Genomic DNA, 62364 nt, shown 5'->3' with positions numbered 1-62364 from the left:
GTTTTATGGAAAGCGCTTTGTGCACCTTTCTGGTTGTTGTAAAGGCGCTATATAAATAAAAATTGATTGATTGATTACTGAAACCGGAAAACCGGCCACAGATCCTGGTTCAGCAAGCACTTCAATCAAATCCTCCGTATCACCGGAAAAATCTCCAGAACACAACTCAATACATATTACAATCCACCCGCATTGGAGCAGTGACCTCAGCGGCCAGACGAGGTATCTCAGATGAGACGATCTGAATCTTCACGAGCATATCGCTCTTACATCTTTAACAATCTCATTGACCTCTGTCAAGCCAAGCCTACCTCAGCTCTTCCCAGTCTTTGGAGGTCCTAATCACTTGGCCTACATTTAACTGAGATGATATCCCCACTCTGAGTCTCCTGGCCACCAACACCAGAAGCCTAGATCAACCTGACTACTTTCCTTTCCTCCTTCCTCCTTCCTCCTTCCTCTTCATCCTCTCCCTATACATCCTTTTTTTTTTTCAATAAATAATTCTCCAACATTCATGGTTGTGGCGTGGTCCTTGCTCATGAACTTGTTTATAATACTAGATTATAATTGTTTGGATGCACCTGGCTATCCCATGATGTCATGTGTACTTCCAGAGAGTCATTTAGTGTACTGTCAATGGTGTTTCAGCCTTTTTCTGTAATCTCACATGAATTTATCTGTTATACAGCCACTGAAGCTTCAAGATGATGGAAGACAAAAAGAGCAAAGTTGTCCCAGTCATGTGAACAACTACTCCCACAGGAGACCTAGTTTTCTCAGGAAGTGACTAGACTTGGCAGACCAACGTTCCATGACCACCCTGTTTGCCTGACACTTCCACAACATACCTGCATGTCACCACACACCAGCAAGCACCTGAGACACTTAGGCCTTTGGGATTAACCAAGTCCACAACAGTACCTTTATACCTTCATCATATTTTTTTTTCCAGAATTGTGCACTATAAACATTCCTTGGGGGGAAATCTGGATCTTTCGTTTGTGCATCATTCATCTGTCAGAATGCATGTAAAGATGTTGTTTGGCGGCTTCAGTTTGTATAATATAATTCCAGTCTGTCTGTCACACTCTAGAGCAATTACTTGAACAGCAAATGACAGGGCTATAAATCACCCTCAAGCCAAAGTTCAGGCACTAACAGAGAACAAGTACAGTGTTGTGTGTGTAAAGGCAATAATGACATGACAGACTGGGGGCCTGAGAGAAAATGTTCAGTACACACAATATACAGTACACACATAGCATAGGTTTAAAATGCTCATAAACATCTTTATTACTGAATACAAACAGCCTTACCAGTACTTTATCACCAATATCATTTTGAAAAGAAAATACAGTCTTATTCAAGGAGACTTTGTTTTTTTTATTGAATCTAATGTATTTATTTATTTATTTTCTCAACAACATTTGAAAAAAAAAGAGCAAAAGTAAATCATTGTATAAGGGCCGGTTCTCAGAGAGCGCTTTTAATTAGTGGAACAAAATTCCATGCCTGATGAAAAATCTAGAAATTGTAGAAAGTAATTAAAAAGTTAGACTGTGAGGATATTCAAAACCAGAATATATGTATATATATATATATATATATATATATATATATATATATATATATATATATATATATATATATATATTAATTATATATATATATATATATATATATATATATTTATATATATATATATATATATATATATATATATATATATATATATATATATATATATATTATATATATATATATATATATATATATACAGTATATATGTCACATTCACGGTCTGTCATCGTCCTGTCTGCACTACAGTTCCCAGAATCCTCCTTGTTTCCACACCTGAACTCACTCCCTTCATTACCCACCTGTTCGTTATCTTCATCATCTGCATCACCTGTCTTGTGTTCATCTGTCTGTGTATTTAAGTTCCTTCTGTTCACTCCTCACTTGTCGGTCAATGTTTGTTTAATGTTAGGTTATCCTTGTTCTGAGCGCTTGCTCCCTGTTCCTTGTATTTGTAATAATTGAGAATTAACTTTTGTTTCTTCATCCTCGAGTTCGCCTCCTACTTCATCCACCCAGAAGCCTGACTATATATATATATATATATATATATATATATATATATATATATATATATATATATAATCAAAAACATAGTAAGTTCTCACTTGTAGTTGATGATGTGTCATTTGTTCATGAGTTTCATTCCTCCATGCATTGCTTTGTTCTCTGCTGGCTGTAGGAAATGGATTTTACTCCTAAACAATTAGTCATGTCATTTTCCCATTTATACGATCTGTAGAGAGCCGCAAGCTTGAATATTTCTCTGCGTTATTGATCTGAAAACATTATGAGTTCCATTTCATATCACATGTCTCTAATAACCATGCAAATGATGGAAAACAATGGTGACTACAGTGAAACTTCACGTAAGCAGAAAGTAAGTGATGCTGCAGCATTATTCAACAGGCTTGCATTTTGCTTCCACACTGACAGACTTCTTTTTTTTTTTTTTTTTGCTGCGTAAAGACAGTCGTACTCCAGTATGAGTATAAATAACTGTTGACAATATGTACAGGGAGAGAAAAACTGTCTAAATGTCAATTACAGACAAAATATCGCTTTTCAGTGGTTTTGTAGAGCACCTATTGGCCCAACGTTGGAATCCAACGGCGTGTGTGAAGGCTTAATGCCTGTAGGTCATTTATGTGCACTTCTTTAAAGTTCACTTCATTTATTAGAATTCAGTTCCAATTTGATTCTCTGTGCTTAATCTGACTCCAATTTCAAATGATTATTAAATTTAGACTGTGTTTCTAATTAACAGCTGATCATAAGATTAGTTATGGTTTAATTTAGATATTTGATTATTCTGGGTATCACATACTTTCGATTATTAGTTTATTAGGGATCCGATGTCGCATAGATTCTCACGCCAGCCGGGTACGTGGATCTCATGGTCACAAACTCACCAGTCTGATCTTAGGTGCAGGGTTAACTATTACCTTCAAGTCGGCCGCCTACTGCTGGCTCGTGCAAAAAGTGTAGTTTGTTTAGTCACTTCCATACAAGTTGCTAAGTCATTGATAGACAAAAATAGAAAGGTTTCAGATGACGTGCATTCTGCTTCGTGAGCCTTCCATTTGACATATTTGCAGAAACAGCAGACTCTACTGAGGATATGTTTACACGACAACGATATACTTAAAACTGAGAAGTTTTTCCTTCGAATTTTCTGTGTACAGACGACACCATTTTCGAAACGATCCCCATTCACACGTATTTGCGGAAAAGACTAAAAACCCTGTGTTCTGCTGCCAGGCCATTAGATGGCGATGAAACACTACGTAATGTGCATGTGCATGACTTCATCATCTTCAGAGATTCGCGTTTTTGTTGTTTACACGAAGACCGTTTTCAAAAGCTTGCACTTTGAAACCCGTTTCCAAACTTTTGCGTTTCGAGGCCACCAAAACGCCGTTGTCGTGTAAACAAACCGTCAAAACGCATACAAAGTTTTACTTTTTTAGTTGAAAACAGTGTCATGTAAACGGCCCCTTAATCTACTGGTCATAATGATTTCAGTAGAATACAATAATCAAATGTAACATTTTATTCGTCGGGTAAAAATGTATCATGTCTACTAAACAATTAAACAATTAGAAGCCAATTCAGAAACGATAAATACATAACATCAATTGCTCAAAGATGAATCTAAGAGTTAGAGATGCATACCTGACAGCAGAGAGTAAAAGCAGTTGTGTGAGTGTTCTGGGAGCAGGACTCAAGACACTGACAAAGCACTGCGTGGGGTTTTCTGGTTACAGAATCCCCCTGACTCTTTTGCCAGTGACTCTTTTGAGGGAGAGGAGCAATGATTATCAGATATCTTGAAGGGACACCACCTACAACAGAAGAACAGAATTCTCAAGAACAGAATTATCTTCTAAGTTTTCAATCTTTCTTATAATATAAGTGACTGCAGTGAAATTGAGACCATTTTACCAATCACACATGAGATATTTAAAATGATACCAATCAGGAAAGAATTTAAATAATGTAATTTAAACATGTAATAAATGCAGGATATAAGAATAGCAACATGAGTGTCTGGCATCAGAGTCTTTTTTCAGTGGTCAAATGCCCCATGATGGAAAGGGGGGCTTGGGGATGTAGGCATTTGAGCAAATGGCTTTCTTTGATTTCTTCTCTCCAGATGGTTGTATTGTTTTATTGTATTATTATACTGATTGTTTGATCTAGATCTTAATTTAGATCTCCATAATTTATTTATTTATTTTTTGCTTTATAGTATGACGATGAATCTAGTGTTTGAGAATGGCAAAATTTGTAAACACTACACATAAAATGCATACATTGACATTAGAGCATATTCATCTACTTTTGCATTTACAATATATATTTTGGTGTTATGAAACTGACCTTCACGTCACTTAATTTTCACGGAAAAGGTTGTCAAAAGCAGGGAAAGAGTAAAGTACATTTAAAGTAAATTCCTCTGTGCTTTACCAGTGGACTAGCCTGCACAAAAATTCAAATACTCAGAATTAGGAATGTATCTGTTTTCTTTATAAATCAATAATTTCAAACAATTAAGTTTACAAATTTAAGTTTATAAGACAGAATGTAAAACTATGTCAATTTTTATTTAATAGGCTATTAAATCAAAAGAGTAAACAACTACAAGCCAAGTATGCTTAGAATATTTAATTATACTTTTAAGTATATCTCGATCAAAAGATAAAGTACAAGACATAGGCCAAATATACTTTGACTTTTCTGTTAGTATAACTCAAGTACACTTAGGCTAAGTGTAATTTTAAGTATTTTTCAGAGACGTACTTGGAGTATATTTAAGAGAAGGACATACAAAGTACACTGAATATTTACTTTCTTGTTTTTAGTTTAAAAGAAGTATAGTAACAGCACACTTGAATAAACTTCTTTTTCATAATGCTCTTACCCTAATTCATTGGTGAGGCAAATCCACTAGAAAGATAAAAACTTTGTTCTCGTTTCATTGCTGCTAGGGGTGTACAAGTGTCTGCTTTTGTATGTTAGGTTTGTAATGTACAGAGTCATTGTGTTTGTCCTCCAGAGTTTTTTCAGATATTTCAAGGCTGATGTTCCTTATTTTCCATTGTTATTGCTGGCCTTATTTTTTTTTATTTTTTTTTAACAAAGACCCTATCCAGGAAGCCAAAGGATTTTAGAGATGTGTTCTGTGAAGGTTTGTTTTTCTGCTTTGATCTTTACCCAGGTGCCACCCACATACTTGAAAGTGGGTTCTTGCAGGAGGGTTATGATGTGTGAGCTAGTGAAACTGTAAGGCTGGTTTTGCTTCAATTCACACTTGCACATTTGATTGTGATTCACAGCATCATGTAGGATACCTGCCTCAGTGATCATAATTAACATGTTCATCGAGGTGATTCCCACAGCAGTTTGCAGAATACATGATGCTTCAGTTAAGTGGTCAAATGATCCTACATTTGAGGATTAATAATACATTTTTATCTGACATTCAAAACTTGCATTAAATACTTTATAGTGGTTAATATCCAAAAACATTGTCTTACATTTGTATTCCAAACATGATCATGTGATTTGACAAGGCAGAGTATTGGGAAACAAATGTTTAAAGTTTTTTTTTTTTTTTTTAAATTAACAACATTTTAAAGGGGTCATATAATGGTACATGCACTTTTACAAGTTAATTGTACTGAAATGTGTGTTGGCAGTGCCTGTACACAACCATCATAAAAATCCATCCAGTGTTTTTTTGTTTTTTTATCTTATTATATGTTTTCCCCTCTCTCAAATTGAGCTGTTCGATTTTGTGACGTCACAATATCGACGCCCCTCCCACGATCTTTGATTGACAGCCGCAGTTCAAACACAGACTCCGCCCTCGCTCGTGAGCGAGCTGTCAATCATAGTCCGCGCGTCTCGCTGGAGCACTGTCTCTGACTGTCTGTGAGCAGAATGGCGTCTAAGCCAGTGGTTCTCAAACTTTTTACACCAAGTACCACCTCAGAAAATATCTGGCTCTCTAAGTACCACCGTGACCATAATGACCAATATGAAAATACAGTAGCGTAGTAGACCTAACTATTCAGCTACAGTTATGCACAGCTCAAAAATGAGGCAGCTTAATTTCTAATAAGAATATTTATTATTGTCAGCCACTTTAAACATTGTAAAAACACAGTTTGAACATTAACACTGCACTGTGCTGCTTACATACAGGTAAATAAAAAACTTAAATAATGATTCAATTCAAATGTATTGCACCTAAAAGTGAAATAAAAACTGTAGCCTACTGTACTTAAAATTTTAATAAAAAATAAAAAAACACAGGCTGTGTATTCATATTTAACCCTTTTAAACGTACATTTAAAATATTCTGGCTAACCCCTGTGACGGTCACCAGCTGGGGTGCCCTTGAGAGCCACCAGAGGGCACTCCAAATCAGACTATTGTCATTCCCTCACAAACTACATTTCCCATAACTCACTGCTCAGACTCTTCATCCATTATCACATTCACCTGTGTCTCATTTTCTTGTTTAGCTCACCCCATACAAGCCTGGTTTTCTCATTTATTATCTGTAAAGTCTTGTTGATGTCTCACTGCATTTCTGACTGTGTTTGTATTCTTTCACGTCTCTTGGTTTTTGGATTTATTGCCTGTTTCGTGGATTACTCTTTTGCCCCGTGTTCCTGCCTTGTGTTTGTTTGTATGGACTGCCTGCCTGCCTGTGTTTGACCTTGCCTGTACTTTGGATTACCCTGTTCAATAAATACTGCATTTGGATCCTCAACCTTTGTGTCTCAGAGCAGTTCGTGACACAATTCTTGTTCCAAAATGCATTTGTCTTACCCTGATTCACTTTATGGTAAGCCTATTGTAATTAATTTTTTTTTTTTTTTTTTTTTTTTTTTTTTTTTGAAATTGCATATACAGTACAGCAGGGGTCGGCAAGTAACTTTGGCCGCGGGCCAATATTTTTTTTAGCCAGTAGATGGTGGGCCAGCTACACAGTAGGCCTATGGATACAAATTAAATACTTTTATATAGGCCTATAATCGCGGAATATGATCCGTCACCGTCCGTGGATCATTCGTTCAATCGTTTTTTCAAATTAAAACCAAAAATAAAAAGATGAAAAACGACTTGTTTTTCCATTATTTATTTCCTGAACTAAAATGAAAAAACGAATAACAATGGGTTTTCTGATTTTCTGATTGTGCTCAGATCAAAAATAGAAAAAAATTATTACTGGATTAGACATTTTAATTTTGATTTTTAATTTAACACCTTAGGCATATATCAAGGAAATCATTTTAAACAAATCAAGTAGCCTACTATTGTGGTAACAGATTACAGCCATTTTAATAAAGGTGTGAATAGCAATCATACTCATTCGCTTACAGTCCGACTTTTGAACTTTATTCCTTTTTTTTTTGTATTATTATTTATTCGGGACACACACATACACTAAGGAGTTTAAGGAGTTCTGCGCGGGACTGTTTTTTTTCTGTCCCGCTCCCACAAGGTTCTATTCAGCAACCGCTTAAAATAGGCTACACTTTATTTCCCGACCTGACGGTTCCGCAAAATTTAGATCTCGTTTCCATAATCTCACATTCAAATGTCTCTAACGGCAAGAATGAGATTAAGTAGCCTATAATAAATGCTATACAAAAATTGTGTTCGTGTCAATATAAATATTAGGCTATTTTAACATTGTACTGTCAGCAGAGAAAAAAAAACACAGAAAAATATTATGAAATATAAATAGCCTAACATAAATTAAATAGGACAAAGCCTATCACTCAAATTTCTAAGCAACATAAACGAAAATCATATTGCCCTACTGACAAATGAAGTAGGCTATTTTCTGCCGAACTATTTCAAACATCCTTGCAAAAAAAGGAATGTTGTTGACTGACAATGGTTTCAGTACCAAACAGCTCCTCAGATAGGTGTACGGGCGGTCAGAATTAAGTGCGGATACGCTGTCAAAAGATGTCGGGAGTGCGAGTGGGCTATTGTCAGTCAGACCGGCCGCTCCATCCAAAGTACCCTACACCAGAGTTCTGACCACTACCGTCTTTTGACGCGCGAATGGACAAAGTGGTCAAGCGTATAACTAGACGCGGCAGGCGCGAATTTGACGCGCTATTCGCGTCCGGTGTGAACGTACAGTTATACTTTAAAATGTAAACCCCGCGCCGCATGATTCCCTATGGGTGTTTCACACAGTATGCGGCGGTGAAATCGCCGCGCGACTACGGCTTTTCTCAAGTAGTGGAAGAGTTTTGTGCAGCATTTAGGACTTCCAAAATAATCCGGCGGGCCAGAAAATATTGCTGGCGGGCCAGTTTTGGCCCGCGGGCCGCCAGTTGTCGTTCCCTGCAGTACAGTATATGTCACTCGCCCATCCGTGCCTCAGCATATCTGTAAATGGAGAAAAGTTGCTCCGGCTACTTTGGCACATGTATGGTGGGCAGGGCCGGCTTTGCCGACAGGCGACACAGGCGGGCGCCATCTGCTGGACGGGGCGCAAAATTGCAAAAAAAATAAAAATAAAATAAATTAAATGTATGTATCATATTATGAAAGCTGCGCACACGCTGTACACTTTTACTGTGCACTGTCCACACTGCTTGTATTTGTCCATTTCTTTTACTAGATTATATTACAATCCTAAAAAACGACTGAGTCACTCTGACAGGCAGCTGTCAAACTCACGCGCGTTGCTCAGCAACCGGGAGTGGCGCGAAAACATCTGACAGCTGGTTTTAGCGCTTTAAATTAGGGGTGTGCGATATGACGATTTTTGATCGTGGACGATTAAAATGTCTCCACGATCTGCTTTTGAAGAAATATCTAGAATCGTGCATTATATCTGTTCTGGCGCCTCTGTCCCAACATACTGAACAACGCGACGTACATAAAATGTTAATGCAGCGGAACGGGACTGCAGTTCACAAAAGTTCATATTTGCATGTGCTTTAATGCCTTGTCGGTTAAACATTTAATTCGCGTGCTGATGCGCTGTTCTAACGTGTGCGTTTCTCAGCGCGTAGGCCTACACGTGAAGCTCACATGCACTAAAAGCCTGTCTACCAGTGCCTTGATACTGGACTAAGTTATCTTTCGAGTCTTATTGTGCTGTTAAATACACACAAGGTTTACATAAACAAAGTCGGTTATGTCTAAAGTGAAAGCAAACTTGAGAAAATTGAGAGAAAATCTGCTTGTCAAATGCGTGTATATTAGACGCGTCGCGCGCAGCTCTTAAAGAGACAGTAGCAATAGTAAACACGCTGCCGCTTGTCCTTAAAGGGATAGTTCACCCAAAAATAAAAATTATCTCATCATTTACGCACTCTAATGTTGTTCCAAACCTGTTTTAATTTCCTTCTAATAGTTTCTAATATTTTTCTAATATTAATATTTTGAAGAATGTGGCTATCAAAACAGTATAGCTGGTCCCAGCACCTGCCCTTTTGCCCCTTGGTGCCCAAAGTGCCCTTTTGTCAAGGCAAAATTTCCTCTCCTTTTTTTTTTAATTAAAGGCCCTTTTGTGGATGCCTGCCCAATCTAACTATTAGTAAAATTAATGAATAATAATTTAGCCGTAAATAAAATGACCCACATGATGACATTTCACCTTACAAACTCATCCGGGACGATTCCTCACGCTGCACGCGCATTTTTTAAATTTGCGCGGCTACGCGCACTACCAGAGGATATCTTCAACTCTGCGGCTGCTGGTAAGTGGTGTTTCATTCTCAGCGAAGTGCTTTTGATGTTTGTTTACTTATTATTATTATTATTATTTTACAAGAACGACGTGAAGAGAGCATGCAGACAGAGATGTTGTTTATATTGCTGTGTGTAGGCTGTAGAAGTAACGTTAGCTTGCTGTTTGAGAGAGACAAGTTTCAGAGGGTCTGGTCTTTTTATGTTATTTGACTAAAAACTATTATTTATACTTTAAACTATTGTTATTATTTCTACAGTACTAATAAAATAAAAAAACGTAGAGTGCCTTAAAAATTATTATCACAACACTGGTAAGGCTTACCAGTATCTTATGTTTTGTGTGCAGCAGCCTCTGTGAACATCTCCCCTAGCAGCCTGGGCAGAGTCTGCAGCTTTACAGCAGGTCCGTGAGCTAGTGAGCCAGTTCCAAACACTGTCAGCAATCTTTACATCTTGTCATGGTCACATAAAAATTGTTTAATCAGCTAATATATCTCCTATATGTTTGTTTTAATGTCTACAGTCTCAGATCAACTCCAGCAGTATCATCATCAGCAGCAGCAGTAACAACAACAACAGCAAAGGCAGCAAACTCACTTAAGGACTTTAGTAAGAATTTACCAGAACAGGTACCACATTAATGTTAAAAATCTTGTAAAGTATTAATTGCTGTATTTTTTCTGTTTGCTTTGTTTTTATTTTCATTGTATAAATGTAACACTTGTATTTTTGTAAATCAGTTTATGCCATGAAAGTAGCCACAGATGCTGACATGGCATTAAATAAAACTGTACTGTACTGAACGAAACATGGGCCACGTTGATTTTGTCCTACACAGTTTACTATTACAGCTGTTCTTTATTATTCTGTTTAACAGAGAAGAAAAAATCCATCAGGTTGGGACAACTTAAGATACTTCAGTTTCTAATCCCAGAGTTATTAATAGGTGCACATACATATATTTTTTTTTTACTCTTAAACTTAAAACTAGTCTTTTCTGTTCTGTTTCTTTTTCAAAACTGCATCAATGCATTTGCTGCCGTATCGATACAGAATCCTCCATATTGATATATTGCTGTATTGATATTTTGAGCACAGCCCTATTTAAAGCCTTGTTCCATGTGCCCCCTTTTATACTTTGAGCACCTGCCCCTCCAGAGGTATCTGCACGGCCCTGTGGGGGAGTGGCATAGGTTAGTTGTCACAACGAGCGAGAAAGGTCGACTTGCAGCACACTAAATCTTGAACCTCTGGGAATCACCCGCTGAATAGAGTCATAGCTCATATATAAATTGAGAATCAACAGTGGCTTGTCTTTTCAGAGATGGTGAGAACTGAGGGATTTGAAATGTTGTAAAAGCGATGTACAGAGATGGCATTTTTATTACTCAACAGGTTAGTAAGGTATTGTATTGAGCAAATAACTTAGCTCTCTAACAGAGTTCATTGGAAAGCAGTATCTGTTGTAAAGGGTCATTTCATTATGGTTGTTGTAGTGCTGTGCTGGGATTTATTTTCAAGGATGTAACATATATTAATGGGTATAGCAGTAACGTCCTTAGCTAGTCAGCTTGAGATCCTCTCTATCTAAACTGGTGATATGACTAGTAGTGAATGTTTTATGAGCAGTAGGATAACCATATTCATTCGCAGAGCCAAAGCACAACCAAAACATTTTTTTTTTTCGCAAAATGCATGGGTGCCATTTTTATCACAATAATTATAAACCCTTATGTTCAGGAGAAAAACAGTTTTATTATAAAACGTATTATTTGATTTGATTCATTTAGAATAAAAAGTATTCAAAAAGATATGAATCACTGTTTTAAATAGCTTCCCCAACACTGGAGGCATATATTCAAATGCTGCTGGAGATAAATATATTTTAAACTTCTTTTTAAACAGGATTTGACTTGAAGGTGAGTAATGATGATTGTATTTAATTCTTAGTAAAATTATCATTTTAACTTAAAATCATAATACAATTGTATTGTTTTCTGTAATTTTATCAGCATGTGGATCTTAATTAAATGGTCAAAATTGAATAACGGTGAAGTCTGCAGCCACCAACGATTTAAAATGATTCACAAGGCCGTGACACCTATTTAACTAATTATTTGTCCAATTGACTCCCACAAGTAAGTGCTGTGTGCAGAGTTAAAGGCCCTAATTAAAATCTGGAGTTGATAATGAAGTTATTTAAGGGATGCAGATGAAGTGAATCACTTGAGAATGAGGTTGGTATTTAAAGTTTCATCCCCGTTGACTTAAAAACAAAAACAAAAGCATTCATTTCAGGTTAAGTATACAACAATATTGGGTGTACATTGACTGAATCTTTCACACACACACAAAAAAAAAAAAAAAAAAAAAAAACATGCCTTCTGTGTAAATCATTTGTAAAGCCATTTTAGGTAAATTGGTGCAATTCATTCAATGCCATAATTTGCGTAATGGATTTATAAACAATTTAGGCACATATTCAATCTAGTTGTTTCATTAGCTTGTGCAACAACTTAGTTTTCCATTAGACAAAAGATCAGATGAGTGGAAGTATTGCAGATTCTTTTTGGGTTCTTCAACTTCAAGTTATGCTATATTTATTCGACAAATACAGATGATGATGATAACATATGTATGCATATACATATTTTACTGGTAATATTACAATACATGATATGAAAAACAATTATATGAAAAAAGTTAGAATAAACGATTCACCTGCATCTTGATTTGGCGACTATTCTAACTGCCTCAAAAATCAAATATTGATATGCAATAAATCTTGATTGATTTGAATAATTAATCAGCATATCATGTAATTCATTGAATTAAACATTTAAATCGACTGAAAGTTCTAATTCTGCACATTCTATGCATGACTTTTGTTCAAACTGAATGAAATACCAAAACTTTAAACTGGAATGCAATCTTGCCTTATACTGTAGGTGAGTCACAGTCAGTTGCTAGTCATGAAAATCACAATGTTTGGCCTCGTACTGGACAGCTTTTTTGCAGATTAGTTTAATTAAATGGTATTTTCAACTGGGGAAGAATTTAAAGTCTGCATGAAATGGAAGTTACAATATCTTCCCCTTGTTATGACGTATATAAGAGTTAAAACAGCTTTTCAAACAAGAAAAAATTGTAGGGCGGGACTTGAGGGAATTGATTGGATTGTTTGGTTTGCTATTGTCATTAGGCTTGTTCGACATCATGCAGCTCTGCGCAGACCGATCGGCGGCTGACGTGAAGCAGTGCATGTCGGTTCGAAATTTTGTCCGACTTGATACAGCGCCAACGCCAACGCCACGTGACTGTGACGTATTCCATCAAAGTACCGCGAGAGCGATTCGAGAGTAGCTGGAGAACTCAGCCAGCGCAGCTTCTCAAGAGCGGCTGCACGAGCTCTGATGACGACACAGCTGTTCCACGATTGCCCGGATTCACCGCATGACAACGATCACGTGTGTTTTGTGTTTATTCGAACACCTTTAGTTCCTCTAAAGCTCACAAATCAGTTTTTTATAACAGTAAACACTCTTTTCATGTAGTTGCGATGTTATATTATGTCATGTTTATCAAATTAAAACTGGTTAAAATACGTAGACTCCACTTCATTGATAGTAGCTTATGTTGAACTTTATTCTTGTTCAAACAGACGCTGTATGAAGCAGTACATAAAGTATTGAATGAAAATGTCTCTGAAACATCTGTATTATTTGGCAAATATTGCATTTATTTCACTTAAGCTGTGGTAAAGTATGCAAACACCACGTGAGCGGTCACTACGGGAACCAGAAAGTGTCCGACTTCACGTCTCCGTTTGCAGCTCCTCCCTGCCTGCACGCGGCTACTCTCGCCGATCGGTTACATCCAGCCGCAGCCGATGTCGAACACACCTATTGTCTCCTGTGAGTGACTGGTTGTCCCACCTTCACACTAGTAAACATGTAATTAGAGAAGAGAAGAGATGTTGCTGCTAGAGGGAGAGGAAGTTACTTTGGTCAAATATTACGAGGGCCCATGAAAAAATATATAATAATGATGCTCACAGGTAAATCATTAATAATAAATACTGCAATATTCCATAAAAAAATAATAGTATGATAGTATGTTTTCAAATTACAATTAACACTTATTTTAAAGAATCAAGGCCTTCCTCACGAAGATCAATGATATAGGACTACATGGAAATATAAATGACTTAGTATTAAAGCAATAAAACTGAAATTAATTTTAAATGTAAATAATAAATCAAATAAAATGGGTCAGGGCTAATGTAAGGCCAGCATCCCGACAGCACTGGCCGGCACACTGCCAGCTAAAATCCCTTAAGGCCCAGCGATGGAGTGGAGCCCTGCATCAGATGTTGAGGAAAAAGATAATTACAACCTCTCAAAATAGAAAACCCTTCATTTTCATTTTTGACTTGGGGAAACCACACACCGATGGAGAGCGAAAAGGAGGAGACAGAAGAAAAAAAAATGTTTCAGACAGCACATGTCCTCACAGGGCAATTTTCTTGTCAGGAGCAAACATTTCAGAGAAACATTTAGATGACATCCTGGCTGTATCATGTCATTCATTATGCAGTTGGTGTTTAAATTCAAATTTCTTTTTAAAGTAAAAGAAAACAACTACAAATTGAAGCACATACTGCTTTCCTGGTATAAATCATGGTTACTTTTTGAACATAGTATTTAAGCTTCTCCTTTATTTGCCTGTTTTTATGATCTTGACCTGTTTTTAAAAGAGACGATTAACTTTACATAATCATACTTATAGATGAAGTATGTAATTTTTGGGATGTTAAACTGCTTTCTCCAGTCCTAGTTTAGTGTGCATAGACAACTATAACTAAACCATTTGTAGCAGAACAAACAAAACATGGCTCTGTTAGTTTGATCATCCGTTTCTCTGACCAATGAAAGCCTGGAAATAATACGGTGAAACCTGCAATTACATTTGATGATGCACATTTCACCTTTTCACCCGTTTTCTGTAATTAAAGCATGTTACTTTAATACCCATAATTTATCTTCACAATAAATAGTAACATAGAAAGATCAAAATATGAATATCATTGTAATGCAAGTATGTTTCAACATGTAATTCCTTATACTTCCTGTCCTTTGGTGTGTGTACCAAAATAAAATGTCTAAGTTACTAATGTAATAGTCCAGCCCGATCTCATGAAAGTGCGTATCTATGGGCCAGTTGCATAAACATAGCCATTATGTTAAGACTGTGTCTTAAGAACTAGTATGATCAACTAGAAGTTAGTTAGGGGTAATCAGTCTTACTGTTCGGTGTCAAATTAGACCAATCTACGTTTTTATGTTACTGACTTTAAAAAGTTATTAACAGTTTTAAAGAATAAAATTGGATGACTAACTTGTAAGACTAGTCTTAACAGTTTATGCAACTGGCCATATAGCACGAATTATATTTCTCGTATCATTTATACGGCAAAACGATTTTTTTGCGTACATATGATACGCAGTTTTCGGCGTACATATGATACGCACTTTATGGCGTGTAATACGCACGCACTCCACACCCCTAATCCTACCCAAGGGGTTTACAGTGCGTATCATTTGCACGCAAAAACTATTTTTGCCATATAAATGGCACGAGAAATAAAATTTGTGCTATAGATATGCACTTTCATGAGATTGTGTTGAATAGTCTTACTTAGCCAGACTCTACCGCAGCTTTCATTGGTCAAGGACCACCCAACAGGACATTTGACTGACATGTAACCAATCACAGTTCGTTTTAGGGTAGTCCTACACTGTAAAAAAAAATTACTTCCCCAAGTCAAAAATTTCAAGTGACCGATAACATCTACATTTTTCAATTAGTCTGATGTATTATTTCTCATTGAGCCAATGTTAACAGACTATTGCAACAAGAATTTCACTTGGGCCAATTGAAAAATGTAGATGTTATCGGTAACTTGAAATTTTTGACTTGGGGAAGTAATTTTTTTTTTACAGTGTATTCTCTACCCTAACAATTCTCAACAGCATTGCTGAAGAGTCTGGCCTGGGAGATGGGGGAGTCGAGAAAGCGAATCTTGTCGACTTCCTTCATCTCAACCGGGTTCAGCCAGATATGGCATTCCTGGACCACTAGCATTGACATCATCTGCCCAAGGGACAGCACAATGACTGTCGCATGACGCATTTCCTGCATTAACCCCGGGTCAGAACTACCCTCTTGCAGCTCTTTGAGTGCCTTGGCCTGGTATACTTGTAGGAGGTACATGGCATGCAGGGCAGAGGCGGCCTGTTTAGCGGTGCTGTAAGAACTTAAAGGCCTTGGATGGGAGACGCGGATGACACCGCCAGGTGGCTCCACCTGTGGGATCTCCACTTACTCTTTGACCGCCCCACCATCGAGGTCAGTGAAGAGCAGAGGAGGCAGCGGAGCTGTTTCTGGCAGAAAAAGGTGCGTTCCACGACTTTGTGACCTCCTGTGCACTTCCGGGAAGAAAGGCACTGGAGCAGGATGCTGCTGTTCAGCATGCCCTGCCCCAAGAAACCAAACTTACAGCCACAATCTTTTGGGACACGGTGGAGGGTTCCACTTGAGCCCAATTCTCGCGGCGGCCCAGGAAAGCATCGCAGTCAGCTCTGGGTCGGACTCAAACAGCGCTACTCTCCTCGAAGGGGGCAACGCAGCTGAATCTTCATCCCTCATCTAGCCTGCCCTCCGATGCAGCAATCGACAGAAAAATCCTCCGCGGGAGCCCCGAATGAGATGGTGGGACCACCATGAGAAGGCCCAGCAACCACAGCAAGAAGATGGAAGAGAGGAGTGAAGTGGGCGGGAGGGGGGACTCACCCGCCCAAATAACCCTTTCTGTAATCCTCAGATCACCCTGTGTATTAACCCAAGTGGCCCTGTGCGCATCAAAGGCCAGACTGGGGAATACCAGAGGGGACTCAACTTTTTCAAGGTAATTTAGTCTTCATCTCAACATCGCGATGGTCATCTTTCCGCAGTGGGTACATGACTTATCAACGAATGCCACCTCAGCATGCTTACAGCCCAGACACGTGAGGCAGAGATCATGGCTGTCAGACGGGACCAGGAAATGACCGCATCCAGAAAACCAGGTCTGATTAAGCGAAAGCTTAATGTGAGTTTGCCCAGACACGTGAGCCCAGACACGTGAGGCAGAGATCATGGCTGTCAGACGGGACCAGGAAATGACCGCATCCAGAAAACCAGGTCTGATTAAGCGAAAGCTTAATGTGAGTTTGAAAAATGCTTTACATACCTGGAAATCTCACTCGCCAATGTGCATTTGCTTGTTCTGTTACCACTTCTGACTGATAGGGAACTATTTTTACCCTCATTCATTTGAATACATTTTATTACGTGAAGACAGAAGACAGAAAAGCTAGACATTTCTCTAGCTGGGGATGGGAGATGTCTTCATATTATTAGTGTATGAAACTATGAATATGAAAGCACTCTGTGTGTAATCATTATTTCTCAGACTTTTCTTCAAGACCTCTGGCCATCTCATCTTGATGTGTCACCATCTATGAGACTAATCTTTTCTAATAGAATAGCTAAACCCAGCCCTGTCATCCCGCTACTTCAATCTGTATCAGTGGACATGAGAAACTCTTTTCTAACCATTCAGAGTGCTAATGTGGCTATTAGAATGTCATAATCCTAAAATATGCCTCTGCACCAAACACATAAACACACATAGACTGAAAGGAATACTTCTGTTAATCATTGCCTAAAGAAACACATTATGTGCTGTTTAGATTCTTATTGAGAAGGGGAGGGGAAGGGGGTTCTGATCTTGTTGATAACAGTATTTTGTCTTCTTTGAATTTTGTGGCAGTTATAATAGCTGGCATCAGCATGTAATTGTCAAGTGACTGCTCTCTATAGTGAGATCTAATAATAACTATACATAAGTCCTAATTCATTACTTCTGCTTAATTAGTGAATGCTTTGGAGAATTTAACATATTTGTAGTTCTCATTAATGTTTTTTCTATTATAAAAAAATAAAAATAAAACAAACTCCTGAAAAGTCAGCTGCAAAGTCAAAAGTTCTTTAACAAGTATAACTATAGAAACCAAGCAACACTGTTTGAGGTTAATTGCTGACATTCATTTCCATAGACAATTCTCTTAAGAGGCATAGACAAGCAATCATGCCTTCATTGTTTAATTTTTTTATTCTTTTAAGCACACTGAAATACAATTATGATTTGTGCGTCTCTAGGTCTTTAGTTTGTAGTAATTTTGACTAATTATGCATATTTATTCCCTGGTCTGAAGAATAAATGTTTTCTCATTTTAATTCAGTCTAAAACAGTTAATACAAACACAGACCTTAATTTAACCATACTGCATGTGTACTGAATGTCCACTATATTGTTTTCAGGTAACATTACACAAAGAAATATTGACATAACCATTTGAATCAATTTAATAAATTGAACCATACAAGTATGAAAATGATAATGTTCAGTTTGGGGGGATTTTTCTGTGGTTCTTTTCGCAGCTTGCATCATTAGGGGACGGCATGTGCTTGTCTTTATGAGTGATTCATTGAAACGCTCATTCAGTCTATTAAATAGGAATTGATCAAGTCTCTGGCTGGGATCAAAATCACATACCCTCTTGAGGTATTTATTTTGAATAAGTAACAACCGCTAAAAAGGTATGTTCTATGTAGTATTAATATGAATGTAATCTGGACATACTACATTCGCCATGTTGTCATTATCATGTGACCTATCAGCATCAGTTGTGTCGCTTCACTGCCATTCATAAATCCTCTCCCGTGGCCTCATGGGATAGTAAAGTGTCCATCGTATGCACACTTCAGAATCTTCTTCTCCTCTACTTCAGAAGTAGGTCATCCAGGTACTTTTCGTACTGTGAATTCGGACATACTTCGTTTGTCACATACTGTTTTTCGCCTATATATAATAGGGAAGTATGCAATTTTTGGATGCAGCCTCTTTCTTTATCAGTGAGACATTGAATCTTTCACTCAAATGATTAATGATCAAAAGCACTGATTCATTCAGGAACAAAACACCACTACTACTACTACTATGTGTTGCTCAAAGATGCGCAATGGCTTTGGCTTTGTAAAAAAAACAAAAAAACATGTAAATAACACTCTCAAATCTACAGCAATAAATCAACTTTTTGAAATTTCAATTCTTTACAAATTTATTTTCCCCCTCTTATGTGATATTTAGAGACATGTTCAACAAACCTATGTAAACCCCATTTGGGAATTGAAGACTATGTTTTGGAAATACATCTTTATCATTTTCAGGTACAAGCAATATCCATTCATCCACTTTATGCACATTCCCCTTAATGGTAGGATGACCTTTAAACAACTGTTCAATGGTGGTATAATATGCAAGAAATGTCATGCTTTTCTTATGAAAACCTTTGACACCAAAATGTGCTCTTGATGGACCAAAGTCAATGCTGCACATTCAAAACTAATCTACCCTTCATTCACAGTGTGAGCTGCAAATATAGAGGACTCTTGCTTGACCTATTTCACATGTCAATAAATAATAGCTACTTGTAACACATCCACACGTGTGATGCGTGTAATGTCAAGCAAATGAAGGTATGTTGTGTAAAGAATCTATTTATGGGATTTATATCACACACACTCACACACAAGCTACTCAATTTACAGCCGAATCTCATTTCTGCTATTTTCTGCCCCTGAACCGTAGCAGGAAAGTTAAACAGCCACTGGCCATTTGTGCTTCAGGGACACAGAGAGACAACCTCCAACCCAAAGTGGTGAGGTAGCAGGGCCTCGAGAGACTGGACTGCTTGTCTTTCCCAGGCACATCCGCCCTCCTGTGCTTCCAAGAATCACTGTGGAGAATCAACAGACCAGCTTCCGGCAGAAATTCCTGACAGAAATGCTGGGAGACAGAGAATTTGCAAGAGAGTGAATTTGTTTAAAACATTCGATTTCTTTAAATGGGTTTTCAACCTGGATTTCTTGCTCTTCTTCAGTTCAGCATCTAAAAACCTAATAGGAACCCTTTGCTCTAGATCAATATAATAGAAAAATCTGATTATGCATGAAAATGTGGCAACATGACGCTAAAGATTTCTTTTGACATCTCAACTTTGAACTTGAACTTTTTGATTTTTCCCTGAACTTTTGAAGTTCCTTCAACAAATAAGATTTTAGGCTTTGCCCTAAGATGGAAAAACATGTGAACATCATGCACAAAGTTTTTTGAATGCTCTCAACAAGTGTAGTTGTCCTCAGTAATTGTTCTCAATTGGGTTTGTTTGTACAGTGAATGTCTGCTTTCATCCGACAAACTCTTGCCATGATATGAAGAGTTCTTGTTCAGCAAAGCTTCAATAAGCATCAAAGGAAACTTTGATTTGTTTATTCTTTGTAGAGTTTTTATTAACTCTTTCCCCGCCAGAATTATTATTATTTTTTCTAATTTGTCAGGAAGCACCAGCATTTTTTATCATTTTCACCACAATTTCATGGCCCCCAGAATATTTTGTTGCATGGATATCTGAACAGAGTCTCTGCTTTAAAGCGACACTATGTAACTTTTCAACCTTCATAATATATTTCCAAGATCCTTGTGATGGTACATCGACTTACAATAGGTTGAATGACACGTCTGCCATAGCCTGACAGGGTCTGTATCGCTTTTACTGGCACTATGTAACTTCGGTGTTCGGGTAGTAACAAGAGCACAAAAAGAACTACAAAATTCGACTGCTTTACGGCATACGTCACTTCCCCCACCATTTCGTCAAATTTGGACGTGAGAGGCCAACCAGCTTTTGTTTTCGGCTTTCGTGCGTATGTTTTTGTCATGGGGGTTGTTTACACCTGGCCACTTTATGCGTTTTCTCAGATCGGATAGCTATCCGATCGTGAAAAGTCCAGGTTCAAATGCCCTCCGAAACGCATTTGAGACGGATTTGAATCCGATCCCTCAAACCACTTCAGGAGGAGATCTGAGACGCATTCCAGACGAAACTGGACAAGTGTAAATGCATATGGTTTTTGAAACCACATATGTAAATTGTACTCCTCCCAAAAATGCAAAAAAAAAAAAAAAAAAAAACGTGTGTGAGCGTTGTATAGGCTATTATGTTATATCCAGATATGACGACGCGCTGGAACACGCATCACCGCAGATGAGCAACTGCATCAAGCCAACGTGCAAACTATCGCAAATCAAAGTGAAAGTAAGTCGCAGACGCTTAACACACAATCTTCATCATTAAAAGTAAAGAAACGAAATGATCTTACCAGGGCTGTTACTGCTCTCTCTTATTGCGGTCTTTGATTTAGAAATTTTAGCTGATGATCTATAAAATGCAGCTCATATCAGTTGCTTTCGTGACGACGTTGTTGACGTTGATTCCTGCGATTATCATGAGAACAGCTTTCAATATCTCACATAATTATCATAAATAAGCCTAACGTAGAGGTTGTAAATAGTGTAAACGAGCACAATTTGCAAACTATTATGATAAATTGCAATAATCATGTCTAATGACATCATCACGGCCAATGTTATGAAATAATGCGACGTACATTTAACTTAATTGATGTTATCTGGCATTTTGTAATGTTTACATTCCAATAAAAACAACACAAATTAAATTATACAGTAGGCCTAGACTATAGACTATTTACTTGTGATTTAGCTGCAATCATGTAAAAATTTTATAATATAATTTACGACAGTGCAAGTATTCCACAGCGACTCTAGGGGTCGCTGTTTGACAAAAACACAATTTCTACATAGTGTGGCTTTAAAAAACAAAATCTAGTTTTATGCATTCTTTTTTAATCAAAATTTGAATGTGGTTAAGTTTTATAAAAAAAAAATTTAAAAGAAAATTGCATTTTTGTCAAAGACTATGTCCGGATTGGATTCTGAACGATGATCAAAACATGGAGTACAGTCGATCGAGTCTATCAACACCCTCAAAGCTTGCACAGTCCTATATCTCTTCATGGGTTAGACATTTTATTCAGTAATGTTAGGCAGCTTTGATTTATTTGATGTTGAATGTTTGATGATCGCGTTAGCTTACATGTACGTATGCAATGCTTCTGTCGCTTGTTTCTGCCATAGACATAATAGAGAGTAGATGCCGCATCGACCGCTACTGCCTACTGGCGCTGACGAGCCGTGGGGCCGCCATCTTGGACCGGTCACCCTATTATATGTGATGTAGTAGGCTATGATAGGTATTTTGCAAATCACACACTATAAATATGATAGAGAAGCAGAAACAGATAGTGGCAGTAAAGTCAGCTATTTTAATAAGTTGAAGAAACAATATATGATTATATTATTATTACTTTTGTTAGGGTGAATTATATGTGAATAAAACAATGTTGGGCAAGCTACTTGGAAATTGTAGTGAGCTAAGTAACCCAAACACAGCATCGGCATCTTGTTTCTTCTGCTGCTACGCAACTAGTGCTGCGTTCCAGTCCAAAATTGTCATGCCCTTCACTCGCGACGGATGTACGTCATTGCTTACGTTGCATGAGTGCCCACTACTGGCGGAAACTGCAATGGGCTGAATTGGAACGTCCTAAGCCCTTGATCACTTGGAATCAGCTATGGAGTTGATTTATTTATTTTTCCCTTTAAGATTTTGTTTAATGCAGCATCCACATGTTTATAGGTGTGTTTGAGTTGTAAAAAAAAAAAAAAAAAAAAAAAAAGAATTCATATATAATAGAGTTGTTTGTTGTGGTGGTGATTAGATGAGATCTGTGGGGACGTCACAATCGTACTGCATTGTGGGACATATAGGTGCCTGAAGTGTACATATGAAGTAGACTCGCTCCCTCGGTCAAAATCGAGGGAACGAGGGTCTTTCCATATAAACTTCCCTCGTCCACTTCACGAAGTGGAACGCACTTCAAAATGGCGGCAGGGATTCCCCCGAGGGGAAGTGCTTTGGGAAGTTTGCAAGTGCGTGTCTAAAAGTGGACTGGAACGCAGCCCAGGAGTTTGACCAGTTCAAGATGGCGGCCGCATTTCTTGCGCCCAGTGGCCAATAGGGTGTCTACTCTCTATTATGTCTATGGTTTCTGCTGCTTCTTCGCTTGATTTTGTATCCGGAGATTCTTTCAGAAGATGTATAATAGTGCCCCCTACCGTATAACAGTGAAAACATGGACTGCCGGGAAAATTCCGTCAATGGGACGGAAACGTTGCGTCTTTCACGGTTTCCAGTTAGTCATCACCTCCTCACTACATTTCCCATCATCCTCCTTGGCCCTCATCTGCATGTACTTCCCAATCACAGATCACTGTCACCTGTCACCAATCATCACTGATCATCATGCTGCATCCATACTATTTAACACTTCCCTCAGCAGTTCACCTGGGGTCTGGTCTTGTTGATGACATGCGCTTCAGACTATACTCACCTGAGATACCGCTGTTCCTGTTTACTAACCTTGTCTATGACAAGCGCTTCAGACTACTCACCTGAGATACTGCTGTTCCTGTTTACTTACCTCGTCTTTGACAAGCGCTACAGACTACTCACCTGAGTGACTGTCATTCCTGACTACTTACCTGAAGTCCCGTTCTTCCTGTCATCGCTGATATTCTTCACCCTGGTTCATCTCGTCCTCTTCATCCTGCAAACTCCTTCATCATTCAGTCAGCTAAGTCATCACCAGTTCTACAATCAGCAATCATCGCATCTGCATCCCTTCCCTGCATTGCTTTCCCTCTGCACTTTAAATAAAACTTGTTGTTATTCACCTTAACCTTGTCTGCCTTCTTCTGATTGTGACAGCATCATAAATGGTGGAAATTTCTGTCGAGAGAGCTGGGCAATTCACTTCTCTGCTGAAGATTAGGAGATCATTATGAAAAAAATATAATGAAATTAAATGCATGTACATGGCAGGAATAAACACTTCTGCTACAGCGAAAGTTTAAGGCAGTGGAAAGAAAAATTATAACTATATCAATGCGTGTGAATCAAACAAATAGGCCTAATAATTTATATAGTTTCACAAAGAGCTCAAAATACACATAAACTTAATCTGCGCCGTGCCGGTTTGGATTCTGTCGTTCGCAATCACAGATTCTACTTTTTGGAAGTATGACCAACATAAGAATTTTCAGGGAAAATGCCGTCTGAACAAGTAAGTAACATCCACTTTTGTTCTGACCAACTAAAGGGAAAAAAGCATTGCAGTAAATCACACCGATTAAATCTAACGATCGCTTATATCACGTCAAACGGTGCAAATTATACTTTGTTCTCAAATTGTTAATGTTAACAACATCAGCATTGCGTGACTTCATTTAATACCCTTCCGATATTTGTCCTTGTTTTCGCATGGGCCCGGTTGCAGTCTCTTTTTTTTCTCCGAAGTCTTTCGCGTTTTACAATGGGTGAATCTCCAGTTGTCACTGGTGATTGTCGTTTGAACCTTTCCAATCCGCCATCAAATTGATAAGTTTAATCATATCAAGTGCTGTGAGAAAAGGCTATAAATCTCCACCACCAACATCCTCACACGCAATATAGCCTACTAGCCGAGACACCTTCTTTATGTGTACAGATGTGACGTAATGACGCAAAGACATGCTCGAATTTCCCGCGGAAATCCACCAGTACCACTGGAATTAAAAACATTATTAAAAGCTTACCATTTTGAATCGAGCTAAGGCAAGCAGATAGTTTTGAACACTGGCTGGTTATGTACTTGCTCACAAATTTATTTTGGATAATTTTTAATCCAAAAAAGCTGCGGACTGCAGCTTTAAAAGCAATGTTTAATATTGTCAATTAATATAATTATTAAATGAATGTATTATATGAATTATACATAATTATAATTCATATAATATAAATATAATAAATAATTAGCAGCAAAAGATGATCAATTTTGTCTCTAAAATGTTTTCACTATAAACTGCTTTAATTTGGAGTGAGAGATACAGGGGGATTGGCTTTATTGCATCTTTACTCACAGCTGATTGGTCGAGTTTTTGTCTGCGATCTCTAACCCAGAATAAAACCTACTCCAGAGCAGATTAGCCATATAGCATAAGTTACCATAGCAATGAAACCCACTAAAAACCAAAAACCTCAAACTAATCTTGAACTTAACTGAAACTGAAACCAGCTTTGTGCAACAGGCCATATGTGTTGAACTATCCCTGAATTGCAACTAACACCCAGGCAGAACCAGGCCTTTGGTTACCATAGCAGAAAAGCCATTTATGACCAAAAGGAATGTGGAGAGAATTAACTCTCACTCCATAATGCCCATAAAAAGGGACTATTTCCAATTAATACATAGAAAAACCTTATGTGAATGAACATATCTCCAAGACATTGTGTGTATGATCATTACTGTCTTGTATAGTATAGTTTGTACCGTTTTATGCATGTTTTATGATAAAGCCACTAGTTAATGTAACCTCATCTATACCATCCTTCCTATCAAAATAATCCTCATTTAATGCCCTACACATTGGTGTACATCACTTCCTCACAGCATGCATTGTATTCTTGTTATATTAATTCAGAGTATGAAGGGACACAAACTGCCAGCCCAATCTAATATGCAAAACACCATGCTAAAAGACAAAGGGTCGTAAATTTTCCTCCGAAAGTTTGAGTTACCGTCAGTAGCGGCTTGTCAATAGCTGGGGTGCCGCCCCCATCAAAATTCCAGAAATATACATGTATACAAAAATGATATAAAAATGAAATAAAAATTTAAAATAAAATAGTTTACTCATACAATGTAAGTAGTAAGAGCCTCGGCATTTAATAAAAACTGGCTTTAATCGGTTAACTATTTTCTTTATTATGTTTTTCAATAAGTTTCATGCGGTTTCATGTGAGAGGGACGCCGGACAAATGGATGTCTATTCGCCTTTTTCACCTCGAACGTTCCATCGAGCCTGAGGGGTACACTTACCACTTCCGGTAGTTCTCACAACGCGATTTCTCTCAGTGCAATGGCACCTCACTGCTGTGTTCCCCAATGCACTTCATCACACAGGAAAAAATCGAACAGAGGACAAACGTTTCACCGTTTCCCCAAAGATCAGGGACTACGTCGACAATGGATAATAAACATCAGAAGGGATCCTGGTCGTAATTTTAAGGTAAGTTTTATTATGTCTGTCTGGTGCTGTGAGGCTGAGCCGTCTCCGTAACTAACTTAGCTTGTATCGCTAGCAGCTAGAACTATCACGTTTTAGAAGATAGATTAAATCAGAGAGCCAGGTTGTTGAAATATACAGCCTAGTCCAAAATTAGTAGTATGTTATTAAAATCTAACGTTACCACCACAGATTTACTAGTATAAGCATATTCTGAGTGACCTTGTTTGTATTAGCTTCTAGTCACAAGCTAACCTAGGGAACACATCACATCAGTTTTCCTAGCTAGGAGGAGGATGTACAGGAGTCAGATTGAGTCTGATCAATAAAATTATACATGTAAAAATGTTTATATGATTGCATTTTATTTGCTGATGCAGATGAACACATACACAAAAGTGTGCTCGGAGCATTTCCTCACAGACTGCCTTGTGAAAAGCAAGACTGGCATCACCAAGTTGAAACAGGGAGCTGTTCCAACTGTGTTTGCATGGAGTTCTGTCAGACCAGAGAGGAGGAGTGTTGTTAGAACTGCAAGGTAGTATTTAGATGAATTAAGTTACTAGTTTGTAATGCATTTCTTAACTGTGTAGTGACAGTATTTCTCTGTTGATGATTTCCAGTAATGTTTCCACGGATCTCGACGATCGACATGGTGTGAATGTGTTGAGGTACGTAAAAGATGTAATTGGTTACATGAATTGAGCATGTGCATCATTGTAAAACACCTAATGTGTCCATCAATATGTTTCTCTTATACTTCCAGTGAAGAGACACCCCCTCCGCACCCAAACCATGAATATGCTGCACTGCCTCCCTCACTTCAAGATCAACTTGAGGAAGCCCGCAAGACCATCGGTGATCAAGAACTTTTAATTTTAGAGCTTCAACAAAAACAGTTTTTGATTTCAAATTTTCAAGGTGACGATAAACAGATTTCATTTTATACAGGGTTCTCAGATTACGATACATTTAAAGCTGTGTTTATGGCCCTGCAACCTACTGCAGAAAATATGGTGGGATGGAGTCAGGCTCAGCGACTTAAACATACAAGTGGGGAGGTACTTCGTCAAGGCTTTAGCGCCTCTAAATTGTCCACTATGGACCAGTTTTTTCTTTTTCTTTGTAGGTTGAGGCAGGGACTTCCTGAGCAGGATCTTGCAACCCGTTTCCATGTATCACAGTCAACAGTAAGCAGGATCTGTGTGACCTGGGTCAATTTTTTGTATTTTATGTTGGGATCACTTCCAGTGTGGCCTTCAAGGAAAACTGTGGATGAACTTATGCCAGATTGTTTTAAATGCACGTTCCCGGCTACTAGAGTTATATTGGATTGCACAGAAATTCATGTACAGAAACCCAGCTCCAAGGTCCTTAACTCAGCGATTTATTCACACTACAAAGGAAACACCACATTTAAGGGCCTAATAGGCATTGCCCCCTCAGGTGAAGTGACTTTTGTCAGTGATTTATATACAGGTTCAATATCTGACAAAGAAATTACCAAAAAATCAGGTATCCTTTCTCTTCTCGAAGAAGGAGATATGGTAATGGCCGATAAAGGCTTTCTCATCAAGGACCTTCTCTCTGAAAGACAGGTCGCCCTTGTAATCCCTCCTTTTTTAGGTCCAAGTGGACACTTCACTGCAGACGAAGTATGAAAGACACAAGCGATAGCAAGACTACGAATTCATGTAGAGCGCGCTATTAGGCGGATTAAAGAGTACCATATTTTTGATAAAGTCTTACCCATGACACTGGTGGGCTCCGTTAACCAACTGTGGGCCGTCTGTGCTCTTTTAACTAATTTTCAAGGTCCTCTCTTTTAAAATTGTAATGTTAATGTAAATATCTACCAATGTTATGTAAATCTCTACAACTGAAATCTTAATATCCACAAATGTATTCAAACCTTGAATAGAAAGTGTTCATCTTTACGAATCTGTACAAAGCCTTAACCATCATTATTGTTCTTATTTATGAATCTATACAAATCCTTAACCATCATTACTGTTCTTATTTATGAATCTATACAAATCCTTAACCATCATTATTGTTCATCTTTATGAATCTATACAAATCCTTAACCATCATTATTGTTGTTCTTTATGAATCTATACTTTGGGGATATTTTGGGGATATTTAATTTAATTGTATCAATCAATAAATTCCTCTTGAAACAAACTTTGTTGTATTATTTTAAATTTAATACTGTGAAGCTGCTTTGATACAATCTGTATTGTGAAAAGCGCTATACAAATAAACTTGACTTGACTTGACTATACAAATATGTGAACTTGTATTGTTACCATAGCACCTTATCATGGTCAGTGTATCACAGGATCAGTCCCTGTCAGACCTTATAATCACTTCTCATGCTCTTTACTTTTACATACCTGTGAGTGATTTTATTGTTTTACGTGTATGTGTATGTATCTAAAGAATAAAGTACAATTGTATTACACATGGATGATGTCCTTCATAACTTTATAATTTAATATACCGGAACCAGAACAGGTCGGAACATCAGAAAACATAAAAAAAAACATTGATAAGCACAATGGTCTAGGTTTGTAAAGGTAACCATGTACATAGAAGTATGGAAAAGGAACCAGAACAGGTCAGAACATTAGAAATTACATTAGGAACAAACCATTTAAAAACATTAACAAAAGAGAACTATATACATAAACAGATTATAGGTGATGTATTACATGATTTTGTTACACAAAGAAGGCAGAAAGTGAGAGAAAAAGAATGTGTCCAATTTACATTTCATGTTCTCCCACTCCTTTGGTTGGAAGTGCACTCGCTCCAAGTGATGGTCATCACTGCACTTCACAAAAAAGTCACACCACTTCAACCCAGTGATGCCCATCTGCCCCATCACTTGAAAATAGTATTCGTGTGTGGTCTTCAGGCTAAGGCTACCATCAGCCTTGCAACGCAAGTACTTGCAATCCCTCACGCTCCCTTTGTTGGGGCACTTGATCTCCAGGAGGCCGTGCGTTGGTGAGGCACTGGGGTCAATCACTTTTCGGTCAGGTGAGGCACCTAGGTGTGGGGCGTGGTGGTTGATGACGAACCCAAAGGGGAAGATCTCATAGCCAGTGAGCTCTTGATATTCGGCCGTAGCAACAGGCTCCAGTTCCAAACCTCTCTTCATCACCTTAGTCTGCACTATTTTCTTTTTCAAATTGGCAGCTAATATGTTGTAGTCTGCCACCCTTGAACAAATCCTCTTGAAGGAAGAGGAGGTAAGACGGTTGGCTCGAACTTTATGCCAGGTCTTGCTATGGCTCTGTTCCCTTGTCTCTATCTCCAGCTGTATTGCAACAGCCTGAGTGACCACCAGGCCACCATAGTAGCACGACTCAGTGTCATCCAGGACAGTGTAAAATGAGCATGGCTGTGATGGTAAGGGAAACAGGGGATCATCATTAGCTCTGGAAGACTGTGTTGCGTGGTACTGTAAGTAAGCACAGATCCCTTTGGAAGGTCTCCAAAGTCGGTAGAGACAAGAGCAGCAGGCTGTTTTCTGTTCTCCTCCAGCAGCTTGAACATCTGACTCTTGCTTTCTATTTGACTCAGGTTTCGGTGTAGGTTCTCGGCAAAGGCATTTGATGGAAGCGGGAGTGGCACAGGACAGTACAGGTTTGACATCACCCCTTCAGACGAGCGCTGCCTCTTTGGCGGAGGTGCATTGGTCACCGGTGGTTTTAGCTTTGAGACACTCACAGAGCTCACCGTTCTTGGACTGACACCCAGGGCTCTCGATGGAACGTGCCAGGCTTGAGGCAGTGACGTCTTGCTCGTTGTTGGGGGGACAGATGTGTAGCCCATCTTGGCAAATTGAGCGAGAGTGTAGAGCAGCCCGATGAGATGGTTGCACTGTCCCAAGTAGAGCTTAGATTCTCTGCCCGAGCCCGGACTCGACCCGACCCGACCCGCGGGCCGGGCCGGGCCGATATTTCCCGCCACTGTCCTCGGGCCGGGTCGGGTCGGGCCCTTGATAAAGCACGTCACGTGTCATGCGCAGGCAGCGTCTCGTCCACTCGCACTCGCACTCTCGCACGCGTGACGCATCACTCCTGCTGTGCGTGCTGTACTATTCTGTAGCTTAAGTGCTTGAAGAAGCAAAGAAAAAAATCAAAACAGGAGAATTAACTTTGAGCAAGTTTGGAGGGAAATCGGAGGTATGGCAACATTTTAAACTAGTTGTGGGGAGTGACAACATAACATATGTGTTGGCTTTGTCTCGTGCATTAAATGCGGCACGCTGCTCGCCTATGACAGCAAAAAAACGGGACTTCGACGATGAACAGACACATGAAGCAGTCTTGCCATGATAGAAATAAATTATGATAGTAGTCCCTCGATGTCCTCTTTTGTTACTTTTCCGATCCATTCAATTATTTCTGAATAAACAAACAACGCAGTTTACATGCTTCTTCCTTGTCGCATTATTCATTGAGATAATAATTAATAAATGCACGCACACTTATGAACGTGATAAATGTTACAGATAGCATGTTTTACTATGCACAAACAAATGCCTTTCAACTTACATGTGCAAAATTCAGAATTAAATGAATGTGCTGCAATTTGTTCAAAAAGAAAGTCTAGCCTACGTGTTTTAGCCATTGAATAAGCACATTTAGTTTCAAGTTTGTTAAGTTTTGTTTTGAAGAAAGCTTTTCTTTAAAGTGAATTTCGTTTAGTATAAATTGTATTTTAATTTTAATACATTTTTCATCAACCAATTGCCTATAGATTTAATACATAAAAAGCAATTTAGCAGACAAATAATCATGACATGGAGTCGCCGGCGCGCCGCGGTCACTTACACCATTTGAAACTTGCGCTGTCACCGAATTTACAAATGCACATCTTTTGTTGCAGTTGCTCACACACATATTATGTTGAAATAACAATATGTTGAAGTAACATTATTAATAATAATTAATTTTTAAGAATATTTGATTGAATGCTGAATGTTGTGCTTGTTCAATTTAATCAAATTAAAGCTTTAATTGTGATAATTAAAATAATTGAATATTTAATATTGAGTGTTGGTCAATTTTTGCTCATTTATTAATAGTATTTTTATAATAATATAGGCCTATATAACTGCGCAGCTCCCCCTGTAGCCTAAATGATAGCACATAAAAAAAAAATATTATTCTGGCGCCGCCCCTGGTTATAACGGCCCACATATTAAAAATGGTCGGGTTTAAATCGGGCTCGGGCTCATAATTACAGTGAACGTGTCGGGCCGGGCCGGGCTCGGACACAACGGGCTCGGGCTCGGGTAGGGTCGGGCTTGATTTGTTGGGCCCGATCTAAGCTCTAGTCCCAAGCCAGCTTTGCAGTTGCACTGCGTCTCCCTTATAAATGGCTGCTCAAGTGACAGCTCCACCTGAAAAGATAATCAAACTTTAGACACTTGACACTTCAGAGTTGCTATTAACAAATTATATATATATATATATATATATATATATATATACATACACACACACACATATACATACACACACACACTACCACTCACTCACTCACTCACTCACTCACACACACACACACACACACACACACACACACACACACACACACACACACACACACACACACACACACACTCTCACACACACTACCACTCACACACACACACTACCACTCTCACACACACACACACACACACACACACACACACACACACACTACCACTCTCTCTCACACACACACACACACACACACACACTACCACTCACACACACACACACACACACACACACACACACACACACACACACACACACACACTACCACTCTCACACACACACACACACACACACACACACACACACACACACACACACACACACACTACCACTCTCACACACTACCACTCTCTCTCACACACACACACACACACACACACACACACACACACACACACACACACTCACACATACACTGAGTGTGCAGTGAATTAGGTACATCTGGCATTTAAATGATCTGCCTTGAAAATATTATAGCTACATGCTGGTAGTGGTAATTTGTTTACAGCTGTGATACTTGCGAACACAACTTGAAAGAACTTAGGTAAAGTTGGTTTTATATTCGATATTCGCACATTAGCGGACTTCCGCGTTCAATAACTCGTGAACTAAACGTTGTTGCTACAGAAAACGTACTCGGTTACTAACGTAACCTCGGTTCTCTCTAGAAGAGGGAACGAGTACTGCGTAAGATATCTTACGCTAGGGGAAAATCCTTTTCCGCGAGATATTGAAGCCAAAAATTATCCTTAATTTTGTAATAATGCAAAACGCGTTGCAGCAGCAATGCAGACATAGGCGAGACAGCTCGCGCGCCTATTGGCTGCTCTGCGGCAACTGCAGCAGCCTATCGAGCGAGGCCTGGCGTGACGCCAGACCCAATCAGGGCACTTCGCGCCCGCTGCGTCACGTCCCGCCGAAATGGGCGTGGTCTAGGCCTATAAATATCGCTCGCAGGCAGCTATTATCTGGTTTTTCATCATCGAAGCAACCAGAGCGTGTGCATGCACGGCAAGATACGCAGTACTCGTTCCCTCTTCTAGAGAGAACCGAGGTTACGTTAGTAACCGAGTACGTTCTCTTACGAGAGGTCTCTCGTACTGCTTAAGATATCTTACGCTAGGGGACCCAATGTAAAACGCCGTGCATGCTGAGATCTGACACCAAAGACCCAAGGGCGAAAGCCCGGGGTACATATAGTGCACAATCACTCAGTGAACTCACAGAGAGTCCGGGAAGAAGGAGGGGTGCAGCCTCACTTTTCCACATAAAGTAGCGTCGAAGGGACGCGAATTTCATCATACAGACAGGGCGGGGTACGGCCTGAACTGATGGGAAAAAATGTGGGTCTTACACAGTTTGCCCAGCTTTAAACTGTCGAACATCGAGCTGTGCTCAGCAAACGCAGCATTCTGAGCTGAACGCATCAGGTCAGATAATACTGGTAGTTTAGACCGACAGCAGCCTGGCCTGCAGGGCGGGAACCTCTAGGTTATAAAACCTTATAAATGTAGACGGGGAGGCCCAGCCTGCCGCCATACAAATATCTTGCAAGGCAATCCCACTTGACCAGGCCCACGAAGAGGCCATGCCTCTCGTGGAATGCGCTCTGACACCCAAAGGGCACTGCATGCCCTTGGAGGCGTATGCCAGCGCTATAGCATCAACTATCCATCTGGATAGGCTCTGTTTCGACGCGGCTAGTCCCTTAGAACGTCCGCTAAACGAAACAAAGAGCTGTTCCGTCTGTCTGAAAACAGACGAGCGAGACACATAAGCTCGTAATGCCCTGACTGGGCAAAGGAGGCTCGCGTCTCTTTCCTCATCAGGGACCGGTAGGGCTGACAGAGAGATAATCTGCGCCCTAAACGGTGTGTTGAGGGATTTTGGAACATAACCGTGCTTAGGTTTGAGTATAACTTTTGAGTCATTGGGCCCAAACTCCATGCACGCCGCGCTCACAGAGAGCGCGTGCAGATCCCCTATGCGCTTCACTGAAGCGAGAGCCAGCAAAAACACTGTTTTGAAAGACAGGTGTTTTAAATCGATTGACTGCAAAGGCTCAAATGGCGCACCTTTCATGGCTTCCAGAACCGTAGAAAGGTCCCATACGGGGACTGAGGGAGGTCTGGGAGGATTCAGTCTCTTAGCTCCTCTAAGGAAGCGGATGACTAAATCGTTCCTTCCTATTGACTGACCAAGCGTTGTTTCTGAGAACGCTGCTATAGCCGCCACATAAACTTTGAGCGTGGAGGGGGCCCTGCCCCCATCCAACAGCTCTTGTAGGAAGGAAAGCACCTCCGTCACATCACAGTTTGTGGGTGACACACCACGGGCTGTGCACCAGCCCGAAAACACTGACCATTTCGAAGAATAGAGTCGTCTTGTAGACGGAGCTCTAGCCTGCGTGATCGTGTTTAATACTCCTTTAGGGAGTCCAACATGTACCCGTTGATGGCCCAGACATGAAGGGACCATAGTTCCGGGTGAGGATGCCAGATCGAGCCGCGGGCCTGTGAGAGGAGATCTCTCCTCACTGGTACCGGCCACGGGGCAGTACTTGCTAACTGCATCACGGCTGGGAACCAAGGTTGGTTTTTCCAGAACGGTGCTACCAGCAGTACTGAGCATCCTTCTTCCCTGATCCGTTCTATCACCTGAGGCAGGAGAGAGACGGGGGGAAAAGCATAGAGCGGGCGGCGGGGCCACACATGGGACAGCGCGCTCCTGCTCTTGGAGAAAAATTCTTGACAGTGAGCGTTTTCTTGAGACGCAAACAGGTCCACTTTCGCTCTGCCGAATTTCTTCCACAGCAGTTGGACTGTCTGTGGGTGTAGGGACCATTCGCCTGCCGGAACATTGTTCCTGGACAGTCTGTCTGGTCCTATATTCATGATCCCTGGCACGTGCGCTGCTCTGAGCGAGCGCAGGTTGCACTGAGCCCATACTAGGAGGCGTTCTGCCAGCCTGTACAGTTTCTCGGATCTGATGCCGCCCTGGCGATTTATGTAGGACACCACAGACATGTTGTCCGAACGGACCAAGACGTGGTGACCTTTTATTTGGGGACAAAAACGCGTCAGCGCGTTGTCTACTGCCAGCATTTCGAGGCAGTTTATGTGCAGGAGCTTCTCCCGTTCTGACCACTGGCCGAAGAACGGTCTGCCCTCGAGCAGCGCTCCCCATCCCGAGGTGGACGCGTCCGTGGACACCACTTTCACCCTCGAGGAAGTCCCCAGGCTTACACCTGATTGGTACCAGTCGTTCGCTTTCCAGGGTTTCAGAGCTGTAACGCATTTCTGATTGACCCTGAGGCGAAGCAAACCGGGTGCCCACGCTTCGCGTGGGACTCGCGCTTTCAGCCAAAACTGCAGCGGGCGCATGCGTAGCAGACCCAGCTGGAGCACTGACGATGCTGAGGCCATGAGACCTAGCATCTTCTGAAATCTTTTGAGCGGGACAGACGCGCCGCAGCGAAAAGAGTTCGCTGTGCGTCGAATGTCTACCGCGCGCTGTTGTGATAGTCGCGCTATCATGGATAGTGAGTCCAGTTCTGTGCCCAGGAAAGATATTTTCTGACTGGGTGACAGGGAGCTCTTCGCCCAATTGACACTCAGACCCAAATCCTCGAGGTGATCGAGTAAAATGGTCGTGTGTTCTATGAGCACTGCGCGAGATTGCGCTAGAATCAGCCAATCGTCCAAATAGTTCAGCACTCGCATGCCTCTCATTCTGAGGGGTGCGAGCGCCGCGTCCATGCACTTCGTAAATGTACGGGGTGCTAGGGACAAACCGAACGGCAGGACTGTGTACTGATATGCCTGGCCCTCGAAGGCGAATCTCAAATATCGCCTGTGACGTGACGCTATCTGTATTTGAAAATACGCGTCTTTCAGATCTATTGACACAAACCAATCTCCTTGGCGAATCTGCACAAGGATTTGCCTGGTCGTGAGCATCCTGAACTGTCGCTTCACAAGCACTTTGTTCAGCTGCCTTAGATCTAGTATGGGTCTGAGACCCCCGTCTTTTTTCGGTACCAGGAAGTATCTGCTGTATAGCCCTCCCTCGCTCTGATCTTGAGAGAGAGGTTCTATGGCCCCTTTGCTCAATAGTTTCGTCACTTCGGCTCGAAGTAGATGTGCTACTTCTGTTTTTACCGTGGTCTCGACGCGCGCCACATAGCGGCGAGGGCGTCGGCGAAACTGCAGCGAATAGCCTCTTTCTATAATGTTCAGCACCCACTTCGAAACCCCGGGTAGCTTTGCCCATGCGTCTGCATGGATAGCTAGGGGTCGAATACGAAGCGCGCTCCGCTCGCTCAGCGATGGAGAAGCTTCGGTGTGCTGTAACACAAGCGTGTCGCTCGTGACATTTGAGGCATGGGGCGCGCTGATGACAGCGGGCAGATTGCCCGCGCTCGACTCCTCTACGGTGGTTAACCGCGAGGGGGAGGGCTGGGCGGTTCCCGTGGGAACTGTCATGTCTATGTGTGGATGTGGGCGCGGGACAGCGGGCACATTTATCACACTGAAAGCATCGTTCGCTTGCGTGAAGCGAGTGCACTTTGGTTTCGTTTTTACAGAAACCGTGAGACATGCATAACGTGGTGTTAGTGGGCACTGGGTAGTGGGCACGTTCACCATGTTTGAAGCGCAACCGATCTGAGTCGGTTTTATGTGCGCGAGCCCTGTGTGACAGGCTGTGCTTATGTGTAGGGATGGGCACTGGGCAGTGGGCATTCTTACTACACACGAAACACCATCGGCCGTGGCCGGGACACCAGAAAACACACTCTTTTGGGGATTTATCTGGGTAGCCGTGAAAACGGCATTTGTGTGCAGGCAAGCGGGTGACAGAACCGACTTGTTGGCTGCAGAAAACACTGGAACAGTCACATTTTCTGGAACTGGACGAGCGAATAGCTTTGGTGTGAGTCCGGCCGCAGCGGGACTGGAACACCGTCGTTTTCCTAGCTGTGCTAGGACGACTTCGGGGCCTCGGGCTTCACCGTGATCCTAGGTCGCGAGCCGCGTCCTGCGGGGCGGCGACCGGATGAGCGGGAGCGCGGTCTCGCGCTTCTGGCCTGGCGGCGCTGTGAAGTGGAGGCAGTGGACGGTGGCTGTGGCTGTGAGCTCTGAGCAGACGGTTTCGCACGGCCTGCTGCAGAGCTGGAGCGCTTCGGGAGGAAGTGCTTCATGGCCTGAGACGCTTTCTGTACCTCTGCGAATCTCTCCGCGAAATCTTTGACGGAGGATCCAAAGAGGCCTGTGGCGGAAAGCGGGGCGTCGAGGAACGCGGTGCGTTCAGACTCGGCCATTTCCGAGAGCGTCAGCCAGAGATGTCTCTCAGACACGGTGAGAGAAGCCATAGTCCGTCCAATGGCTTGCGCTGCGGACTTAGTAGCACGAAGAGCGAGGTCCGTGGCACTCCTTAAGTCCGGCACACAGATCGCGTCAGGTCCTTCCTCATCCAGCTTACGGAGGAGATCGGCCTGGAAGATCTGGAGCGTTGCCATGGTGTGCAACGCTGACGCAGCTTGCCCGGCGGCGGAGAAAGCGCGGTGGAGCAAGCTCGACGTCGTGCGGCAAGCTTTAGAGGGCAGGGCCGGCTTAGCGCGCCGTCCAGCGGAGGGCGGGCATAAGTGGGCCGCTATCGCCTCTTCAACCGGCGGCAGCGAGAGGTATCCTCTGTTCTTGGCATCGTCAACGGCGGAGAATGCCAAAGAAACAGCAGGACGCACTCTAGCAGAATAGGGGGCGCTCCAGGACTTGGCGACTTCTTCGTGTAACTCAGGAAGAAAAGGCGCCGGTCTGGACACAGGCGAAGCGCGCTCCCCAGGCAGGAAAAATCCATCCAGCCGGTTGTGAGCGGGCTGCTCAGGCGAAGACCACTCGAGGCCGAGGCTCGCCGCGGCCTGTGCGAGTACTCGCATGAGTTCCGTCTCAATAGAAGCTCTCTTGCCTGACGAAGTGCGGGCAGGGGGTGCGGGGTCCTCAGAGCCCGCCCAATCCTCACTGCCTGACGCCAGGATAGAGCAGGAATCATCCTCTCCCAGCAGGGCTTCCTCATCCGCGATATCAACGGAAGCGGCGGCAGACGGCGGCCGCTGTCCGTCAGGAAGCGAAACAGAAGAAGCCGGGGAAGCAAGCGGGCGAACCGGCGAGCTTTGGCGGCTGAGGGAGGGTTCCGGGGCCCGCTGGGCACGGCGCTTTTTACGGCGCGACGCCGCGGCGGGCGGGGGAGCAGTCTCGGTGAAGACGGCTAGGCGAGTCCTCAGAGTCGCCATTGCCATCAGCTCGCAGTGAGGGCATCCGCCGTCAGCGAGCGCGAGAGCTGCATGTTCCTCACCCAGGCAGGAAACGCAGATCACGTGGCGGTCCCCGTCGCTGAGTGTGGCTCTGCACGAGCCGCAGGAAGGCATCTTTAAAAAGACGCTAGCTCTTTTAGAAATGTGTGTCGCGGCGGCGACACACACACACAGAAATACAGTGCAAATAAAAGAGAAGGATATAAGCGCCGGAAAGCGCAGCAGGAAGGCAGGAAGGCGGCGCGGCCAGCGACTTCAGTGACTCGTCCCGCTGAAGGTGCTCTCTCTCGACGGCGCGGCTTCTAATCCAGCTCCAGCGATGCGTGTGCTTCGCTTGAAGGATGAAAAATCAGATAATAGCTGCCTGCGAGCGATATTTATAGGCCTAGACCACGCCCATTTCGGCGGGACGTGACGCAGCGGGCGCGAAGTGCCCTGATTGGGTCTGGCGTCACGCCAGGCCTCGCTCGATAGGCTGCTGCAGTTGCCGCAGAGCAGCCAATAGGCGCGCGAGCTGTCTCGCCTATGTCTGCATTGCTGCTGCAACGCGTTTTGCATTATTACAAAATTAAGGATAATTTTTGGCTTCAATATCTCGCGGAAAAGGATTTTCCCCTAGCGTAAGATATCTTACGCAGTACGAGAGACCTCTCGTAAGAGAACACCCATCACATATAACTACAGATAAAACACCAGAAGCTACAACATAATTTTCCTCAAAACGATCTTTCCTTCGCACTGGACAAAATACATTATCTCTATGCGCAGGCTGCTAAGAAGGGACCATCTGCAAAGTGCAAACCCGAAGGAAAGCTCGTTATGAGGAAGATTTAAATATTAAAACAATGTTATTTGTGTAGTAACAATATTCAGCTCACGAGATATTGAACGCGGAACCATGGAACCAACTTTACCCAAGTTGCAGACTTGATCATGTAGGACCTCAGTGCCACATACGTGGACAGCACCATGAACATAGTCAAGTAAAAAAAAAAAAATATTGCCAACCAGGGTAAAAATTGTTTCAGGTTTGATATTTGCTGCGTATTCACCTAGACTGCTTTAGTGTACTTTTGTGTAGGCTACTGTACATACAGTACGCAATTATGTTTTATGTAAAAGTTACAGTAATTCACCAAAGGGATTTCTTTCATGTTCCAAAGGTAGTGCTTTCCTATTGACCAGACTGACTTACTACAGGTGAAATTTTGACAATACCTCCCTTACTGTAAGTATAGTACAAACATTATTATTTAAAAAATACTGTAATTTCTCCTTTTTTCATGTTCCAATGGTTATAGTATGTTCCTAGTGATCACTCAATTAACTTTGATAAATGTATTAGGTAAAAGTATGTATTAGAACTGCTGTTCCTTGTACAACACAATTCTTTCATTGATTAAAAAAATGCAGATATTTTAGGTTAATCATATTTTCAACGTTATAAATAAGCAACACCCTTATTGTAATGATTCAAGTTAAGTTTTTGTTATGAAGTCCTGAAGAAGTGGATTCTGGAACACACTGCTGCTTCAATGTATATCTAATGAGTGATATTAATCAAGGTATTAATCAATAGTTCCCTTTCAAGGGAACTCCCGTTGCGTCGAAACTGACGCTATGGGGAACGCTTTGCGTGATGACGTCTTGAAGCACATGTAAAATCAGTCCAATGGTGTGGCGGAACGTCAGAGGCGGGTGACGTCACGTACCAGGAAGCTATAAAAGCCGGCCCGAAAACAGAAAACGAAAGCTTTCTGAGTCTTCAGTTGCGCTCTGTGTGAAATCTGTCTGTATATTTGGTGTTGTCTGTCTATATCATATATATATATATTCAGTATGGCGAGCAAGCAGCAGTTTAGAGTGTGTGTCCATCCCTGCCCGCGTTATTTAACGGGAGGTGATACTCACGCTCTTTGTGTTGTTTGTTTGGGTGAGGAGCATGCCCAGTCAGCACTCGAGGGTGGTGACTGTGTGCATTGCGACGCGCTTCCATTGCGTTCGCTCCGATCCCGCTTGGCTCGGTTCAATCCCGATCGCGTTCCCCAGGGCTCTGGTCCCGCCGCTGCCGAGGCACGGCGGCAATCACAGACCTGGGGTTCGCAAATGGATCTATCAGTGGATGTTGAGACGGGCTCTGCCTTATCTCAGCCTCCTTCTGATAGATCCAGTGCCTCTCATCAGGGTGTGGAAGCACGCGTTGCGGTTTCTTCCCCCCCGATGGAGGCACCAATACTGCAATTGTCCAGCTCTGAGGAGTTGGACGTTGTTAGTATTGACGCTGAGTCTGAGGATTCGCCACCTCAGTCTCATGCGTTTGAAGAATTGCTTGATGTTATCACTAGAGCTGTCGAGCGATTATCTATTGAGTGGCCAGAAGATAGGCAGGGCGCTCGTTCGAAAAGCAAGCTCGACGAACGTTTCCTGCCATCTCGTGCACAGCCTCAGTGCAGAAGCCTTCCGTTTTTCCCCGATCTCCACACCGAGGTGTCGAGATCGTGTGGGAAACCAGTGTCACGAGTTCTTCCATTCGGCCTGGCTTTATCACCCCGCACTTTCACCAAATGCGTGGATGCAGCTCTGGCGCCTCGGCGCCTCCAGGGTATTCGCATCATGAACTACATCGACGATTGGTTGATTTTAGCTCATTCGCATCAGTTGGCGGTTCAACATCGAGATGTTGTTCTCGCCCACATGAAAGAGCTGGGGTTACGGCTGAACGCCAAAAAGAGTGTGCTTTCTCCACTTCAGAGGACCACTTTTTTAGGCGTGGTTTGGGATTCAGTGTCGATGCAGGCGCGCCTGTCACCGCCACGTGTAGATTCCATCCTTGCAGCTGTGAAAAGTGTAAAGCTAGGCCAGCTACTCACTGTCAAACAGTTCCAGAGACTGTTGGGTCTCATGGCAGCAGCTTCCAACGGGATACCTTTTGGACTACTGCACATGAGGCCCCTGCAGTGGTGGCTCAGGACCAGAGGGTTTTCCCCGAGGGGCAACCCATTTCGCACAATCAAGGTCACGCGGCGATGCCTACGTGCCTTGGTTATGTGGAAGAAACCTTGGTTCCTGTCCCAGGGCCCAGTGCTGGGAGCTCCTTGTCGTCGCAAACTGCTAACGACGGATGCTTCCCTCACGGGTTGGGGAGCGATCCTGAGGGTCGCTCATCTTAAGGTCTGTGGGAAGACCATCATCGTTCCTGGCATTCTATAGCCTAGAGATGTTAGCTGTCTTCCGGGCTCTGAGGAGCTTTATCACAGGTCTCAGGGGACACCATGTGTTAGTACATACGGACAACACGTCGGTAGTCGCCTATATCAACCACCAAGGGGGTTTGCGCTCGCGCCCATTATCCAATCTGGCACGCCATATCCTCTTGTGGTCCCAGGGGAAGTTGCTGTCACTCAGGGCAGCCTACCTCCCCGGGGTTCAGAATATAGGAGCAGACACTCTGTCGAGACAGGGGCCGAGGCCCGGGGAATGGAAGCTCCACCCCGAGGTGGTGGAGCTGATATGGAGGGACTTTGGTCTCCCTCACGCATCCAGCTCCTCTGGGACTGGATGCTATGGTACAGACGTGGCCGAGGCTACGTCTGTACGCTTTTCCCCCAGTGGCTCTGCTCCCGGGAGTTCTGGAGAGAGTTCGCAGGGACCGGGTTTGCCTGCTTCTTATAGCCCCGCGCTGCCGGGCAGAGTATGGTTTCCCGATCTTGTGTCCCTCCTCGACGGGCATCCTCTGGAGCTTCCTGTCAGGAGGGGCCTTCTGTCCCAAGCAGGGGACTCAATGTTTCACCCCCGCCTGAACTGTGGAACCTGTGGGCTTGGCTTCTGAGGGGGCCCAGCTCATAGAGTCAGGTCTCTCAACTGAGGTTGCTGAGACCATTCTACAGTCCAGAGCTCCCTCCACGAGGAAACTTTATGCCCTGAAGTGGAGAGTATTCACTTCTTTGTGTAGTGACCGTCGGTTGGATCCAGTCAACTGCCCAATTGGTACAGTTCTGGAGTTCCTGCAGGACCGGTTCACTGCAGGTCTGACCCCGTCCACTTTAAAGGTTTATGTGGCGGCCATAGGTGCTTACCACATTCCTTTGGGTGGAATGTCTGTGGGGAAAGACCCTTTGGTATCTCGTTTCCCTCGTGGCACTTGGAGGTCCTCCTCCCTTTCGAAATCGGACCAGGAGGCGAATAATTTGCTTTGCCCTGTTCGGGCGTTAGACGCATATGTCCACAGAGCTGCCCTGTGGCGTAAGAGTGATTAATTGTTTGTTCGCTTTGGGCCCCCTAACAAAGGAGGTCCAGTGTCTAAGCAAAGGATGAGCAAGTGGGTGGTTGAGGCTATCTCACTTGCTTATGAGGCGGCTGGACAGCCTTCTCCTTTGGCTGTCCGGTCGCACTCTACTAGGAGTATGGCTGCCTCTAAGGCCCTTATATCAGGAGTTTCGTTACAGGACGTCTGTGATGCGGCAGGCTGGTCCTCACCGCACACCTTCGTCAGGTTCTACTCTCTGGATTTAGACTCTGCTCCAGGGTCTCATGTTTTGTCTTCTTAGTGCTGCTCACTTGATACACACAGGACAGACATTTGTAGCTATGGAGGCGTTGGTATAGACGTTCCCCATAGCGTCAGTTTCGACGCAACGGGAGTTCCCTTGAAAGGGAACGCCTCGGTTACGACTGTAACCTCGGTTCCCTGAAGAGGGAACGAGCGTTGCGTCGCCTTGCCATATCTCCTTCATGCCTGTCAGCACGACTTCAGACTTTACGAAGCTTTCGTTTTCTGTTTCGGGCCGGCTTTTATAGCTTCCTGGTACGTGACGTCACCCGCCTCTGACGTTCCGCCACACCATTGGACTGATTTTACATGTGCTTCAAGACGTCATCACGCAAAGCGTTCCCCATAGCGTCAGTTTCGACGCAACGCTCGTTCCCTCTTCAGGGAACCGAGGTTACAGTCGTAACCGAGGCGTTTTCCTTCTATATATCAAATGAGTTGAATGACTTCTCTAGGCTTATGAGATTTTACTTTGTTATAGAAATTATCAGTGTGATTATCGAAAATGTTATTTCATGTATCCTTTAAATGTCTGTATTTGATATCTGAGGTGTAACGCAAGGGTCTGGCCCATGCCAGGAATGCAGTAACAGTGCTTGCTCATTTAGCCTGGCTTCCAGAGATGAAATGATGAAGATGACTTCTTTAACAGGTGTCACTACATCCATCTGCTTTTCTAGGCTACCCTGATAGCAATGGTCTCAGGAGTCATTGAAACCTATAGTTGAGAGACCATTTCTTAGTTAAAGTCTTTACTTTACAGTTAGATTTAAAGTATCCTCTCCTTGAGAAAAAAGAACATGTTAACTTAATGTTTTGAGAAGACTCTCCTCCTCACCAAATCCAATCTTGAAGAAACTGTGTCTGTGTGTGTTAGTATTATTGGTTACAGGTTAAGGAACAATTGGAAATATAGCTGCAAGCAGTGATACGGGGCCAAGCCCCTGAAGCAGCAGCAAGAGCAGGAATAGTAAAAACAGCAGAAATTGAAGAAAAAAGAGCTGGTTTAGAAGTATAGGTGAAAATGAACTCAAAATTAACAGAAGTTCAGATGAGAATGAACATAGAATGAACAAGACATACATTAATCCAAGAGGAAGAAAGATTAGTACAACGTTGAATAATAAAGGAATCGACATGACACAACATTACACACAATTTTTTTAAATCATGCCACGTGGGGCTCGAACCCATTATCTCTGGGTCAGATACCTGTCACTCATATCATTGCACCACTGGGAACTTGTGTTTTTGGCAAGATGAAGAAGGTCCAATAGTTCAAGTGAGAAGCAATTCAAAATGAATAATTTTTGTATAAATTTGCTGCATGTTGTATTTATCGAGTTCGTTCACATATAGGCACCATGTCTGGAACAGAAGCAACTTTTCCACCACTTAAGGCCACAATACCTCTTGCGATCTGGGAATGTGCCACACAGCATTCAAACCCACAACCGGAATGGTTCATGGTTAATGCTAACCAATTAGCATGCTAAGCTAACTACCATAAGGCAACAAATACAGGTCAAATTTGGAGAAAAATATCGGGAACGGTAGCAAAAATCTAAAATCTGTTCAGTCACTTCTGTGTGGCTCGGCCCAAAGATCAACTGAGCCAATTTACAGAAAAATCTAACAAAATTTGAATGAGGAGTAGCACAAAAAATTGAACACTGTACTTTTCAAAATGGCCACTAATGTAATGGGCAGAGTCTTGTTGTAAGATATTGATTGTGATTACCATAATGAGTGGAATCAGATGTACTAAGTTTCATTTTACATCTATTTACATTCACATATACATCAAAGGGTTCAAAAGCTATAACCCTTTTAATGTTGCATTTTTTAACTGGTGGTGGCGCTACAGAGTTGGTCCTACATACTCAAAAATTGGTCCAATTACTATTCATTACAATCACTACAAGTGAAGGTCACGACGTGCCTAAATTCAGGGTCCGAATGTCAGAACAACTTAAACCAAGAGAGGATCAACAACAGCAACATTTTGAAGAGGTGAAATTGAAATATTACTCTAATCACGAGGAATTAATTACAAATTTTATGTATAATCCCAGTGGTATTCCATGAACAATTAGAAAGATAATAGAAATAAAACAGTGCACTGTACAGTATCTTGAATGCCTCCATGATCTTGCTGTTCATTATCTGTCAGATTTGCTGCACCAATGCGTACAGGTTCAGTCACTACTGTTAATAATAATGTAGCCCCTATTAATGTACTACAACCTTAAAAAAAAAAAAAAAAATTAAAGTATTATATTATTATGTAAAACAGTATTATTAGGTATTGTCAAAATTTCACCTGTAGTAAGTCAGTCTGGTCATTAGGAAAGCACTACAGCCTTTGGAACATGACAAAATACTTTAGGTGAATTACAGTAATTTTTTCATAAACTTATTTGATAATTGTACGTACAGTAAGGGAGTTATAGTCAAAATTGCACCTGTAGTAAGTCAGTCTGGTCATTAGGAAAGTACTACAACCTTTGGGATATATATAAAAAAAAACACTATAGGTGATTTACAGTTTATTTCATAAACATATGTAATAAACATGTAATAATATGCTCATTACATAAACATATTTGATAATTGTACAGTAAAGGAGGTATTGTCAAAATTCCACCTGTAGAAAGTCAGTCTGGTCATTAGGAAAGCACTACAGCCTTTGATACATGACAAAATACTTAGGGTGAATTACAGTATTTTTTTCATAAACTTATTTGATAATTGTACGTACAGTAAGGGAGTTATAGTCAAAATTTCACCTGTAGTAAGTCAGTCTGGTCATTAGGAAAGTACTACAACCTTTGGGATATATATAAAAAAACACTATAGGTGATTTACAGTTTATTTCATAAACATATGTAATAAACATATGTAATAATATGCTCAGTACATAAACATGTTTAATAATTGTACAGTAAGGGAGGTATTGTCAAAATTTCACCTGTAGTAAGTCAGTCTGGTCACTAGGAAAGCACTACACCCTTTGGAACACGAAAAAATACTTAGGGTGAATTACAGTAATTTTTTTTAAAAACATATTTGTCAACTGTACGTACAGTAAGGGACTTTTTGTCAAAATTTCACATGTAGTAAGTCAGTCTGGTCCGTAGGAAAACACTACAGCCTTTGGAACACGAAAAAAATACTTAGGGTGAATTACAGTAATTAAAAAAAAAACATATTTGTCAACTGTACGTACAGTAAAGGAGTTTTAGTCAAAATTTCACCTGTAGTAAGTCAGTGGGAACAAGGTCACTAGGAACATGCTACAACCTTCAGATAGTAAAAAATCCCTTTGGTGAATTAATGTAATTTTATTCTAAAAATATTTATGTACATTATGTACAGTGAGGCAGGTTTCCTAAATACAATCATTATAATGCACTTTTTATTGTTGCTAAAGTACAATCAATAGCATTAGAACACATAATGTGAGAGAGATTTGCTGGTACATCTGTACTTTGCAAAAATTTAGTTGTCTGTTTGCACACAATGAAAAAAAAAATAGAACTTTTTAGACGGTCCCTATCTTCTTTACCACACACATTGAATGTGCAACTGAATTTGTATGCCATTAAAACAATATTTGCCCATTTTGATCGATTGTGGAGAGTGTTGTAGTTCACCATCTTTGTCCTAAAGATCATGTAGCTGCTTTTATTTTGCAAAAATGTGCTTTATTGCGCTTGTTATTGAGACAGTTTTTAAGCAAAAAAGTGCAAATGTGCGAATATAAAACCAACTTTACCTAAGTCTTGAAAGATACCTAATATCTTGGACACTCATTGTACAAAAAAGTCAGGGTTGTGGAAAAGCTCATATGAACAGTGAACATTGAACAGTATGGATTCCATATTATGTCCATTTTAAACAGACAAGTGATTTGTAAGCTAATTACATTTTGAAGAACCTTCCTCAACCCTGGATACACTGCTCCAAGAACTGAGCAACTCTTATCTTAACATGAATGTTAATACTTACCTTACCTTATCACTTACCTGATAGTTATAACGTTACTGTCATTACACTATCATTGTAAACAAGCAATAGCAACATGCACCTAGCCCTGTCTGGCTTTGCTAATTTGAAACAAGATAATATTTGAGTAGATATCAATGAGGATTATGTGATATTACATCAACTACAGATAACATGTTAATGAGATAAAATCAACATGTTATTTTCAGTCAGACAGGGAAAGGTACATTGTTGATATAAACTCATAATGAACATTTGTGAACATAATGAACATTTGTGAACATAATGAACATTTAGCAAGCTGATTTAACTGTGGCACTGCTCTGCGAACTGAGCAGTTTGTCCACTTAGCACTAGCACCTGTATGTTGTAAGGTGCCTCATTTTTCCGCACCGAGGGAAAAGACCTAGCCCTCACAAATATATGTGATGGGCTCCTATTAACTGTCGATTAAAGACATGTTAAGTGTTAAATAAAATCTAACATAGTTCACAGAGTCAACAACTCCATATCACGGCTAAGCTAGCAGAAACTGAGGTAAATTAGTTTTAGTTAAGTTTTAGTTAAATTAGTAGGGGAGAGGCGGGATGATTGAAACGCGGGACGGATGAAACACTGAAGGCTTGTTCGACTTGAACCGGCGCTGCACAGACCGATCGGTGAATGACATCAAAGTACCGCGAGAGCGAATAGAAAGTAGACGCCTCCTTATGTTTTTGAATTGCTCTCGCGGTACTTTGATCTCATAAATGATCGGTCTGTGCAGCGCCGTTTCAAGTCGAACAAGCCTAGCGATTTTCTTGAAAACCACTCACGTCTTGTACGTCAAATTTCGTCAGCACGTACAGCACGCAATGCCTAACATACTCGCGAAAACATTTCTTCTTTACGTCGTGTCGTTTTGGAGTTAAAGCCGCAAAGCTGTTTTTGAATGCGGTGAGTGAATTCTTTCGTGCGGTACTTTTTTTTGACTGACAAGTTGGATTTATTGTTTCATGTGCCATTGTAATGATAATACAGCAGGTGTATTAGTACTGCAACACACCCTTAAGTGGGCAATATCAGAGTTTTTTAGTTTAAGAGCAAAAGAGGTTTAAATGACAGGATGCGCTGTCGGGACGGTTGAAACAGTGTTTCAACCGTCCCGACCGCGCGTCCTGCCCGTTAAACCTGGTCATAGCCTATACTGTTCATAGATTCATATACTGTTTCTAGACTTGTGTTTCTTTTAATGCAAATTAATTTTCAATTACGCAACACATGCTATCTCTGTAATAATCATCAATTGTCCAATCTTCAATATTAAATACATTTCATTTATCGTCGTCTGGTTGACCTCGTTTCCTTCATAATAACAGGTTATTCAACTAGCAAACACTCAATATGACTCAAGGAAGAAATGTAAGAAAATTAATTGTAAACTGATTTGTCTGTCTTCGTCAAAATAGCCTGTTAGAAAGATTACAAAATGCGCATAGGCTTATCGCCTATTGTTTATTGGGCGACAGAACAAAAATGGTTAATATGAACCTTTAAATGAAAATAAATTACAAAATATGTTTGAAACAATATGTACATAAGTTACTTGTCAGGTGTTGTTCACAAAAAAAAGCATTAGATGAATAGTTGCCATTTAAACTGTCATGTTTCATCCGTCCCACCCCTGTGTTTCAACCGTCCCGCACAGGCGGGACGATTGAAACAAAGCACAACTCCCGTTCAAAGTCATATTTTACTTAAATCATTCTATATTTGTACCGAATAACACATGATACTAAGAGAACACATATGTGAGTTGTTAATCACAAAAAAATAAAAAATCTATCTGTAACCTTATCTTAGAAAACGAAATTTATCTGAAAAGTGTTTCAACTGTCCCGGCTCTCCCCTACATACCTTCAATGTCGTGGATAAAACCTTCGATCCAGTTACTGTATCCCTTAATTAATACAGCCCGGGGGATGTTGCAGTCGGTATTGGCCCACTGCTCCACATTTTGTATAGTTAATTCGGGCAGACAGGAAAGATTGGTGGTCCACATTGGAGTTTCCATTGCTGGTGCGTATGCGTCGGAGTCAAACTTCCGGGTTTGTGTACCCCTCAACAGCGTTCGAGTTTTCAAAATGGCCGCCAAGTGAATAAGGCGAATGGCAGCCTTTCTCAAACTTTTTTCAGTCAGGGCACCTTTCAAAAGTGCATAAAATCTCAAGGCACCCCAGTGTAAAATATAATTTAAAAACACTGCATAACCCAAATGTAAATGCAAATTTTATATAAATATTTATCTAAAATGAATTTACAATTGTATTAATCCGATCATATGTATAACCCTTTCACACGTAAATTTAAAATATTCTGGCTGACCCGCCAGCGTGAGTTTTTCAAGGCGACCGTTATTTAGAATGTGTCACTTTATGGTTTCCATGGTGACGTGTCATTGCTTGTCACGTGACACACTGCAGCAACAACAGAGCTGAATGAATGATGATCTGCTTTTATGTCATTTTTTCTTTTTTATTCAAAATATTCACAAATTTGTTAGATATGGCATGAAATATCTGATATTCCGATTGTCAAATATATGCAAGTGGAAGTGTTTTGTTTTTTGAACACAATTATAACGATCGCGTTAGTTGAGCTGTATGCGCGATGGGCGCCGCCATGTTAGTTTGTGCCGCAGACGCAGTTCAGAGAATCGGATCTGATGGATTTACAAGTGAATTCATCCACTTCTCCCGAAATACATAAAAGTAAGTGGCAGGTGAACTGGGAGAAGAATAGAGTAAACTTTAAAGTTAGGCTACTTACACAATGTGTATCTGATATGAATAAAACTAATTATAATGGAAAGGATTATTATTGCCTCTTCCTTTGACATCAGTGTGTATTTTACAAACTCTAAATGTATTGTTTTTTTTTAGTACTTATGTCTGAAACCTAAAACAAACATTATGTGGATGAAAACACTGAAAAGTTGTGATATATGGCTCAGCTCCAGCCAACGCGCGAAAGCACATTTGAATTTAGCAGTTGATCACGTCATGCACTGACCGTTCTAATCACACCGGTGCTCCAGGGACCAGCCTAGACTGATCATACCGGTGTGAGCGTACGTGCGAAAGGGTTAAAAAGAAGAAGAATTTATTTATGTAAATTCAAATATATTTATTATGAAATGTCCGATTTTTTTACATTTTTTTGAAAAAAATTTTTTAGCCTATGTAATTTTTTGCCGGCACCCCTGACACAGTCAGGGGGCACCCCAGTGTGCCACGGCACCCACTTTGAGAAAGGCTGGTCTATGGAGTCCTTAAATTTTCGGGCAGCATGTGACCTGAAGCTGGTCTCTAATTGGTTTCTTAAAGATTCTCCTCCGGACGCAGGTCGCTGCGTCCCTGGCGAATCAGAATTTGATACATGTTATTTTATCCAATCTGATTGGTTCTCGTCACCTGCCATTCAACTCAACGCTCTTTGCCACTACTGCGAGTGCGAGTCAAGCCCCGTTCACACTACACGCGACAAAGCGACACGATACCATTCATTTCAATGGGGAGCGGGCGACTTCCGGCAACACGCGCGGTCGCGACCGTTGGCGACTGGATGGGACGTGTCTGGCGACACGACAAAGTTGAGAAATGTTTAACTTTATGCAAATGAAGAGCGACTTTCGCAAGCGACAACCAATAGGAGTGGAGCCTGGAGCGCGCGTCATCATCCTTCTCCGCTCAGCCCCTCGCCCCATCGACAGAAAGATGGAGGAGTATTTTTTAAAATCTAAAATACTACTGTTATTGTGTCATGAAATGTAGTTATAATTGTTTTTCAGTCGAGAATGTAGTTGTTTAAAGCTCAAATATGTGGTTTGTTTATACAGATAGCGCCTATTTTCAATTTTGATCTGATATTTTCGGAGTTGTGAGACCCAGGTACTCGTTCATTTAACTTACATGCTTTACGAGTCTAAATATTTCATATTTTCCCTCCAGAATGTTTGTTTTTAGCGGCAAGAAAACTGATTCGCTGTCTTTGGATGTTATTCATAAACATTACAAGGCAACCAGTAGTGGGAACGCCCACTAGCGACCTCATCGCCAGCCACCGGCGACATGCAGCGACAAAGTCGCTTGTAGTGTGAACGCAGCTTCATGGTGCGAGTGCGCGGGCGACACCGTCAGTCCAACTCCGTCTTAACCTTGCTAGGCTGATCATTTTCGTAGAGAGAATGGCAGAAGTTAAACCAAATTCTGTCATTGATTTACAAAAAAAGAAGGGAAAAAAAACTTTCACAAGGCGTTCGCTGGAAGAAAAAAAAGGATAAAGGGTCCGACCGGACCAACCCGATTTACAGATCCAGCAGCAGGCCAGTGACAGAGGACGAAGCTACACCCGGCGCTTCACCCGCGCTTGTTATGAGAAACGGAGGTGGCTGGCTTTATTTGCTTATTTGTTATGCTGTTCAATTCATTGCATTGATCATGTCATGTATTTGTACTCAATATATAATCTAACTTTACATATCTGTTCTGTTACAGTTAGTAACTGAAGTGTAGATCACATTTTGTAAAATTATATGGAAAAAGATGATTGAAATAAATTATAAACTCTTAAATTTCAACTTTTATCTTTTTCAGGTTTGATTCTAATCATAATGTAACATTATTTGAAAAAAACAAAATTTCAGTACAAAAAAAAAAAACATTTTTATTGTTAGAATTGTGATTTCATAATATTTAGATATGAATCCAACTGGAAAATCTTGTGAAAAGATATCTTTCAGTTAGTCAAATAGCATATAGTGGAGCTCTATAGCCATCTAGTAGCTAAAATTATATATTTTTTACTTTTAAAACTACATTTTACAAAATAGGGGCAAAAAGTTTACACTAAACCATGTAACATTATCCATGTTATCCCCATGAATGAAAGTTAGAAATATGGGTCTTTTATAAAGTGAATTTTGAACACACAAAAAAAGCGCCCCCCAAAAAATAATTATCACCAGCCGCCACTGGTTACCGTTGACTCACTGACCCCCTGGAGGAGTAACCTCCACAGAAGTTAAAGGCCACTGTCCCAGTGACCCCTGCTTCTTCTTCCAACTTTCTGCTTGCTTCAGGTTGCTGTTCATGTGGAACACAGGGTAACTTGTCCCGCAAGTTACAAATTTTGCAACTTCCTCGACTGAGTCAGGCTTACATCGTAAGTTCAACATAATTTCTTAATTCAAAATGGAAGAAATCTATGCAACTTCAGCACCATTGGTCCACTGAACCATTAAGATTTTCTCCTGAGACTACATATCCGGTCACTTGTTCAAAGGCTAAGACATTGGAAGTATTTTTCAATTAACTAACTAAACATAGGTTTTTAGTATAAGTTGTAGACCCTTTGTTAACATGGTGCTTTAAAATAAGAAACTGGTGGTTCTGTTCAGATGGTTAAAATACTATTTTCCATAGCTTCATTCCATGTTTCTGTTTCCGGTTTCATTCACTTTCCATTTTACCCATGTATGCATGGCTGAATGCATGTGTTTGTTTAGATTATGTATATGTTCATGATTTAGTTAAATAAAACTTTTGTGCACATTTCATCAGTTTTGATTCTGGTCTGTAGCAAATTGGCTCAAAAGGGAAATATGAATAATTAATTCTAACTCGTTATAATGAATTATATATATGGATCAGTTTATCGAATTAACTTGATGTAGCTGAATCAATGTTACAATCAATCAATCAATCTGTTCATCCAGTGAACACTCTTAACTCTTTCTTAGCATGTAGCTGTGATCGCATCGTAAAAGGGACTTTGTTTGATTTACAAGCAGGGACCAGAATCAAAACGTGTGAAATGCACAAATGTTTTATTTAACTAAATCATGAACACATAACTAATCTAAACAAATGCATACACACAAATCACTCATACATGGGAAAAGGAGAAGTGAAAGTGAATGAAACCGGAACAGAACAGGGGAATTAAGCTATGAAAAGAGTAATCTATCCATCTGAAAGAACGTACTCGGTTACTAACGTAACCTCGGTTCTCTCTAGAAGAGGGAACGAGTACTTGCGTAAGAATATCTTACCCTAGGGGAAAACCTCTTTTCCTCGAGATATTGAAGCCAAAAATTATCCTTAATTTTGCAATAATGTAAAACGCATTGCAGCAGCATCCAGACATGGGCGAGACAGCTCGCGCGCCCATTGGCTGCTCTGCGGCAACTGCACCAGCCTATCGATAGAGGCTCCTCATGACGTCAGAACCATTACGTCATGTCCCGCCGAAATCGGGTGGGGCCAGGGCTATAAATACGGCCCAGAGAGGCTGGTTTGGTCAGTTTTTTTCATCGCTGAAGCGAATCAGAACATGACGCATGCACGGCAAGATACGCAAGTACTCGTTCCCTCTTCTAGAGAGTCAAGTCAAGTCAAGTCAAGTTTATTTGTATAGCGCTTTTCACAATACAGATTGTATCAAAGCAGCTTCACAGTATTAAATTAAAATAATACAACAAAGTTTGTTTCAAGAGGAATTTATTGATTGATAAAATTAAATTAAATATCCCCAAAATATCCCCAACTGAGCAAGCCAAAGGCAACAGTGGCAAGGAACCGAAAAACTTCATCAAGTGACCTAATGGTGTCCTAAAACTCCATCAGGTGACCTAATGGAGAAAAAAAACCTTGGGAGAACCCAGGCTCAGTCAGGGGCCAGTTCTCCTCTGGCATTTATGAGCTAGAGGCCGGATTGTAGTTTGAACTGTAGGATTATATGAATGCCTGGCTGAAGAGATGCGACTTTAATCTAGTTTTAAACTGGGAGAGCGAGTCTGAGCAACGAACAGTATCAGGAAGACTATTCCAGAGTTTTGGAGCCAAATGTGAGAATGCTCTCCCTCCTTTGGTGGTTCTGGATATCCTAGGTATGACCAAAAGCCTTGAATTTAGTGATCTTAAAGAGCGCGATGGATTATAGGGTGATAAAAGATCCGTTAAATAGACTGGAGCTAAGCCGTTTAGGGCTTTATAAGTCAGTAGCAATACCTTATAATTAATACGGAACTTTATAGGTAACCAATGCAGTGATGATAAAATCGGTGTTATATGATCATATTTTCTTGATCTAGTAAGAACTCTAGCGGCGGCATTTTGGACTAACTGTAGCTTGTTTATTGAGGATGCAGGACAACCAGCTAGTAAAGCATTACAGTAATCCAGTCTCGAGGTCATGAATGCATGAACTAACTTTTCTGCATCAGAAACTGATAGCATATTACGTAGCTTAGCAATGTTTCTAAGGTGGAAAAAGGCTGTTTTTGTAACATATGAAATATGATTTTCAAAAGACAGGTTGCAATCGAGTATAACACCCAGGTCTTTTACTGTAGAGGATAAAGTAACAGGACATCCTATGATGTTAAAGTTGTATTGTGCGAGGTTTTGTGGGCGGTTTTTTGAACCGATAAGTATTACCTCTGTCTTGTCTGGATTTAATAAAAGAAAATTACGGGTCATCCAATCTTTTATATCTTTAACACACTCTGTCAATTTGGAAAATTTCGCGTTTTCATCCGGCCGTGATGAAATATATATTTGAGTGTCATCAGCATAACAATGGAAACTAATTCCATGTTTCCTTATAATATTTCCAAGTGGCATCATATATATTGAAAATAACAGAGGGCCTAATACAGATCCCTGCGGCACTCCATAGTTTACTGGAGTTATGATCGATTTGATCGAGAGAACCGAGGTTACGTTAGTAACCGAGTACGTTCTCTTACGAGAGGTCTCTCGTACTTGCGTAAGAATATCTTACGCTAGGGGAACACAATGTAAAACGCCGTGCGTGCTTGAGACATAACACTAACGTCCCAAGGGCAGGTGCCCGGGGCTCATACAGTGCTTAATCACAAGGGACTCACAGAGAATCCGGGAAGAGGGGCTAGAATAGCATCATTCCTGTAATATTGAGCTCTGATAAGAGCATATTATATCAAGTGTTCCACACAACCAGGGCGAACTCAGCCTGGACTGGTAAATATGGGGGACTAACGTATTGCCCACAGAAGTATATAGGCGATCAGTGATCGACGCTCTAGCAGTTTCAGCATCCCGAGCCGATAGCATCGGGCGGGCAATACTGAAAAATTAAACCGAGAGCAACCTAGCTTGCAAAGCGGGAACCTCGAGGTTATAAAACCTTATAAATGTAGACGGGGAGGCCCAGCCTGCCGCCATACAGATATCTTGCAAGGCAATCCCACTGGACCAAGCCCACGACGAGGCCATGCCTCTTGTGGAGTGCGCTTTGACACCTATCGGGCATTGCAGGCCCTTGGATGTGTAAGCTAGCGCTATAGCATCAACTATCCATCTGGATAGACTCTGTTTTGATGCAGCTAGTCCCTTAGAACGTCCGCTGAACAAAACAAAGAGCTGCTCCGTCTGTCTGAAAACAGATGAGCGAGACACATAGGCTCTTAACGCCCTGACCGGGCAAAGGAAGCCTGCGTCCCCTTCCTCCTCAGATACCGGCAGGGCCGACAGGGAGATAACCTGTGCCCTAAACGGTGTGTTGAGGGATTTAGGAACATATCCGTGCTTTGGTTTGAGTATGACTCTCGAGTCATTCGGCCCAAACTCCATACACGTCGTGCTCACTGAGAGCGCTTGCAAATCCCCTATGCGCTTCACTGAAGCGAGAGCCAGAAGAAACACTGTTTTGAAAGACAAGAGTTTCAGGTCTATTGACTGTATTGGCTCGAATGGGGCACCTTTCATGGCTTCCAGAACCGTGGAAAGGTCCCAAACGGGAACTGAGGGTGGTCTGGGAGGGTTCAGCCTCTTAGCTCCTCTAAGGAAGCGAATGACCAGATCGTTCCTTCCTAATGACTGGCCAAGCGGTGGTTCAGCGAACGCTGCTATGGCCGCCACATAAACTTTGAGCGTGGATGGGGTTCTGCCCTTATCCAGAAGCTCTTGTAAAAAGGAGAGAACCTCCGGCACCCCACAGCGTGAGGGTGAAGTGCCACTCGCTGTACACCAGCTAGTGAACACAGACCATTTTGAGGAATAGAGCCGCCTCGTAGATGGAGCTCTAGCCTGCGTGATCGTGTTTAACACTCCCGCTGGGAGGTTAACGGGTACCCGTTGATGGCCCACACATGTAGGGACCAAAGCTCCGGGCGAGGATGCCAGATCGAGCCGTTCGCCTGCGAGAGGAGATCCCTCCTCACCGGTATCGGCCACGGGGCGGTACTCGTCAGCTGCATCAGGACTGAAAACCAGACTTGGTTTGTCCAAAATGGGGCGACGAGTAGCACTGGGCATCCGCTCTCCCTGATTCGCTCTAACACCTGGGGTAGGAGCGTGACAGGGGGAAACGCATAGAGCGGGCAGCGGGGCCAGACGTGAGCCAGCGCATCCCTGCTCTTGGAGAAGAATTCCTGACAATGAGCGTTCTCTTGAGACGCAAATAGGTCTATTTCCGCTCTGCCAAATGTCCTCCATAGCATTTTGACTGTCTGTGGATGTAAAGACCATTCTCCTGTCGGCAGATTGTTTCTGGACAGTCTGTCTGGTCCCACATTCAGATGGCCGGGCACATGCGCTGCCCTGAGCGAGCGCAGATTGTGCTGAGCCCAGACCAGGAGGCGTTCCGTCAGCCTGTGAAGGATTCTGGATCTGATACCTCCTTGGTGATTTATATAAGCCACCACTGACATGTTGTCCGAACGGACCAAGACGTGGTGTCTTTTTATCTGGGGACAAAAACGCCTCAGCGCGTTGTCGACTGCCATCATTTCCAGGCAGTTTATATGCAGAAGCTTTTCCCATTCCGACCACTGGCCGAATAACGGTCTGCCCTCGAGCAGCGCTCCCCATCCCGAGGTTGAGGCGTCCATAGACACCACCTTCACACTCGAGGAAGTCCCCAGGCTTACACCTGACCGGTACCAGTCGGTCACTGTCCAAGGTTTCAGAGCTGTGACGCATTTCTACCAGAAAGACTCGGGATAATTATTTCAATAAACCGTACATTTATTGACAGCTCAGTAAGCTGATAATCTACAAAGTCATTTGGCGTAGGCCCCGTCCGTAGTGCATAATCCGAGAGTATCGGATCTGCAATTCCTGCCTAAAGATGAAGGCAGGGGCGCAGCAGACCCCCCCGGGAGGTATGGACAGGACCATCCTGGTGGTGGTGGGGAGGATGGGGGTAATCGTCGCTTCAGTATCTGCGAACTCAAACATGTGTAAGTACCGAGCTTTTATACATGAGCATAATAATATGATTGGATAGAAGTGAAGGCAATAGGTGACGTAGTAATTGAGTCTTCTCGGCAGAACTTATGCTAAAGCTTTCATTTCTGATCGACCTTGAGGCGCGCGAGACCGGAGGTCCAAGCTCTGCGCGGCGCACGCGCTTTCAGCCAGTACTGCAGCGGGCGCATGCGAAGCAGACCCAGCTGAAGCACTGAGGATGCTGAAGCCATGAGACCCAGCATCCTTTGAAATTTTTTGAGCGGGACCAAAGCGGCGTGGCGAAAAATCTCTGTCATGCGCTGAATGCTTAGTCTGCGCTGCGGCGACAGCTGTGCTGTCATAGACAGCGAGTCCAGATCTGTGCCCAGAAAAGATATTTTCGGACTGGGAGACAGCGAACTCTTCGCCCAATTGACTGTGAGACCTAAATTCTCGAGGTGATCGAGTAATATGGTCCTGTGTTCTATGAGCTCCGACTGTGATCGAGCTAGAACCAGCCAATCGTCCAAATAATTCAGCACTCGTATGCCTCGGAGCCTGAGGGGTGCGAGCGCTGCATCCATGCACATCGTGAATACGCGAGGTGCCAGGGAAAGGCCAAATGGAAGGACTGTGTACTGATATGCCTGGCCCTCGAAGGCGAATCTCAAAAATCGCCTGTGACGTGACGCTATTTGTATTTGAAAATAGGCGTCTTTCAGATCTATCGACATGAACCAGTCCCCTTGGCAAATTTGCGAGAGGATTTTCCTGGTCGTGAGCATTCTGAACCGTCGTTTCAGAAGTGCTTTGTTTAGTCGTCTTAGATCTAGAATGGGTCTGAGACCCCCGTCTTTCTTGGGTACCAGAAAATATCTGCTGTACATGCCCCCTTCGCTCTGAGCTTGTGATAAGGGTTCTATAGCCCCTATGCTCAGTAACTTCGCTATTTCGGCTCGAAGTAGGTGTGCTACTTCCTTTTTCACCGTAGTTTCGATTCGCGCCGCTTTGCGTTGCGGGCGTCGACCAAACTGTAGCGAATAGCCTCTTTCTATAATGCTCAGCACCCACTTCGATACCCCGGGGAGCTCTGCCCACGCTTTCGCGTGAGTGGCTAGGGGTTGAATGATATCTGGGCTCTGATCGCGGCCAAGTGGCGCGCGGAGAGCAACAGTGTGCTGTAACATGAGCGCCGCGTTTGCAGCGTGCGAGACTGGGGGCGCGCTGATCACAGCGGGCAGCCTGCCCACGCTCAGTTCTCCTGCAGCTGTGTGCTGAGAGAGAGCGAGCGTGGTGAGCCCCGTGGGGTTTAATATGTCTGTGAGCGAATGCGGGCGCGGGACAACGGGCCCATGCATAACGCTGAGAACACCGTCTGTTTGTGCAGACTGTATGTGCGTTGGTTTCGTTTTTACAGAAACCGTGAGACATGTAGCGTGTAGTGTTTGCGGGCACTGGGACGTGGGCACAATCACTACATTTGGTGCACAACCGACATAAGTCGATTTCATTTGTGCGGGCCGTGTGTGGCGGGCCATGTCTGTGTGTAGGAATGGGCACTGGGCAGTGGGCATTTTTACTACACTCATAACACCATCGGCCGTGGCCGGAATACCAGAAAATACACTATTTTTGGGATTTATCTGGGTCGCCGTAAAAACGGCGTTTGTGTGCAGGCAAGCGGGCTGTACTGCCGACTTGTTTACTGCTGAATAAGCTGGAACAGTCGCAATTACTGGAACTGAACGAGCAAAAATCTTTGGTGGAAATCCGGCCGCAGCGGGACTTGAACACCGCTTCCGTAAACTGGCTAGGAAGACTTAGAGGCCTCGGGCTTTAACTCAATCTTCGGCCGTGGCCCACGCGGCGGGGGGCGGCGGCCGGCGGAGCGAGAGCGCGGTCTCTGATCCCTGGTCTGTCGGCGCTGTGGGGCGGCGGCAGCTGAGGGTTGCGGCTGGGAGCTGCGAGCAGACGGCTGTTTTGAGCGACCTGCTGCGGAGCTCGAGCGCTTGGGCAGGAAATGTTTCATGGCCTGCGATGTCTTTTGAACCTCGGCGAATCTGTCTGCGAAGTCCTTGACAGAAGATCCGAAGAGGCCAGCGGGGGAGACGGGGGCGTCGAGAAACGCGGAGCGCTCCGAGTCCGGCATCTCCGAGAGCGTAAGCCATAAGTGTCTCTCAGCCACGGTGAGAGAAGCCATGTTCCGCCCCATGGCCTGCGCGGCGGATTTTGTGGCGCGAAGGGCGAGATCCGTCGCGCTCCTTAAATCCATAAAGTTCACAGCTTCCGGTCCTTCCTCGTCCATTTTGCGGAGAAGGTTGGCCTGGAAGATCTGGAGTATGGCCATTGAATGAAGCGCCGAGACAGCCTGCCCGGCGGCGGTATAAGCGCGACCGTGCAGTGATGAGGTAGTGCGGCAGGCTTTTGATGGCAGCGCCGTCTTAGCACGCCGTCCAGCAGAGGGCGGGCAAAGATGGGCGGCTACCGCTTCCTCGACGGGAGGGAGAGAGTGGTATCCTTTGTCCTTAGCACCGTCGACTACGGAGAATGCTGCGGACACGGGAGCACGCACTCTGGCTGAAAAGGGAGCGCTCCAAGACTTAGCTACCTCTTTGTGAAGTTCAGGAAGGAAAGGGGCTGGTCTTGAAGGCTGTGAAGCGCAGTCCCTTTGAAGAAAACAGCCGTCCAGGCGGTTAAGTGCAGGCTGCTGGGGCGTCGACCACTCAAGGCCGAGGCTCTCGACAGCCTGCTCGAGCAGATGCATAAGCTCCGCCTCGATGCTGGCTCTTTTCCCCGAGGGGCGGTGAGAAGGTGGTGCGAGGTCCGCGGAGCTCGACCAATCCTCACTGCCCGAAAGGAGAGAGCAACTGTCGTCCTCCAATTGCACAGCTTCTTCATAGTCCTCAATGGCAGAAGCGGCGGCAGACGGCGGCCGCTGACCGGCGGTGAGAGACTGAGGTGAAGCAGGCGGCGAAGCTAGCGGGCGCACCGGCGAGCTTTCGCGGGATGGAGGAGGTTCAGGGACCCGCTGAGCGCGGCGCTTTTTACGGCGCGGCAGCTCGGCGGGTGAAGGCGCGGGCGCAGCTTCACGGAAAAATGCCCGGCGAGTCCGCAGAGTCACCATAGGCATAAGATCGCAATGAGGGCAGCCGCCCTCGGCGAGCGCGATAGCTGCGTGATCCTCACCCAGGCAGGAAACAAAGATGACATGGTGGTCCCCGTCGCTGAGTGGAGCTCGGCATGAGCCGCAGGATGAACGAGGCATCTTGAAAAAGACGCTCGTGCTCTTTTAGAGGAGATAAGTGTGAGTGTCGCAGCGGCGAACACACACACAGCAATAAAAGGATATATGTACGCCGGAAAGCGTCAGCAGGAACGGCGACTGAAGGCGGCGAGTTGTCGACCGGCAGCTTCAGATGCAGAGTATTCCCGCTGGGTGCTTGTAATCAGACGGCGCGGCTTCCTCTCAGGATCCAGCGATGCGTGAGCCCGCTGAAGAGATAAAAAACTGACCAAACCAGCCTCTCTGGGCCGTATTTATAGCCCTGGCCCCACCCGATTTCGGCGGGACATGACGTAATGGGCGCGAAGCGCCCTCATTGGTTCTGACGTCATGAGGAGCCTCTATCGATAGGCTGGTGCAGTTGCCGCAGAGCAGCCAATGGGCGCGCGAGCTGTCTCGCCCATGTCTGCATGCTGCTGCAATGCGTTTTACATTATTGCAAAATTAAGGATAATTTTTGGCTTCAATATCTCGAGGAAAAGAGGTTTTCCCCTAGCGTAAGATATTCTTACGCAAGTACGAGAGACCTCTCGTAAGAGAACCATCAATTTCTTACTTCAAAGCATCTTTTTTTTAACAAAGGGGTCTGCAGCTTATACTAAACCTCTTTAGTTTAGTTAGTCAAATGTATGATACTTGCAATGTCTTAGCCGTTGACGAAACGTCTAGATGCAGTCTTATGAGAAAGTCTTGGTGGTTCCGTGAGTTGATGGTGTTGGAGTAAATTGCAGTAATGAAAGAAGTACTGTGAGAGTCATACTGTAGATTCAGTCAAAAATTATAGTAATGAAAGAAGTACTGTGAGAGTCACAGTAATGTCCTGTAGAAAATCACAGCAACTTCCAATGTACTGTAGAAAACAAAATAACCAAATTATGTACTGTAGAAAATCACAGTAACCTATTATGTATATAGAGAAGGAAACACAGTACACAGCTGGGTTGCCAGCCAATTATTGTATTTAAATTAACCTCACTCTAATTCAATTACATGTTCACTCTGAATAGAGAATACAGGAAGCAAATGTATTCTTAAAAAAAAAAAAAAAAAAAAAAAAAAGTAATCAGAAGGTCACAAAGATTTTATTTCTTTCAACACATCTAGCAATAAGTGAAGAATAAATAATGAAGCTTGTTATAATGATGAGCTGTTTAACTGTGACTGTTTATAAATGGATATGCATATTCAAATCATGCAATATGCATTACTTATTTTATATAATTATTTATTTATTTGGGCTGAAACAACAAAAAAAAAAATTTGGTGGCTGAAAATTGGGCTACACAGCACTTAAACATGAAGAACCTGTTGGTGGCTAGCACACTGACATATAGTGCAATTGCGACTCTGGTGACCCGAGTTCAATTCCTGCCTCACGGTCCTTTGCTGATCCTATTCCCCTCCCTCCACCCCATGCTTTCATGTCAATCGCTACACTGTCCTGTATAATAAGCAAACAAAAACAAAAAAACAGTGCTTGCAAATTACTGAGTTTTACTTTAAAGTTACACGGTTGCTACTGTAAATGAAAACAGCAAAAATATGGTTATTTCTTCTACAGTAATTACTTGACAATTGTTGCCTCTTAATTACTGTTTTTATTTTACAGTAAGTTACTTGTCACTTGCTGCCAGTTAATTACTGTGAATTTTACAGTCAGTTTCTTACAGTGTACATTATCTAGTGGATATATCATAAAGCATGCAAAAAATGGTATACAGTATAAAATACACTATACAAGACAGTAATAACACACAATGTCCTGGAGATGCATGTTCATTCATAGAAGTTTTTATGTGAATGAACAGGGAAGAGTCCTTTTTTATGGGCATTATGGAGTCTTTTCTATGGCCTGTGCTTTTAACTGTGGTCACCTTTCCCAACCTGGAATGTCTCTGCGGTCCACTGGTTGCTGGACTAGTGTCAGGCAGGAGGGATAAAAGCTAATAATGATCAGTAGGAGAGCAGACATCTCGGAGCCTGCTTGGGCCTACTTGGACCTTTGCTTGTTACGGTCTTGAGGTATCTGTTGGATTATTCGTCAGGCGCTACAGGTCCCTGCTTGCAATTGAATGTGCCTTTGACGATGCGATCACAGCTACATACTAAGAAAGAGTCATTTTTCCGTGGCCACAAAAAAATATCATTCTATTAAATAGTTAATTCTATAAACTGATCCACAAATTTATAATTAATTATAATGAGTTATAAATAATTATTCATATTTCCCTTTTGAGCTTATTTGCTACAACAATTATTTCATGGATTTTAGCAGGGGGCATTTACTGTAGGTGGAGTGGGAGTGAGATTAAGCAGCCTTAAAATGTTTTATTTTTACCATTGTGGAATCACTGCTCCACAGCAAAACTGACATCTTTGTAGAGAATAT

The 62364-nt window shown here is 42.3% G+C and overlaps 1 protein-coding gene across 1 annotated transcript; it reads left to right on the top strand.

The window, feature by feature from the left end:
• The first annotated feature begins 25819 nt into the window (after window positions 1-25819).
• Window positions 25820-28130, top strand: LOC309495887 (uncharacterized protein). Its single transcript, XM_082165829.1, has 4 exons — window positions 25820-26011; window positions 26389-26546; window positions 26632-26679; window positions 26775-28130. The coding sequence occupies exons 1-4, from the start codon at window positions 25862-25864 to the stop codon at window positions 27667-27669; spliced, it is 1251 nt and encodes a 416-aa protein (XP_082021955.1). The 5' UTR covers window positions 25820-25861; the 3' UTR covers window positions 27670-28130.
• The last annotated feature ends 34234 nt before the right edge of the window (window positions 28131-62364 follow it).

This window comes from Leuciscus leuciscus (assembly GCF_965113295.1).
Source record: "Leuciscus leuciscus genome assembly, chromosome: 3".
In the NCBI taxonomy this organism is placed as follows: Eukaryota; Metazoa; Chordata; class Actinopteri; order Cypriniformes; family Leuciscidae; genus Leuciscus; species Leuciscus leuciscus.
This window is presented reverse-complemented; position numbering and strand designations above follow the sequence as displayed.

Excerpts from the sequence above, each read along its gene's own strand:
- LOC309495887 (XM_082165829.1), top strand. The coding sequence starts at position 25,862 with ATGGCACCTCACTGCTGTGTTCCCCAATGCACTTCATCACACAGGAAA. Across the intron at positions 26,012-26,388 it reads ATCCTGGTCGTAATTTTAAG|ATGAACACATACACAAAAGT; the intron begins GTAAGTTTTATT and ends TTGCTGATGCAG. Across the intron at positions 26,680-26,774 it reads CATGGTGTGAATGTGTTGAG|TGAAGAGACACCCCCTCCGC; the intron begins GTACGTAAAAGA and ends TTATACTTCCAG.